At 30.4% G+C, this 72,089-nt stretch overlaps 6 protein-coding genes and 1 pseudogene across 6 annotated transcripts; 1 reads left to right on the forward strand and 6 right to left on the reverse strand.

The window, feature by feature from the left end:
• Positions 1-4,060: 4,060 nt before the first annotated feature.
• LOC123227877 lies at positions 4,061-7,008 on the reverse strand (annotated as a pseudogene).
• A 2,120-nt stretch (positions 7,009-9,128) lies between these two features.
• Positions 9,129-9,764, reverse strand: LOC123227878. Its single transcript, XM_044653000.1, has one exon. It carries the CDS (start codon positions 9,762-9,764, stop codon positions 9,129-9,131), a length of 636 nt encoding a protein of 211 aa, XP_044508935.1.
• A 7,806-nt stretch (positions 9,765-17,570) lies between these two features.
• Positions 17,571-17,891, reverse strand: LOC123227879 (VQ motif-containing protein 8, chloroplastic-like). Its single transcript, XM_044653001.1, has one exon. The coding sequence runs from the start codon at positions 17,889-17,891 to the stop codon at positions 17,571-17,573; it is 321 nt and encodes a 106-aa protein (XP_044508936.1).
• Positions 17,892-22,574: 4,683 nt separating this feature from the next.
• LOC123228053 (myosin-binding protein 7-like) lies at positions 22,575-26,768 on the reverse strand. Its single transcript, XM_044653250.1, has 4 exons — positions 26,399-26,768; positions 24,527-26,227; positions 23,691-23,737; positions 22,575-23,041 (listed from the first exon to the last, which is right to left on the reverse strand). The coding sequence occupies exons 2-4, from the start codon at positions 26,039-26,041 to the stop codon at positions 22,939-22,941; spliced, it is 1,665 nt and encodes a 554-aa protein (XP_044509185.1). The 5' UTR covers positions 26,042-26,227; positions 26,399-26,768; the 3' UTR covers positions 22,575-22,938.
• Positions 26,769-41,005: 14,237 nt separating this feature from the next.
• Positions 41,006-44,524, forward strand: LOC123227184 (4-hydroxy-tetrahydrodipicolinate synthase, chloroplastic-like). Its single transcript, XM_044651879.1, has 3 exons — positions 41,006-41,263; positions 41,407-41,490; positions 43,385-44,524. Exons 1-3 carry the CDS (start codon positions 41,202-41,204, stop codon positions 44,310-44,312), a joined length of 1,074 nt encoding a protein of 357 aa, XP_044507814.1. The 5' UTR covers positions 41,006-41,201; the 3' UTR covers positions 44,313-44,524.
• Positions 44,525-55,245: 10,721 nt separating this feature from the next.
• On the reverse strand, positions 55,246-56,579 carry LOC123227185 (flavonol sulfotransferase-like). The gene has a single exon (XM_044651880.1). The coding sequence runs from the start codon at positions 56,577-56,579 to the stop codon at positions 55,563-55,565; it is 1,017 nt and encodes a 338-aa protein (XP_044507815.1). The 3' UTR covers positions 55,246-55,562.
• Positions 56,580-64,465: 7,886 nt separating this feature from the next.
• LOC123228076 (flavonol 4'-sulfotransferase-like) lies at positions 64,466-67,879 on the reverse strand. Its single transcript, XM_044653278.1, has 3 exons — positions 67,647-67,879; positions 65,676-65,788; positions 64,466-65,538 (listed from the first exon to the last, which is right to left on the reverse strand). The coding sequence occupies exon 3, from the start codon at positions 65,534-65,536 to the stop codon at positions 64,532-64,534; it is 1,005 nt and encodes a 334-aa protein (XP_044509213.1). The 5' UTR covers positions 65,537-65,538; positions 65,676-65,788; positions 67,647-67,879; the 3' UTR covers positions 64,466-64,531.
• Between the last annotated feature and the right edge of the window lie 4,210 nt (positions 67,880-72,089).

Genomic DNA, 72,089 nt, shown 5'->3' on the forward strand with positions numbered 1-72,089 from the left:
TATACACACACACACGAGTTATTCATGAATATAATTTGTAATTATAATATGTAATTTATTTTATTAATAATTATTGAATATTTGATTTTACATAATTTAACCAAATAATTTTATAGTCTATAATTTAATTATTTTTGTTTGATTTGAATATTATTTATAAATAAAGTTTCTCTATAATTAAATTGATTTTATTTATGTTTTCAATTTGTGATTTTATTTCAGTTGTGTAGTAAGTTGTTAAGAAGAATAGTTGGTGATTTATGCGATTTGGTTGATTTTTTCGGCGAATTTTAGCAAATTATTAGTGATTTTATTTGATTGAATTGGGTTAATCATTAATAATTCTGCTACTGATAAGAAAAATTCTAGTCCTAAAAGTAGTAATAGTAGTGTAGATTCCACAAAAAAGAATAATGATGAAAATCAAAATCCATTATGGAAATATGTCATAAAATTGAGAAACTTCGGGAATCAGGGGTACATGGAAATGAGTTTCTAATTTTTATCATCAAGAAAGACAAGAGACTTATACTAGAGTTAAAGCTCACCTATTAAAAATTACGGGGAAAGAATTTGGTGTTTATTCTGAAGTGAAATTTCAAGATTTAGTAAAAATGAGAAAATTAGACGATAAAACTACCGATGAGATTTATAATTCTTAACCTAAACAAGTGTTGTTGCCTAGTAGTACTACTAATATAAATTAGTCATTGCCTTTATCCTTACCATCATCGAGTGGGTCAAATCCTTTTTCAAAGAAGAGAAAAGTTGATAATTCTCCTATTGCTAAATTTTTTGGCATACAAACTTGAGTTCAATTGATAAAAATATTGCTGGAATGTTTTACACTGGTGGTCTTCCTTTTAATTTTGCTAGGAATCCAAACTATATTAGTGGTTTTTCATTTGCACCTAATCATTCATTGGGTGGTTATGTGCCTCTTGGGTACAATAAATTAAGAACTACGCTGCTTCAACAAGAGAAAACAAATGTGGAGAGGTTATTAGAACCTATTAAAAACACTTGGATAGAAAAGAGGTGTTAGTATTGTTAGTGATGGATGGAGTGACCCACAAAGGAGACCTTCAATTAACTTTATGGTTGTTTGTGAATCTGGCGTGATGTTTATTAAAACCTTTGTTTGTGTAGGTGAAGTTAAAGATAAATATTTCATTATTAATTTATTGAAGGAGATAATTGATAAGGTTGGTCATCAAAAAGTAGTTCAAGTAATAATTAAAAATACTAAAAATTGTAAAAATGCTGGGAAAATCATTGAAAGTATATTTCCACATATTTTTAGGACTTCATGTGTTGTGCATATTAATTAAATCTAGCTTTGAAAAATATTTGTGCAGTAAAAAATATAGAATCCAATCAAGAGATATATGATGAATGTCATTGGATAACTGATGCTCATGGAAATGTTATGGTAATTAAAAAATTTTATAATGAACCATTCATTGCAATTGACTATATTTAACCAATTTAGTCATTTGAAATTACTTTCAGTCACGGACACTCGTTTTGTTTCTTTTGTTGTTATGCTAAAAAGATTTAAATTAATTAAGAGTGCTCTAGAATCAATGATTGTAAGTGAACAATGGGGACAATATAGAGAAGACGATCAAGGCAAAAACAACATTTGTTTGTGATAAGATGTTGGATGAGAATTGGTGGGGGTGAAGGCCAATTACATTCTTGCTTTTACTGCACCGATTTATAATTGATTCGAGTGTGTGATACAAATAAGTCATGTCTTCATTTGGTTTATGATTATTGAGATTATATGATTGAAAAGGTTAAATCGGTTATTTATAAACATAAAGGAAAGTTTCCAACCCAAGGTTCTCCCTTCTATTCGGTGGTCTACAATATTCTTTATAATTGTTGGGCAAAGAGTAATACTTCACTCTATTGTCTAGCTCATTCATTGAATCCAAGGTAAATATCTAATCGGATTATATATTTATTTTATATATTTATTTATTAAATTAGGTATTAATTTGTTAATTATTTGATATATCTATTATTTGTGAAGGTTTTATAGTGAACAATAGCTTGAAAGAGGTGAAAGTAGAGTGTCTCCTTATATGGATGGGTAAGTATCTATTGAGATGAATAAATGTTTTAGAAGAATCTTTTTTGAAGATGAGCGTATTAAAACATTGTATGAGTATACTAACTTCTCCTTCAAAAGTAGGTTGTTTGAGGATCTTGACTCAATTAATGCTAGATTTAATACAAAACGATGAAGTGGTGGGTATGTTTTGGTTCAAATGCTCTATTGCTTCAAAAGTTGGCATTCAGAGTACTCGGACAACCTAGTTCTCCTCTTGTTATGAAAGAAATTGGTGTATTCATTTCTTCATTCATTCAATTAGAAGGAATGAATTAATTCCAAAACATACGAAAGATTTAGTTTTTGTTCATAACAATTTTTGTTTGTTATCAAGGGTTAACTCTAAGTATTATGATGGTAAAGAGAACGTGTGGGAAGTTGGTGGAGATGACTTTGGGAGTATGGAAGATGTGAGAATTCTTCAATTAGCCAACCTCTCATTAGATGAACCAGAATTGGAGTCTGTCTTTTTTGATAAAGATGCTAATAACATAATAGATAAGCAAAATGATCAAATAGAGAAAATACAATAAATATTTTACTTTTTTAAATTTTTTCCATATATTTTATTTGATGACTTTGATATTGAACCTTGGAAATTATTATTTTGATGAAATAATATAGAGTTCATACATTGGTTTATTTACATTTTGATAAAATATATTAATTTATATACATGTTTATTTTCCATTTTAAAGATGAATATATAAATATTGATTTATTTAATTTATACATAAATGTTTTAAGAACTTGAGTTTGTAATTTATTTTTGGTATGAAATTATTTTTTTATATGTTTTTTAAATTGATTGGAAAAAATCAATTGTTGTATTTTTTTAATTAAAACACAGGTTACTATATTTTTTATAAAAAAATTATATTTATAAAAAAACCCTATATTTTTTATATTTACACATTTTCCCACTTTCTATTTCTTACTTTTTTGAGAAAATGTATTTTTACGTTTCTGTTTCAATATTTCAACGATTTGACATTTTTTTTCCGGTATTACTTAGAGACTTAAATCTAAACTTTTATTTTGAAAAATCTATTATTTTATCAATTTTGCTAACTCTTTTATTTATTAAAAAAGTTAACATTTTGTTAAATGAGTTTTATAAGGGTAATGTGTCATAGATATTAAATATCTCTCTCTCTCTTTTTTTTCTTTTTTTTTTAGGATTATAACTACAATTTTGCTTTGAAGAGAATTTTTCACTTTTCAAAGTTATTGTCATTTGATTGCTAATCGCTTATCAAGGAATCTAACTTTTGGTTAGGATTTTATTGAGCTGTAAACTTCATATGGGAGAACCATTTAGTTACTATCTTTTTGTTGTGACATCTGGATGCATTTTGAAGGTTGACAACGTTCAAAAGAAACATAAGGATATAATTATCAACAAATTTTGGATGCACTAGGCCATGGAGAATATCGATGGAATGAATAATTGCTTTTGTTGAGATAACAATAAGTGAAAATATAAACTTTACTCTTTCAAGAGATATAATAATAGAAAAGCAATTGCTTGTAAAATAGTTTAAGGAAGATTGATTTCCCTTTCTTTAATAATTCAATCAACATTCATAATTTAATATGACTATGAGCATAAGAATCCTAGTTGGAGTTATTTTAGCTCAAAATATCAATAGCTTATTAAAAGATGTCAGATGATTTTCTGATGGGAAGATTTGTGCTCTTTCACATTCAAAAAACCCCAACCGGCCTAAATTATGATCATTATAGTGTAACCCAATAATTATATGCCTAGATTTCAAATATATCATGCATAAAGAAATTGAACACTAAAATTTAATCTGCCTGGTGATCTTTACAACAATATGCACTTGAAAACCTGTTAAGTTTTCAAGATCAGATTTTGTTTCCGAAAAATTACATATTATCTACCAAACTTTTGGGATTTTTGGTATATTAGGATCAGGAATCTGCAACTTCTAAAGCCTTTTTCCTGAATGAAATATTTCTAGGGTTTTCTTCATCACCATCTTGCCTAAATTTTGCCTTGCATCATATCAGCAAATTCGCTGTAATCAATGCGCCCGTCCTGGAGAAAAACAAGAAAAGGGTTGTTAGAAAGATCGTTTGAAGATGGATTTTGTTAGGCTTCTGATAAGAAAAATCGATACGATTTGTGTACATTATCTTTGTCGACTTCTCGAATAATTTCTTTTAATTGTGTGCTATCCAAGCCAAATTGTTTACAGGCTGCCTGTAGTTCATCTAAAGTTATGTAACCACTTCCATCTTTGTCAAAATATTGAAACGCTGCGTATAAATGATCTTCTTTCTGAATTTTGTTTAGATGAAGCATGGCAGCTGTGAACTCTTTGTAGTCCATGGTGCCACTGTTGTCTATATCAGCCTGCATTGATGGGAAGAATGTTAAGACTGAAGTTAATCAAACTTTGGTCAAATTCATACTTTCTGGTCTGATAGATTACTGTAATTTATAACTTACCGATTCCATTAAATTAATGATTTCGGAATCCTTTAGATTTGCTCCTACTCTTTCCAAACCCTTTTTGAGTTCCTCAAGAGTGATTTGTCCACTGTTATCTGTGTCTATCATCTTGAACATTTCTTTCATTTCAGCCCTCCAATTTCCTCTTCTGACAGGCTCTCGGCTATTACCTGCGAAAATTTACAACCCTTTAGTTGAGAGCCTCAATAAAAAATTGGCAAGTAGAAGTCCTCATGACAATTAGAGCTGCTTACTCTGATGGCAATTTTCTTGAGCTTGTTCATGGCTGAAAATTGTTTTAAGCGTGATAAAACTGCAGAATCAAGAGGCTTATCCGGAGCAAGACCGTGCTCCTGAACCCAAGGATGACCTGCAGAAGAATGAAATGTCCACAAAATTAGTTATTTTTGTCATAAGAGCTTACTGATTTTCATGATTCTTTAACAACATAATGACTTACAGAGGACTTCGTGAGCAGTTAACCGTTTCTTGGGGTCTCTTGCAAGCATTCTCCGAACTAGATCTTTTGCACCAGCTGATATCGTAGGCCATGGCTCAGAAACAAAGTCGAGATCACCTTTCAGAACTTGTTCGAAAATTCCTTGCTCCGTTTCTGATTCAAGTGGACGCGCAGCAAACCAATAAAATAAACATCATAGAGAGGTGGCTATAAGCAAAAGCAGAACAACGGAAGCCTGATTTTTATCAGATCATCAGTTCTTACCATCCCAAAATGGAGGCACCCCACTTAGTAATATGTAAACAATCACCCCTGCGCTCCACACATCACATGCTGGACCATAATGCTTTCGCAACACTTCAGGAGCAACGTAGTAGGGGCTTCCAACAACATCACTGAATGTTTCTCCTGCAAGAATAGTTACAATTCAATGCAGGAAAAAGAGGGTAAAAAGTATGCAATGTTGAAACAAAGAATGTTGAGACTATTTGCTGCCAAGATACAAGTAAGTCCTCACTCCTTAAGAGGAAAAATATCAGCAATATGTGACATAGCAGCATCGAGAAACATAATCTAACTCAACAAGCATTGAGAAAATCTAACTTTGTTTTTGAAATGAAAGCAAATTAAGCTCAAGGCAAAGGGCCAAAAGCAAAACTAATTGGCAACTGGTTTCCTCAAGTAAAGTTCTTTGAAATTAGCACAAATTTTATAGAAAGTCAGTATGCTCATTGGTGTCTCTATTTGTTATCTATTGATCTCCTTCTCAAAAACTTTAATATGTTCTTTCAAACTAGAATTGCTTTCTACTTCTAATGTGGAAAAAAATTAAAAGCCTCACCAAGGCTAGAAATTCTTATAGAATCTTGTAAAATCTCACTTCATAAGCTTGCATAATGTCCAAGAAACATAATTAAAACTTTCAATGAACTTCTTTGGCTATTCGTACTCCTAAAACTAGTCAATCAACATTTACCTCAGCAAATTAGTGGAAGAATTCTATAAAGAAAATTTTACTAAATAATTTGTAAACTATCTTGCATATAGAATATTGCTTAATTAAAGCTCAAAATCCTGAAGAAAATCCACACCTGGCCTAAAGAACATTGAGAGTCCAAAATCTATCGTCTTCAAAGGCGAATCCTCTCGATGATCAATGAACAAAAAATTCTCCGGTTTCAGATCTCTGTGCATAACTCCTAAAGAATGACAAGCCTCCACCACTCCAACTATAATCCTGGTTAACTCAGCGGCTTTCTTCTCCGTATAATGGCCCCTCTGTATAATCCTATCAAAAAGCTCGCCGCCTGCACAAAGTTCCATCACAACGTGCACCGCCACCGCGTCTTCATAGGCTTCAACAATCTGTATGACATTAGGATGCCCCGCCATGTGATGCATTATTCTTATTTCCCTTCTAACATCTTCAACATCCTCTTCAGTAGTTAGCTTCCTCTTTGAGATTGATTTACAGGCGTATTCTTTGCCTGTTGCCTTCTCAATGCAGAGGAATGTTGTTCCGAATTGTCCTTGACCTAATTTGCGCCCCAAGCTATAAATCTCCTTTAAGTTCCCCGTCTTCCTGCCCAACACGGACTCCGCCCGCAATCCTGCACTTGAAACTCTCTTCATATGAGACGGTTTCTTCGCTTTGTCGGCCTCATTTGGGTTTTGCTGAGGAACTTGAGGTTGTGCTTTCGGTTCGTCGTTGCTGATTTTAACCGGCGGAGGCGCCGTGTTTTGAATTGCCGCTTTTTCGGTGGCGGTGGTTGTGGCGGATTTATCAGTATTTTGTTTCGATGATTGTACAGATTGATCGGTTGGTTGGTTTTTGGTATCGTTTTTTTGGCCGTCTTCCGGTAGACGGTTTCGCCAAACGGCCGCCGTAACAGATTGCAGGAATCCATTACCTCTAGTATTAGGCCCTACACATGTGTTTCCCATCAAAATATGAAAAATTTATTATTCCATCGGTGAAATATTTAAGAATTTTCAGAGAATATAATTACAGGGAACATTGAGATGCATTCAATACATTTTGTTAAAAACAAACCAAAGCACAAGAGGAAGAAGAAAACAATAACGGAGGATAATTTATGAAGAAGCAGACGATGGAGGACAACAAAGAGAGAGAGTGAAGGGAAAGGAAATGATGAGATTGTGAAGATGAAGAATAAAGAGAGGCTGAGTAGAGATCAAAGAGAAGAGAAGATTAAAGGGATTGAAATTGACATGATGATGAAGATTCAAGAATAATAGAGGAGACGCCATGTCCAGGTTTTTCAAAGAAAGAGAGAGATTATCGGCAAATATTCCATTATTATTATAGATTATTACCATAATCTAATTAATTATATTTCTTTTACCTATATTCTTAACAAAATTAATTAATTAATTTAAAAATTTTAATGGAAGCATGGTATGTGCTAATGGATTATAAAAATTTATACTATAATATAATAATAATATTATAGTATAAATTTTTTATGCATATTTATTTATAGAAGCTATTATATGATTTTAAATTAAATAATTAAAAGAAATTGCATATCAATCTGAAGCCTTTAATACATTAGATTGTAAAGATACTTAAAATATAGAGTTTGCATATAATCATTATGAAAAATAAGATAAAGGTTAATTTATTAACAATAAGACCCCTAATTTGGAAATGTTTTTCTACAAAAGAATATAGTTAGTTTTGGGTTGGCAAAAGAAGTGTTTTTGAAGCCGGACCGAATTGTTTGGTTTGATTGGTTGAACTGTAAATTATTCTATATTCCAGTTTGATTTCGTAATTTGATCAAGTCTACATATAAAAATTGATTTATTTAAAATTCGATCAAATTTTGAAAATTTATTGAATTGAAAAAACTATTTAAAACCAAAAATTTATAATTGGTTTTTTTCTTTATTTATGTAATAAAGTGTCAATTATTTAATTAATATTTGAAATTATGTTTTATATATTTCATGTGTTTTATGTTTCAAAAATATGATAAATATTTGATACTATTCAAAAATATATAGTAATTTGATAATAGGTCGAATCAGTTAGTTGTTCAGTTGAATCAGTCGAAAAACTGGTTTGATGACCAATGTGGTTTTAAAAACATTGGGTAAAAGTATTGATTAATGATTATTAAGAATATGATTAATATTGGATTAAAACTGAGATGGTAATTCCTTGGTTACATTTTAGCATTCTTATTATTTTTTTTAATGGATGAAAATGGCTTTAGGGTCTACCTATAAATGAGAGTGAGGCTATTGGCACTTACTGTTTATCTAATGAAACTTCATCCTAGAAATTTATTACAAGTGAACAATCTTTAAAGAGTCTTCAATATTGATAAGTAAAAATTTTGAACTTATTTTTTCTCTATAGTTTTCTAACATAAAGAAAATTGTATACATATATTACTCATGTATAATAAAGAATATAAAAATTCTAAAAGTTTAATCAGAAAAAAAAAAGAAAAAATAATGTGATTTATTTTATATAATAATCCATTAGAGAAAACTGAAAATACTTTAATTTTCTATATAGTTCATAAAAGTTAGGGGTTAATATTTAACCTTATTACAGTCAAAGATGGAGACTTTCAAATAACAATAATTATTCCTACAAAACATAAACCATATTATCCTTTTTTTTTTTTTAAAGAGAAACCCTATTCAAACTAAATTATTATTTTTAGGATTGAACCAATTACAGATACTATGTTTTATATTATTAGAGAAAACTCTTATATATAGAGCCTACTCAAATTACCCATTAAGGTCATATCGTTCAAATTTCTATCCATCAACACAAAACAATTCTATGTCATCAATACATTAAAATTAAATATCATTCAACCTCGGCTAAAAACTAATAAATTCTAAACCCTAATTATAGAGAAGACTTTCCATTCTTTATTCTAGCTAGTTTTATTGAAAGATTTGAAATTTTACGTATAATGTAGCAATAATACACCTATGATCTTTTATTCTTAATGCATGTAGCATTACTCATAAAATCAACTTATTCTTCTTGGACTCCCATGAATAATTTTTTGGTTTCAGCTACGGCTTCGCACTTTGCAAAACGAAGGGGTTTGCCTTTTCAGCATTGTTCCAACAGTATGACTGGTGTCAAATCCCACCTTCAAGTTCTCACATGAACCTGATATCTTATAATGCATGGCTCTAGATCTCGACCTTTCGTCTGCAAATGTTTTTATTTTTCCATGTATCGTCACATCAAACTCTACGGCTCCGCTTCCAACCAATTCCTCTTCAACTTCATGAGCAGACGGCCTGGAAATTGTTGCCGATGAGTGATTGAATCCTGCGGCCAACAAATTCTCCTCACCCGCCGCTTGCTCAAAACAACTGATGATCATCCCACCTGATATAAATTCTTTTCTGTAGGAGACATGAACTTCAAAACTCGAATACGAGATTATGTAATCTTTGTAAGGGTTTTTAATGGACAAAATGATATTCCAGTCACCAGATAACTTAGACTCTGAAACGGAAACTGAAAAGTTATTGACGGAGAGTGAGTTCACCTGGATTTGAGGACGACTGTTGGAAACTCCTAAGAAAGTTAGTAAAAAGAAACCACTGTAGACTGCAGCAACGAAGAAAACAGGGATGCAGTCCTCCCTGAAAGTTTCATCATTCCCTGGATCAACATTCTTCTCAGGGTCCATTGAACTGCTCTTCATATAAACATTCTTATTGTTGAAGAAGGACAAACAAATTGATTATATACGGAGGAGAAAATGAAGAAGAAGAAGGGAATAGGTTATGTTAAGTTTTTGAATATAAGAACAATTATGAAACATAAAATAAGCATAATGAATTCATCTCAGTCAAATTAGGGTTAAAGGGATCATAGTATCCCATTGAAGTAGTAACTAACTAATACAAAATCTTTCAAGAAAAAAGATAAAATGGATGAGATATAGTTTTGTATATGCATCAGGATCCTCTCGATTTTACCTAGATTTTTTACATTCTTTTGATATTTAAAATATAGCATTCACACAGATAATATTGCTTATTTTTATTTTTTATTTAAACCCATATATTATCAACAAAATTATAAAAAACAAATATTCACTATTCAGCCAATATATTTATTTATTTGCCCTTATATAATGAATAATGAATATTCTATTGAAAAGAGTATTATTTGTAGATTCAGTAATACAATTTTGTTTAACCATTTTGCACAGTACCCACCGTGTTTAATTCACTGAAAATAAAATTAGAGGTGTGCATAATTCAGTTCAAACTATAAAACTAGATTAAACTGTTTAAAAATTATAGTTTGATTTGAAAAAATTTCAAACTGTTTTTTTAGTTTGGGTTGTGGTTTGGATGATTTTAAAACCAAACCAAACTGTAAACTATAGTTTTTTATTTCATATAAATAATATGCACAAAAAATGATATGTTACCCTATGATTGAAATTTTTTAAATTAGAGATAAAACAATACCTAATCACTTGGTGATATGACATTATTTGTGTATAAAGTATTCACATAATTTTTCAATAAACACTTAAGTGTACAACTTATTTTTTTCATATTTATTTTGTCTTCGATCTTCTCTCTCTCTCTCTCTCTCTCTCTCTCTCTCTCTCTCTCTCTATATATATATATATATATATATATATATATACACACACACATGTTTATATTATATTTAAAAAATCACTATAATTTTATTAATTTTATTAAATAATATATATTTAGAAGTAAATAATGCGTAATCTAAACCGAACCAAATCATATTTTTTCAATTAACTTAGTTTGTAAATTTTTCAAATTATTTTTTTAACTTGATTTGAAAAAACTCTAAAACTATATTAAACTAAACTGTATCCGCCCTTATATAAAATAGCATGCACTAACTTTTTATTCGCCACAACGGCACAACAGTTATAATATCAAAATTAATTCAGACGGCATTCTTGCTATTATTAATGAAAATATCCAATAAAGAGAGAACATCGCCAAAAATCCGTTAATTTTATTTATTTTATTGCTCACTGTAATCGCAATTAATTCTTCTGTGTTAACAACATTATTAACAATGATAGAACACGCATTTTCCATTACAAAGATAATAGAAACAAAACTTCCCAACAAGTTGGAAGATAAATTTTTTAATGATAGTCAACAGTACATACCACAGAGGACATTGTTGTAAAGTTCATATGAAGTCCATCATTGATGATTTCAACTCTCTAAAGTCAAGCCGGATATGCACGTGAGAAGAATTGATTACTTTATGTCTAATTTAAAATTATTTAATTATATAATAATATATCATTATTTATATACAAAATTGTACATATAGTATAACTCCAAAGTGAAATATATTGCAGTTAACATGCTACTTCTATTTGTAAGATCTTATATCTAAGTAAATTTCTTATCCTTCATTTATTTTTGAAAAGATTTAGCAAGATATTGAATATAGTTGTCCACTTTTTATTCTTCAATATTGAATCTGAACATAAATACTATTACATACAGAGACTCTTCATACAAACTTATTTTTATATTATAAAACATAATTTTGTAAGGAATATATGCTTAATTAGTTCGTATATATAAAATTAATGTTAAAATTATTTGAGCTTAACTCTATTTTTTTTATCACTCTAATGCGAAACACACTAAATTGAGATTCTAAATTTGTGTCTATGTATAACAATTGATTTGACAAGAATTTGGAAGATTAGGGTTTTTCATATATAACTGGTTTGTTTTTGTAGTCCCCTCCATGTATATAACTAATTTGTTTGTCTTTCATTATGGGCTTCAATGGATCCTAAGAAAAATAGTTTGATAAATAAATTATCTAATTTTTTATTTATAATAATAATAATATCTCTTAGTGGACATTATTAATTAAAAAATTTTTGAGGACATTAAATATCAGTAAATATCGTTTCAGTTTTTCTGCAATATCTCTATTCAACGGGCGCTTCAACAGATCCAGAAGAAGAATATCAATATTTACTATACATGCTTTAACAGAACTTGAGAAAAATATTAATATGGTGGCTTCAACAGATCTTGAGAAGAATATTAAAAAAGTTCCTTCAAGAAATTTTGATGAAGCCGACTTGAGCTTGCCATTTGAACTGTGTATCCCTATTCTCTTCATATGTCTAGGGGTGCTTTTTCTTTTATCATTTTTCGCAGCCAGCTTCGATGAACATCCTGAGATTCAGGTGTACTCTCTATTCGTTGATAACTTTTCTGTTAACAGTTCAAAGTCTGAGTTAACTGGCAATTGGGATATCATTTTGTCCGTAGAAAACCCTTACAAGAACAAAATAATCAGGTATGAGAAGTTCGATGTTGTTGTAGGGTACAGGAGAGAGTTTATATCAGGTGCAGTGATCAAACCTTTTGCGCAAAGAAAAGGTGAATTAAATTTGGTGAAAGCACACATCGGCGTCTCATCGGCACCGGTTTCCGACTATATTGCCGGGGGAGTTGAAGGCGATTTGAATGGAAACGTCGTGAAATTTGATGTGACGATAGATACAAGAGTGAATATAGATGTGACAGCAATCGATAAGGGAACACCTTATGATATAACAGGTTTGTGCGAGGATTTGAAGGTGGCATTTGATTCCAATGCCACCTTTGGAACAATGCTGCTAAGCCCATTTCCTTGCAAAATGCAAACCCGAAAACGTTAACAGAAAATCTTGGGTCTAGCTAGTCATTTTTGTTTTTCTTTTTGTTTGTTTTACCCAGTTTGTGCCAAAATTTAACTTCTCAAAATGGAATCTTCAATTGCAGAAAATTGAATATTTGTCAGAAAAGTGCTTGAAATAAAAATGTAATTGCTTATATTCAAATTCATTGTATATATTTTCAGTGAATAGGAAATTTGTTTTTCTTTCCTTAAATTCTTATTATACAGATTATTTGTATACATGATTATGAGTGCCATTAACAAGTAATTAGGTAAACTATGATTTCATGCAAACATGTAACAGAAAATATAGTAGACAACAAAGTAAATGATGCAAATCATTTTTTACCTGGGTTAGATTCGAAACGAGTTTATTCAAGTTTGATATGAGCTTTGCTCAAACAAACCTAAACCCGAGCTTAATATATATGAACTCGATTTTGGATCTGAACTAAAATATTTTTGAAAATCGATCATGAGCCTGAGCTTGAGCTTTAATATATTTAAAAAAAATTTAAACAACGTCGCACAAGTTATAAGGAAACCAAATTTGAACGAATGAGATTAGTGAGCCTGAGTCAAGTTCGGCTTGTCTACACAAACTCAAGCCGAATACGAAATCCCGATCTATGAAACAAGTCGAACAAGAACTGTATTGAGCTCAAGCTCAACGAGCCTGAATCCAAGCATGAGCTAAACCCTCTTAAAAAGAACCTAAAAACAAGCTTCACTTTGTTCAGGCTATGTTCAACTTGAATCCAGCCTACCTATTTCAGCTATAGTTATGGCCTACATTTATGGGATACAAATTCAAATCCATTATAACAAAAAATAAAATGTCAAATATTTTAAAAGATCAACTCAAATACTCCGGTTATAAAACTCACATAATTGAAACTTAAACCTTAACAACATAAGTTAATACATATTTGAATTAGAAATGAGTATCCCACTCATTTTTCGAAGCTTCTTTAGAAAGAGAAGTTCATAATCTTGTTGAACGTGAGAGCTAAAATCTCTTCTGCTTTGAGAGATTAAAATCTCTTTATTCTCAGGTCACAGTCAGTTTTTAAGATCTGTGGAAAGATGATTACCTGCCAATTGAACTTAAAAGAGAAATTAATAAACAAAAATGAAAGCTGCAATAAAAATTAAGAACTCGAAGAACCAAAATATATTTGAGAGAGAAAGCAAATATTTAGGTTACAAAATGATGAAGAAAGAACTAGCCCAAATGCACTTGATTGTAGAGACTTGTAATGTTATCTGTAACAAAATTCACAAAAGTACAAAACTCATAAGGTGTTAATTGTAACTATTAATGTTATGTGTCATAAAAACTAATATATCAGAAAAGTAATAATAAAATGTCTTCTATGTGCACACAACATTATTATCATCTATTATAAAGTTTGTGATCACAATTGTCTATGGTTTGGTAAAAATATCTAAAATCCCCTCATTTGGCAAAACGATAAACAAAGCCAATATAAAGCAGCAACAATCAGATCATTGTTGACTAAATATTAAAACAATATCTTTTAATTCTGCACTTCGCTCAAGCATATTAATTACAACAAATATTATATCAAAATATTTAAGTTTCAAGGAAAAGCAAGTCTTTATTCTACAAGGCATAGGAGTACCAAATAAAAATACCACCATGCAAATCGAAGTTCCAGGTATCTAAATGATGTAAGTCTGTATTATCAAAATTAGAGCAAGTAATCAATTACAATAATGTAAAATAATATAATATAAGAACCATTCATATACAGAGTCATATGAAAATGCAAAACATTCTGTATTTTTTAATAAGCATCAAATCAAGGTAAATCTTTAAATTTATATAAACATATTTTTGAATTCTATTGACCTCAAACTTGCCCTAATTTCATTCTTAAGAAATTTGAACTCATCATTATCATAGGTTAATTGAATTAAAACATATATGACTCTATTGGTGATTTGATAAAAGATTTTAACTGGATTTTTGAATTGCAGAGGCTTGAATGTGGAAGAAGACTTGATTTTTCTTTCTTCTCCTGTATACGTTAATTGTGAACGTAACTAATTGTAAGCTATATTTTTTAAAATTGTATGATGGACAATGAGAAAACCAATCTTATATAGTATTTAGAAAAACATCAATTACACCCTTATAAAAGCGTACTATACTATATAAACTCTTTTATATTGAGTAATAATACTTTAAGGCATAATTTATTATTAAATTTATACTTTATATTAATTAAATATGAATCATACTAATAAAAATATTCTTACATATGATACATTCAAATAGTTAAGCAAAAAAAAAAAAAACCTTTAAACTTTGGAGTGTTCTGATTAATTCCTATAGAAAAAAAACTATAACTCCCGACTCACTTCCCCTGAAACTCTACTTTGCTTAATTTGGTTGATGTTGCCTTCTCCGCCTCTTTGGCAGACAGTTTGCCCAAGCTTACTTGTTTATGTTTGATCGACGAATGGGAGCAGAACTAAAAGTAGTGTTTTTAGAGTAAAGATGCCTAGTTGTTGTAGTCTTATACCTCTTTCCGAAGATCCTTGGAGTGGTGTTGGCAACAACTTCTCTGAGCACAACAGCCCCTTTAGAAGAAGACTGAGAATCACTATTTTTTTCTTCTTCAACCTTTCTTTTTGAAGTGTCTCATGGATTCTCTTGTTCTTTTTCTGTGTTATCTTTTTCTTTGTTAATTTCTTCTTATTTTTAAGCAAAGACCATTTCATCTACCAAAGGACTAAGATCTTTCTGTACAAGTACAACTATTTTTTGTATTATGGCACTTCTCAATTGTTGTCACAACAGACCAAATGTTATTCAACTTTTCACGCAGTTTGTTTTGCCATGAATTTGGTTTAAAAACAAATTCTTGATCAGTTGAGGACTAATTTGGTTTGGGAAGATGTGGTGCAAAAGAGAATTGGAGGATTTATTTGTCTATAACTTTTATTTTTAAATTAAATTCATTTGGGAAAGATTTCGTATGGTTAGAAGCAATTATACGGCGTATCAAACAAGAAAAAGGAAATATCTAGGACTTTGTCTTTTTTAAGCCTTCGGTCTCCATTTATTCATAAATCAAGGAGCTCCATTCTTTTTCCGCTACCCGTAGCATAAAAATTTGACCTCAAGTACGGCTAGATGTTCTCTTATAACAATAAGATAGAAAGGGAAACATATTCCCTAACAATAAACTGTCTAGACATGTGGTTACTGATTTCTCCTATATTATTGCTAAGATTAGCATAAAAACCTTTCACTAATGTTTGAGACTGAATCATGAAATTCTTGATGGAGTTGGTCCACTCTTGTGAACCCAACCATGGTCATAATGTGCACGCACGCACACACACGCTTCTTTGAGCATAATCTTGGATGCATATCCAATATTGTTCCACAATGAATCTCACATACACGCACACACATGTGCACACTTCTTTAAGTATAATCTTGGACAGAGATATAATATTATTCCACAATGAATCCATGATATGAATATTTCTTCATTAATGATATATAAAATTTGTTTTATATATTCTTAATTGGCATAATAATTATGTTAGTGTGACAACAAAAGCAAGATGTGTGTTGAGAAACCCCTATTTGAAGGTAATTTTTTTTTAATATATAAATCGGTTCTTTGTTTTATAGTTACAGAAAGCTTAGGTACTACAGATTGATGATCTCTGTGTTCCACCGTGAAATTAATTAACCTCCAAACCATAGTTGTTAAAAGCGCATTTAAGTGAGAGGCTTCTCAAGGTAATAGGTCTACTATTTCAAGACATGCAACGTGAGCGAAAGTCATAAGCACAGCTTAGGTGCACTTTTATTGCACTTTAGAAGAAGTTAAAAAACACGCTTTTAAAACAAAATCTCTTTTTTTTTAAGTCTAACTCTAAGTTAATGTATAAAGATAAAAAAGTTTTAGAATACAAGTCTTTTAATAAAGAGGAATGTTTTTATAAAGAAATAGATGAAATCAGAGATTAAAAATTTGATGATGAGGAAGAAGATATGACATTCGATAATGAAGACGAAGACTTGAATTTCGATTAAAATATATATTTAATAAAAGTTTATGTAAATTGAAGAGTTTATATTTTTTCACATTTTATTATAAACATCTATTTATTCTTTTAAGATTTCATTTATTAGTCATTATTAATTTTTTTTTTTACTTTTGGTCTATAAACAATCCTTCTCCTTCACTTTTTTCACTTAAATGATAGGATCTCTTGTCACTTTTAGGCACTTTTCATCTTTAACACCTATGTTCCGAACACCATGGTAATAAAGTTTTAAATAGCAAATGTAACTACTGGAAGAAATTTAAAATAAAAAAAATAAGATTGTTAATGCTTGTGAATCTATCATTTCAATAGTTGATGAATATGAGTTAAGTGCTTTAGATGCGTTGGTTACCTAAACCGCGCAATTTTTTGCAACCTTAGCTCACAAGCGAAAATCATATTCAAAGCAACGAAGACAAATAATCGACTCAAATTACTATATTATTGATGGAAAAGAAATTTAAAAAAATATCAATTTTCAGTTGATTCATCTGAGTGAATATATACTTTCATTTGCGCATAAATCATAAACAAGAGCTCATAAACAAAGCCAAATCAAATTCAAAGAGAGAACTAATTAATAATTAGATTATAATTAATCACAAAAAAATCAAAAGTTTAAGCCGGGAATCATACATAACAGATCAACTTACACATAAAATTAACTAAAAATGTCGATACATAATTTCGGTTATGCAGCAGCTAAATTGCCTGGAAGAGTATTTACATCTTCATAATTCACTCCACCACTGCCCTGCTTATTATCTTTTTCCTTTACAGTAGCTTCTGAAGATGCTTGTTTCCCGGTAAGCCGCTGCACGAGCCCCTTGAATTCTTCACCTCTTACATGAATAATCTTTGGAGACACCAAATATACCACCACAGGAGATTTTACTCTTTCAACATGACTACTATTATTCTTCTTCTTCATAATCTTTGAAGAGCTCTTGTTCACCTGAAGAGCCGCAGGCCGCAGACCCTGAAGCTTCGAACTTCTTGCAGAAATGTTCATCGATAAGATTGGTTGAGAGTTTTGGAATGAAAATGAAGAATTAATCCAAGAAGGGTTTATTTATATAAATAAATTGAAGAGAGGGAGAAATGAATAAAGTTGGTGTAGGGTTGAATCCGTCTTAATATTCAATGGTTTTGCATGGATTAGATTTGCCGGCCTGTACTCTATCAAGAAATTATAAAGTATTTTTTAAGATTTTGTTTTTGGTTGGGTGAGAAAAAGGCCAGTGAATTAGTCAATTCAAAAGGAATACTAGATGTGTCTTTTTCTTCTTCCGTCTCAAACGTTCACCAACTTCATTAAAGCTTTGTGATTGACTATACTCATAGAAATTAATTCATTATTAGAAATTAATATATAAACTCATACTTTAAATATAGTGTTAAATTTAATTTATTTGCAGAATGTATTGCAAACGTTTTCTGAAATTATTTATGATTCTCTTACGTGGTTTTCTTTTATATTTTAGAATTTGATCTTTTTTTTAAAGAGTTTTTAGTAATGTTAAGTCTGTATTTATAGTCTGGAAAATTTTTGAGACATTTCAGATGAAATTAAACTAATATTTGATAAGGAGTTGTTGGATTGTCCCGCCGATGTAGTAGGACTAGTGTAAAATTAATAAAATTTAAAGAACCTTCTATATAAAAGGTTTCCTTTGGAAGCTTTTAAGTGGCTCCACAAGATTTTAGCAAAGTGACACAAATAAAAAATTAAAAAGAGGAAGCGACGATTGCGGGCTTTCAGCGAATAGAAAAGAGAAAAAAGTTGTTGAAGAAAAATGGAAGATTTTGACCCAAAAAACGAAAGTCGTTTTCTTGTTTTTTGCATACACCTTTGCATCTACCTTTGTGTGTGTATTGAGCATACTTCTTGCGTCTCTCCCTGCGAACTCTGTGGTGGTTGTGGGTTGAACCTAAAGGAAGTTTTTGGTTATTTTCTCTTCATGGGTTTTGATAGGAAGTTATAGCAATCTTCGAGCAAGAGATTAACAAACAAGAGTCCAACTTTGTGTGAAAGGAAACGATAAAATTTCTCTCATTGTGTTCTTGTTGTATTTTTATGATCGTTCTGATGATATTGTTGTGGACTCTAGTTTATTATAGAGAACTTCTTTGATTATAAACTCATTATGATATGGTAAAAGATTGTTTTTCCATGGTTTTTTCATCCCCTTGCATTGAGAAGGTTTATCTAAGTAAATTTGGTGTTTGCTTTTTATTGTGTTTTGGTTTCCATTATTTTGTGGCTGCATGCTGTTTTTGGGTGGATCTCTTGAGAATTTATCACTTCATTGAGTTTGGAAATCATGTTGAAAGATCTAAAAGGGTGTCTTTTTTTTTTTTTTGGCTAAAAACTTGTATCATAACACAATTTAGGATTTTTCTCTACCTTATGTGTTAATAGGAACTCTATAAAAGTAGAATGATGAATCTAAATGGTTCAAATTATCATACATGGAAAGGGAAGATGGACTAGGGCTGGATTCGAGTCGAGCCGTTTTGTATATATATATAGATCAAAACGACGTCGTTTTGTATGAAAAATAAAAAAAAAAATTACCGAGCCAACCCGAGCCAGCTCGAGCTCGATCGAGCTGAGCAGAGTCTGGCTCGTTTCGGGCTTGAACCAAGCCGAGCCGAGCTCGAGCTCGAGCTCGAGCTGGCTTGGCTCAAATCCAGCCCTAAGATGGACTATCTACTTTATGTGAAGGATTATTATCTATTGATATTTGTATCAAGAAACTATATACGAGTGTAGGATGGACCTTGCTTCATAGACAGTTTTGCAAATACATTAGATAATAAGTAGACATAATGTTCTAAACCATATGAGTGGAGAGACTAATGTTCGCACACTCTTAAAAACTAGAAAGGTTTTATGCTAGGAAATGATCAAGTGTTTTTTTTCAAGCAAACGATGGTTTGAGGTATTAGGATTGAATCACCATGATAGATCATTTGAATACATTTCAAGGGTTATAAATCATTTACTTGGAATAGGAACCACTTTTGATGATGAGGTTTAATGATTATGACTAATTTATACATTACTGGATATATGAAAGACCTTGTGAACCCTCTTTTTGTCTAACTAAACTCTGTATGGAAAGATCACAATGGATTTGATTAAAGGTAATGTTTTGAATGAAAATATTAGAAGAAAGTCACGGGTATATTTTTCACGTTCAAAAACCCTTGGGACAGAATAGTGAGGAAGGAAAAAAAGTATAAATCTCCAATATTTAGAAGAGAACTAAATTACTCTCATTAGGGTGAGCCAGACTACTTTCATAGAAGTTGTTGTAAGTTGAAAAAGGTAAAGACCAAGGAGAAAGAAGAAAACAAAGATAAGAAAGAAATAAACCGATTGTCCTTGACATGGATAGTTGATTTTGTGCTTTGTAACATGTGACTTGTCATCGTGAGTATTTCTCATTATCCATTCATTCGTGGTCACTAGTCATATTGGATGAAAAATTATGTATTTACAAAAATTACAAAAATTTGTAAAGTAATTTTACATGCCATTGTTGGTTGCATATTATGGTTTAACAGTGTGTTAGATATGTCTCTAATATACGAATCAATTTTATTTCCATGGGTCAATTGATGAAGAGAGTTGTTATGGTTTATTTGGCAATGGAGTTTGGAATTTCACAAGGGGAAACCTGGTGTTGGCCAAAGGAATAAAGCAAAATACTCTCTATGTTACTCATGTCAAGTTATGTGTCATAGAGGTAAATTCAGTTGATGATTCATTGGTTGAGTTGTGGCATAGATGACCCAAACACTTGAGTGGGAAAGGTCTTGGAGTCCTTACCAAGAAGAAACTATTTTTCCTATTTTAATTAATATCTCAATTTTTAGTGAGATTAAGATCCATATTTTAGCATTACATCAAATTCATTAGTGTCAAAAAAAGGTTTAAGAATTAAGAAAAAACTAAAAAACTTATAAATATGCAAATGGTCAGGTTTGGAAATTGAAAATATAGAATGCATGGAGCTCACGTTTGGGGTACAAAGTAAACCTGTCTGCTAAGTTGTATATAATTATATTAAAATCAATCTGGCCTTTAGGCTTTTAATTAAAGTACTCTTATTTTTTTTATTTAAAATATTTTTAAATTTTTTATTTATTTAATCAAGATATAAAATAACATATTTGACCCATCGATTAATTTATTAAACTAAGTTATTCGTTTATGACAGGTTGGCCAATTTACTTGTCCAATCTATCTAATCATAGTCGGTTAACCAGTTTATCTGATTAATTCTAAATTTCAAATTTAAAAAAAAAAATTACATTAAAAAATAATTATATTTATATAATAAAAAAATTATATATATATATTATTTTAATTAATATCCCCATTATATGGTGCAAATGTTTTGCGATTGGTCTGAAATTGAGCCCAATAACAAATAAGCACTCTTCCGATAAGCTGTAACGAGGAAGCACTTCTGTGGTCATATGGAGCCCACCCCTTCGCTCAATCTAGCTTTGTCATACAAAGCCGGCTTTCGTTGAAATGTCAGACGGAGGACCAGTTGAAGAACGCCCCAATAAAGTGCCAATGGTAATGGTAAGGAATATTTATTGATATATAGTATCGACCATGAAGGATATCTATTTCTCAGTTAATTTGGATGAAAAAAGAAAATTTTATATAAAAAAAAAATTATAAGGGTAATTATTAAACCCAAAATTTATTATACTGAGTGAGATTAATTCTAATCTAATAGGACGCTCTAATTTAGGTAAATTTTTTTATTATAAAAAAATCATATTAATATACATAACTTTATATATTTAATTAAAATTATCTAATTAATTAATAATATATTATTATTTGCATAAATATTTATATTTATTATTTATATAAATAATATTATTTTTACCGAATATGCTATGGAGGCTTCGAATTTGATGAGTAGAAAGCTTTTGAAAACTCCAAAGGTTTGATTAAACCGACCCATTAGATAAGAATCTAATCAACTCTTCAATCACAAGCCAAAGGTCTATCTCCAAAGGGCTCAAATTTACCATCTAACTTGGGGCAATTATTTTATCATTTCTGCAACACTTGTTTGCTAGTACAACAACATTCAAATGAAAGTTCCTGAGTCTTTTTCATCAGGAAACTCCCCAAAACCAGACAAACGTACAACAAATATTGCTTTAAACAACCGCTTGATACCCAAAATCCAGATCCATTGGCAGGCCAGACTGAACATCGTATAGCTAGTTCACTAGTCACTTCAAAGTATCAATCTACCAAACTGGAGTAAGTCAAATTGGATGTTGAAAAATGAACAGTATTGCTTCTTGTTGCTTTCTCAATAATGTTATTTACCTTCACACATGGGTTAAGGGATTTTTTGCCTAAAAACAAACACAGTACAAATATTATAGCAAAGGGGCCTCAGATATCAAAGTGACATTGCATATTCGACAAAGGCGGAAAAAATATATTATTAAATGAACGAGGCGACAAAGGGTGACCTGAATGAAAAATTCTATGTAATTAAACCTCTCAATGAAGTATGAACATTAAAATTTCTTAAGATTGAATATGATCAGCTATAATCCTATGTCAAGAACTCTGGCAAAAAAATAAAGAAAAGAAATCAATATATAGAGAAATGATGAACTGCTTAAAATCAAAGCCGAAGTCTTGGATGAGAACAATAGCACTTCATATTGGTTGAAATCATACAAGAATCTGAAATGTACAGGGGCAGATTGGTACAAGACTTGTACCTTCCGCTGAATACCAACAACCTAAATGAATGAGCATGCCTACACTGTATCCATGTTTTACTGATCAACCACAAGAATCTATTCGATCCCAAGAAAAAGAAACGAATCAACACTGCACAATACACCCAATTCCGTGGCAACCAGGAATCCAGACAAAAGAATGCGAAAGTAATGGTATAAGTGTGATGAAAGTCCACAAGGCATTCACATTTATGAGCAAAAGCATTTGCAATTGTTGGCATAAACTTCCAAATGATACAGAAACTTGAAAACCAATTTCACACTTGTGTGCTGGAAACACATCTTGATTGCCTCATGTGCGGGCTCTTATCTAGAAGCATTAGCAAGCCCACATTGTTGGCTGATAACTCAGCTGTAAACCTGCAATAACATTGAAATTATGACAAAATATGAGATGAAACATGAGAGATACACATGTTGGATGCAGCTGTGCCTGCAGGCACACAAGAATGGTAACTGCAGCTCAATTTCTCACATTAAAAGCCTTGATCAACAAATAATTGGTATCACAAAATTCTCAATAGATATCCTGTATCCTTTGGTAGTTGGAACTTACATAAATTTCCACATTAAAGCATCATTTAAGTTGTTCAAGTAGAGAACTCCGATATTAATTTTTCTTCTATCGGTTTTACCATTGTGAAAACTGTCTCAAACTTTCAACTAAACACTTGCATTTGAATACATCAAATGAGAGTTGCCTACTCTAAGAGGCCATGTGAATCCTACTCAAAAAGTGATAAATGCATACAATATGTTGTGTATGGTTTGTAGGATAGTCATTAAATTTCCAAAAGATTCTAAATATCTAAAGGAACATTAATTGGTTATTCCTCTTAAAAGGACATTATTCTCCCCTTCAAATTGTTTCAAGGAACTAAACAATATGCAAAACATGCAGTGAGTTAGCCAACAAGATTGTGAACAGGTTATACCTTCTTACTCATTAGAGAAGAGACATAATGGATCAATAAGTAACTCAATTACTAACTATGTATTATTTACTTACTTGCTACGAGAAGCTTTTCTCCTCCAGAAGACAAAGGTCACAATCCACTGAACATAAAACATAAGAGAGGTAAAACTTCGATACAGAGTGCTCAGGTAATTGAAATACATCATATTAACAGACAAGAAAAAATAAAGTTTTGTTAGCTACAACATCAATATATATTTGGTTTATGATGCTTCCATCAATGTTGATATAAACCAGAGAAACATGTTCACACTTAATATCAAATAAGAAGCACTCTCATAAAGCATATTATATGAAAAAACTAATGATGTACCAACTAAGATACACCAAAACTGGTTTAAGAGACAGCTAAAAGATGAGAAAATGAACCAAAATCAAAGTATATGCATATTCAGAGAGGACAAAAAAGCTGCTGAAAATATTCCTAGTGAGCATAATAACAATTATAAAACTGTTTGAGGGAAAAAGAAAAGAAAATGAAAATTTTCAGTGAAATCCATTTTTTGGTAGGGATCAGCTATAGGAGTTTTAGATGCCCTAAAGTAAAATTATAAAATGATAAAAAAGCATGAGGCTGCCATTCACTGTTGCTTGCTGTTTTCTCCAAATTCAAAGTAATCAAAAGAGTTCCATTTAATTACAGCTTAAATCATGTTTTAACTACCCTTCCATATTATAATTCAGTTTGTGAGCACTTGGAAAATTGGAGATTTAGATGAAAAGAAAATTTAAAATTCTATACCATTGTAAAAGGTCAAGTTCATTACTCGATAATGCAACATGGTAGAAATCAATGTACTGGTTTGTGGCAATGTGCATATCATCCTAAATAAAAGATGACAAAGGATAAACGATGCATCCAAAAATACCTTGAAAATTGACATGAGGGAAAAGCTTCTGACAGCAGATGATTTCCTCACAGGCATTTGTCTTTCAGGGGTCATTTCCTTGCACAGATGTTGAGCAATTTCTTTTAATAATACCATTTGTGCTTTGTCAGTCCGCATTGACATAATTGCCTGTCTCATTGATTCCCTGTCAGCCTCAAGTGCCCGGAGCCTCATGTAGAGCTTCTTGATATATGGATCTTCAGTATCATATCTGTTCAGTGAATCTCTTGGTGAGTTAATATCATCCTCGCACATTCCTACACCATATTTAGGTTCCTTAAAACTATTATATTGTACTCCATTATGGACAGAATCAATGGTATAAACTCTGTCACTCATTTCATCGCCAATTTCTGATGTGTTATCTCTTTTTCTCAAAGTAGAAAAATCCTCTGTTTGTTCCATCTTCTTGAAACTTCTGTTAAACCTTGGAGATCCTGTGACAAAATCTGAACCTGTTTCTTTAAACATTCCCATGTACGAACTTGAACTATCATTGGAAAACCTCCTGCTGTGTTTATGGCGCCTAGGAGATTGACCAACAATCACACTCTCGAATATATTCTTCCCACTTGAAAAATCCCTGTCCAGCTGGCTTTTTCTAGGAGTCCTATCCATTTGATGAATCCTATATTCTAAATTCATCAATCGATTCTGACCACGAGGCGTCTCTCCATATGGATATTTTTCATTTTGGCCACGAGGGGTCTCTCCATATGGATATTTTTCATTCTGGCCACGAGGGGTCTCTCCATATGGATACTTTTCGTTCTGGCCACGAGGGGTCTCCCCAAATGGATATATTTCAACATCTACACTGTCATCACCCTCCAAAGGGGCAGAATTCTCATTCAAGTTGCACTTTAAAGGTGGGTATTCAAACACAGGAAGATCCAATTGAGCATCAAAGGTTTCAACTGTGCTTGTGTTTCGACTAAGGCAAAGTTTCTCACCATCAGCCTCAGCCTCAGCCTCTGTAATCCCATAACTCATCATTCTATGTTTATAAGCCTGCACTTCACAAGTAAGGGCTTGAATGGCCTGCTCTCTCTTATACAATAAATCCTCGAAGGCCAAAAGCTCTTGTTGGTCGTGTGAGATTTTCTCTTCAGCAAATCGCTTGAACTGCCTTGCCTCCATTTGGACTTCTGCCTTCTCTCTTTGCAACCTCAATATCATGGACATGGCCTCATTTGCAGCTGAAGACGAGGCATTTCTCTCCTCGTCCAACTCCATATATAAATCTTGCATGGTTTTCTGTTGGCTAGCAACTGTTTCACGCAAGGCAGTGCACTCATTCTCAATTTGTACACGGGGATTCAAATCTACTGCTAAATCAGGTATAAAGAACCGATTTTCATTCTCAAACTCGTCGTATTTCCGTTTAACAGACCGAAGCCAAGTTCCAGAGGAACTACTCATTGAAGCACAACTACACCCACAATTACAACATTTCACCATATCCCTAGAAGGTGAGATTACTTCTAAATCCATTACTCAATGCTTCACATCCAAACTAAAATGATTCAAGATAAAATCTTGCAATCCTCATTAAAAGTTCCTACAGAGCTCAAATCCTCCCTCTTGGATCTACGGATCGGTTAAAAACAAATCATCCCCTTCCCTAACACCACCCAACAGCTATTCTTCTCCTCAGATCAACGAATTCACACCAAATTCCTACAAAAACAATAGAACATCCAAAATTAAACACAAAAATTCAACCTTTAAGGGGAAAAGGTGAAAATCAACCACCTTTCCAACATTAAAAACCATTTCAATTCTCCACATTAAGTTCCAGCTATAAAAAATCCCCCTTCAACGTAAAACAAACAATAAACCAAAACTAACCTTCGAACACAAAATTTTCCCGGGAAAATAGTTTCCACTTCAAGATTTTCTCTGCCAAAGAAATTTTCCCGGGAAAAGTGAGAATTTTCTTTATCTCCGAGAAAATATTAAAAAAAGCAACGCAAAAGAAACGAAGTGGGAAAAAGGTTGTGGTGAGTGAAGGAGAAATAGAAAATAGCAGAGAATGGTGTTTGGAGGGAAGGAAAATAGGGAAGGAAACGGATTTTGAAACCCTAGATTTTTATTTATATTTATTTTGTTTCCCGATTCTGTTGGCTTGTTTTAATTTTGTCCAAAGTAATTTCTGTTGAATTGGGTGCAGCGAGAGAGAGAGAGAGAAAATGAAAGCGAAAATGAAGTATTTATTTTTGGAGAGAGAAAAAATCGGAAATTATTATTAATCATTAATCAACGGAGTTTTCAACCCAACTACTAATTAATTAATTAATTAATTAATTAAATTTTTTATTGAATTAAAAAAAGTCATCTCTGACTTGGCAAATATTCGTCACTCGGATAAAATCTTTGGACAGGATTGTGGGTAATTAATTAAAATAAACAAAATTTTAAGAGTTTATACGTTTTTAGGTCATCCTAGAAAAGTTTTATCAAAATAAGCAAACCGTATTTTTTTTACCCTTTTTACCCTTATATTGAAAAACCAAGTAAAAATATTTTTTCTGAGAATATACGTCGGTTTATGGCGGTAACGATAGTAGCTAGGGATTTTACAGTGAAACCCTAAATATGTCGAATGTATATGAATGTTTTTGAATGTTTTGAACGCTTAAAATGATATAGTTTCAATGTTAATGGATGCCTAGAAGTGTAGCCGTTGAAAGACAAAAACGCAAAAAGTGAACAGTGTCGCGCAAACTGTGAATAGTGCTACGCAAACCGCGCAAATACTACTCACATCGCGCAAACTGCTTGCAAAATCGCGTAAAAAATACTGATCACAGACTATGATATCTACTTTTGCGCGATGTAATCAATGTTTGCGTGATTTAAAGTGGTTTGCGCGGTGTAAACAGTGTTTGCGCATTTGCGCAGCACTGTAAATTTGCGCAGTTTGCGTGACACTGTAAATTTGCGCGTTTTTGTCTCTCAACGGCTACACTTCCAGACATCCTTAACATTGAAACTACATCATTTTAAGCGTTCGAAACATTCAAAAACATCCATATACATAATTCGACATATTTAGGGTTTCAGTGTAAAATCCCTAGCCACCATCGTAACCACCATAAACCGACGCACATTCTCAGAAAAAATATTTTTACTTAGTTTTTTAACATAAGGGTAAAAAGGGTAAAAAAAATACGGTTTGCTTATTTTGATAAAACTTTTCTAGGATGACCTAAAAACGTATAAACGCTTAAAATTTTGCTTATTTTAATTAATTACCCCAGGATTGTGGTAACCGAGAAATGTTTTATTATAAAATAGAGAAAAATAATTACATATAAATTATTAATATAAATAAATTATTAATATATTTAATAAAATTTAATAAAAATTAATATATAAAAATGATTATTAGATTATTATTTATATTATTTTTATATTATTATTGATAATAAAATATTATTGAATTTTTTTATTAATTATAAATTAAATAATATAATATAAATAATAAATTATTAAATTAATTTTCTTTGTACCCAACCAAACCCCTTTATGTAATTATCTAATGATACTATCATATAATATTATATAATTATAGAAAGTTTTAAATTAAAGATAAAATAATAATTAATTATATATTAATATATTATTGTTTGTACATAAAACTATGTATATTATTTATACATGTTTTATTGATAATTATTACAACATTATTGTGAAATAAAAATAAAAAATAATATTGTTTCCTATTTCATGGCTACTAGACAAAAAGACATCCTACTTAGGGCTTATGCTAGATGTAAAGGGCAAGGACCAAGTCATGACTACCCTTTTTCTCACTATTTTGTATTTATAGTCATGAGTTAATGTTACATAAGTTTAAGATAACTCACAAGATAACATAGTGGTCATAGCTCATGCCTTAAACTTTCTCATTCTTTATGGAAAGATGCTTGTTCACGGGTTGTTGTTGGGAGTCATATCTACGAGATGACTAAAGGAGGAATTTTGATTACATAACAATTACCCCATCGTTTTTGGAGTGTAAATAGTGTTGCAAAAACTTTTCACCTCTTAGCATAAATAAATGCCACATGATTGGTCAAGATTTTGTAATTTTCTAAATGGTTGTAGGTACCAAACATTTAATACATCGTATATGTGAATTGTATGCCCTTCAAATTGATTCAAAAGTTATGATGTCTTATGGGTTACGTCTTTTTTCTATATGCTTTTGAGTTGACGAACTTTGTATGTCCAAAAGCGCCTTAATCTTCTTTATAATACTTTTTCTCTAAATATATACTTCTATTTAAAATGACTTAAAAACACGTGTATAACTTAAACTTTTAACAATTACAATAGAAAAAACAGTATGTTCACATACACTTACTCAAATTACATGGAAAAAAGGTGAAAACTAAAATAACTAGAATCCATGTCTCAAACTGGAAATAAAGTAAAAACAATATAAACTTATAAAATCTGCAAATAATGAAAATGTTTTCCAGTCTCATGCAATGATCTTATATATATATATATATATATATATATATATATATATATATATATATATATATATATATATTTTCATGTGCATCCAATATTTGTATTAATATATTCCATTCCTGTTAATCTTGTGCAGTGTGTAAACCTGGAAGGTGTAATAAAATGTTGAGCCTAAATGCACTGTACACTGTACACTACTGTGAAGAGTGTAATTTTTTTATCTTGTTCAATGTAGAATTTTATTATTGTCCTGTGCAGAGTGTAATTTTTTTTAACTGTATATGTAAAAATCTTGTGCAGTGTAATTTGCATTGTGCAACATAAAAATATTAGAATCTGACATACGATTTAAGAACCTCACATTTAAAATGAATGCAAATATTAAGTTCTTTGACAATAGCTATTATACACATCAATTTGGTTTGGTTGAGTTTTTAATAAAAATTTTCAACTTGAATATGTTGTTTATACTTTATATGTCATAATTATGCTATAACTTGATTTGATTACCTTATAAATTATCTTATAATTGATACAATATTGTTATCTTATAAATTGTTTGTTATTATTAGGTATTTAGGATTCTGAAATGTCTTCTTCTCAATATCACAATAACATACTCTAACTTAGAAATATACCCGTTTAGTTGATCCTAACAATAAAAGCAATTTTATATGCAATTTTTGTGAGAAAATAACAAGAGGGAGAGTATTTAGAACAAAGAAACACTTTGTCAGAGGTCATAAAGATGTGAAGAAGTGTACAAAATGCCCCCTTCATATCCATGAGGAGATTATACAGTACTTGAATGCCCAGTAGTATTTGTACTTGAATGTCACTGAGTTCTGGGATTCAGACTATCATCATCAACATCCTCTGGGTTGATTCAGTGCTTTGACTCAAGTTGACTTCATGATCACTACCTTCAAGACCATGGCCAGTTTAATACATAAAAATGTATATGCAAAACTCAGAAACATTACATCTAAACCAGACATAGTAATAAACTCTACATAAGTAAAACATTATTTACACTAAATAGATTACATCACATATGAACAAGTACTTAAATGAAATATTAATCAAACTAAATCAATTGCATCTTATTTTAACAAATGCATAAATCATACATTAATCAAACTAAAAATAATAACAAAGAAAATAATTGGCCAGGTAAAAGATATGTTGCTTTGCATCCGTTGACTGATGTCACCTACGTGGCAAATCAAACGGTTCACTACGTTTTTTAAGTTAAAAATAACCAAAAAAGGACCGTTAGGAATCCCTAACCTCAGTTCGCCTATAAATTCAGTTCAGTGACATTCAATTCGTTCAATCTTTTTTCCTCTTCTTTTTTTCAATAATCTTGAGTTTGTATCAGTTCAGTGACATTCAATTCGTTCAATCTTTTTTCCTCTTCTTTTTTTAATTCTCTCTTTTATTTGCAAGTAAAGCAAACAAAAGAGAGAATTTTTTTAATGGTATAAGTGATGTCAATCATTTGGGAGATAACGATGATAAAGGTGATATCATCTCTTCTACGAAGCAAATTTCAAGTAGTATAAGTAAATATTATGATCAAAGTAGCAGCTTTGGTCAACAATCTAATGTTAAAGGCTTTATGGATGCATATATGGCTAAAAATTCTAGGAAAATAGAGCAAAATAAGAAGAAAGATGTGATGAGATAGTCCAATGTAAATGAAGCCTACTAGAAGGAATTAATGGAAAAAGCTTGTCAAGATATGACTAGATGGATGTATGATGCTGACATAACTTTTAATATCATGAATTATCCTAGTTTTAAGGTTATGATTAAGTTAATTGGGCGGTATGGAATTGGGAAGAAGCTCCCCAGTTATCATAATGCGAGGATTCCTTTACTAAAAAAAATATGTGAAATGGTGAATAATTCAATTAAAAAACATATGAAAGAGTGGGCAAAATATGATTGCAACATAATGACTTATAGATGGACATATAAAACACGTAGGAGTAATAAATTTTGTGATGAATTTCCCTAATAGATTAGTTTTCATTGAATCTATTGATGTTTTTACATATGCAAAATCAGGGGAAAATTGTTTGGCTAGATGGTGAAAAAGACTGGTGCACAATATGTAGTTCAATTTGTAGTTGACAATGCATAAAAAAAATATTAGCTGGTAAGAGTTAAAATTTTGAATTTTTATTTATTTTTTCTAATCAATAGTTCATGTATTAAAATTTATATGTTATTTGAATATCTGATTTGTTTTTTAAGAAAATTGTTACAAGCCAAAGGAATCATTTATATTTCACACCTTGTGCGGCATATTGTGTTGATTTAATATTAGAGGATATTGGAATTTCGTCTGTTATTGCTCTTAAAAGATATATCTATAATTAGTCTAGTATGGTGAATATGATAAGACGACTCATGGGTAAGAAAGAGTTATTTAGGCTAGTTGTTATAATATTTACAACAACATTTTTGACATTACAATGCATATATCAACAAAAAAATACTTTGAGGAAGATGTTTATATTAGAGGAATGGACACATAATAGATGGGTAAATGAACAACTGGAAAAAAAACTACATCATTTGTCACCTAGGCTACAATATAGAATAACATCCCTTATCTTTTAAAGTTATTTGGTCCTCTTGTTGGAGTGTTGTGTTTAGTTGATGGTGAAAGAAAACATGCAATGGGATATATATGAGGCTATGGAAAAGGCTTAAAAAACAATTGTGAAATGTTTCAAAAAAGATGAAAAGCACAAGTATGAACGAGTAAATGAGATGATTGATTGTAGATGGGATTGTCAACTTCATCACCCATTGCATGTAGTAGGATATTACTTAAATCCCAAATTCTATTACATGAACCTTGATAGCATGGAAGCAATACTAAGCTCATGAATGGTTTGTATGATTGCTTGCAAAAGTTGGTTCTAACCATAGATGAGCAAGACAGAATCAATGATGGGTTATCTTTGTATAGAATAGGTGGAGGTTTATTTGAGATAAACATCATTGTCAAACATACAAAAATAAAATCACTAGCTAAATGGTGGAGTGCTTATGGATTGAGTTGTCCACGTTTGTAAAAGTTCGTTATTAAAATTCTTAGTCTCACATATAATATTTCTGGCTATGAAAAGAATTTGAGTGTGTTCGACTATGCAAGTATTAATTAGTTATACTTATATCATCACTCAATATATATTATCCTACTCTCATTTACTTTTTAATACATGTTCTAATCAATATGTGTTTCATATATATACAAATTCATAGCAAGAAAAGAAATAAATTAGCACAAGAAAGACTAAATGATTTAGTCTTTGTGAAATAAAATCAACCATTGCAACATCGATATTCAGTTAATGATAGCATAGACCTAATTTTGTTTGATATAACTGATGAAAATAATGAATGGTTAATAGGGAAAATGGAGGGTGCAAATAACGTTGATTGTATTAATGGTGATGATGAATTGGTGTTTGAAGATGATTTCTTAAATATGGGGTAATGTTGATATGGCTAGTGGTGTTGATGAAACTGTTTATGCTACAAGTACTTACATTGGTATGGTTGAACTTGCAGCAAAAAAGGCCAAAATTTCTTTTTTTTTTTTTTTAAGTCTAACCCTAAGCCAATGTCTAAGGATAAAAAGATCTTTGAATATAAATTTTCTGATGAAGAAGAATATTTTAATGAATAAATAGATGAAATCGAAAATGAAAAATTTGATGATGAGGAAGAAGATATGACATTTGGTTATGAAGATGAACACTTAGATTTCGATTAAAATATATGTTTGATGGTATCACATTGTTGTACAAAATCACTTTTAATTTACATTCAATTACATACAAATAGCAATATTTTAATTATATTTATTCTATATAAGAAAAAGATGAATTCTTTTTTTTTTTACTTGTTGAAATATACAAATAATTTACAACAAGATATAGGCACATGCATTTATAATAAGTAAAATTTTAAATACCAAAATAATATATTATTTTATATATAATTTAAATTCATTCAATTATCTATAAATAGTATTATTATTTTAATGATTGAAAAGGGGAGAATAATTAATGGTTTGAGTACAATCTAAATTAATAAAAAGAAAAATAAAAGTTTGAAGGATGAGGGGCTTTCTAAGATTAGGCTTTGACATGATTAGTGGTCCACAATCCCATGATGGGTGTTCTGTATGGTTTGTGTATTTTGTGTACCTAGGGTTGGATTCAAACTAAGCCAGTTCGAATTTGAGCTCGAGTTTGGCTCGGTCGAACCCGAAATGAGTTGACTTTAGTCGAGCTCGATTGAACTTGAGTTACTCATCAGATTTTCTAATTAAAATTTTTGATACAAAACAACATCGTTTTGAACAATATGTATTAAAACGACGTCATTTTGATAATAAAAAATGAGCCAAATTGAATTCAAACTAGTCTTAGCCAAGTTCGATCAAACTCGGCTCAAACTCACACTAATTATATATGAACCAAGTCAAACTTGAGCTTGAGCTCGACTCAGTTTGAATCTAACCCTATGTGTATCACATAGATTGTTGAGGTTTTAGGGGTTTTATGTTTTAGATTTAAATATTTAATTAAATATTTAAATAATATATTATTATTTTTAATTAAAAATAAAATAATATTTAACATATAATATTAACATTTCAATACTTAACTAAATTCTAAAATCTTGTATAAATAATTTTGCTCATTTAGTATATATTTTAAATAATCATTTTATGAGGCATATCATTATTTTTTTAACTGTTGAATTTTGATTTTAAAAAATGATAAGTAAAAATTCTTACACATGGTGAATTTTCCACCACGTAGACACTTTGAAAATTTTTTGTGAATACATTAAATGCAAGAAGATAAACATGAAAGGTGAATAATGAGGGCCCAGGGGGAAGGGGGGTGCGGGCCTGTGAATTTTCCTATATAAGGACCCCCCTCAATTTGTATATACACTAATTTAACAATTCTATTTCACGCCTCTCAAATTCTCTGCTTTCATTTTTCTTCAGCTTACATCTACTTCATTTTTCTTCTTCTCCTGCATAAGTTTTTCTTTAATTATAAAATCATTTACTCATAATTTTTATTATATTTATAACACATTATTGATACCATCAGTTTAGATATATTTTAATATCATTTATTTTTTAATTACATTATTATTTTATTTATATATTGTAATATCTTAGTTATGATATTCTCTTATCTGTAAAATACAAACTATAAATATTTTAATTTTTGTGATTTTTCTACTTAATTTTTTATTTATAATTTTATTTAACTTACGATTCAAAGTTTGTAAAATCATGAATCTGGATTTGAAGTCCTGAATATTATTTATAATATGAAGTTTATAAAATCAAAACAATTTTAATTCACGCCTCCCAAATTCTCTGCTTTCATTTTTCTTTTGCTTACATCTATTTCATTCCTCTTCTTCTCTTGCATAAGTTTTTCTTTAATTATAAAATCCTTTACTCATAATTTTTATTATATTTATAACACGTTATGAGTACTATCAGCTCATATATATTTTAATATTAGTTATATTTTAATTATGTTATTATTTTATTTGTATATTATAAATACAGATATTGAAATTATAATATTGTCTTATTTATAAAATACAAATTAGAGATATTTTAGTTTCTATTATTCTTCTATTTAATTTTTCATTTATAGATGTATTTAACTTGCAACCCAAAATTTATAAAATCATGAATTTAGATATGAACTTTTAAATATCATTTATAACCTAAAATTTATAAAATTGGAAAAATTTTAATTCACACTTCCCAAATTCTCTGCTTTCATTTTTCTTCCGCTTACATCTACTTCATTCTTCTTCTTCTTCCGCATAAGTTTTTCTTTAATTAGAAAATCGTTTACTCATAATTTTTATCATATTTACAATACATTATTAGTACCATCAACTCAGATATGTTTTAATATTAGTTATCTTTTAATTATGTTATTGTTTTGTTTGTATATTGTAAATACGAATATCTCAATTATAATATTGTCCTATTTACAAAATATAAATTATAGATATTTTAATTTATGTTATTCTTGTGCTTAATTTTTCATTTACAATTGCATTTAACTTGCAATCTGAAGTTTGCAAAATCATAAATCTAGACCTGAAGTTCTGAATATCATTTATAACTTGAAGTTTAAAAAAGGCCAAACGACTATTTCCCACCCAAGGTTTAGCGTTTTCTCAAATGTCCCCCCTTTAACTATGGAAACACCAAACACCCACCCATGAGCGGTTAGATTTAACAAAACTCTAACGGTGGTAAAGGTAAAATCGTCATTTTCACTATAATATTAAAAATAAACTAAAATAGAATATAATTTTACCCCCCTAAACTTTAAAAACTAAAATTTTCCCCCAGCCTAAGTTTTAAAAAATCGCAGTTTCACCTTAGGTTTTGGTTTTGAAATCTCCGGCGACCTCTCCGGCTCCGTTGCCGATGACCTCTCCCTCCCGAAGCAAGCTCTCCTTCCGATGATCTCTTTCCTCCCATTTGGAGGTCCGATCGACGCCGAAGACGCCTTGGGAGACGAAGAACTTCGTCGGGGAAGACGAAGACGACGGCTTCGTCTTCGTCTTCCCCGACGAAGTTCTTCGTCTCTCAAGGAGTCTCCGGCGCCGATCGGACCTCCAAATGGGAGGAAAGAGATCGCCGAAAGGAGAGCTTGCTTCGGGAGGGAGAGGCCGTCGGCAACGGAGCCGGAGAGGTCGTCGGAGATTTCAAACCAAACCCTAGGGTGAAATTGCGATTTTTTAAAACTTAGGATGAGGAAAAATGTTAGTTTTTAAAGTTTAGGGGGGCAAAAAGAGATAAAATTTTTAGGCGTTAGGGTTCTGTTAAATCTAATCGGCCATGGGTGGGTGTTTAGTGTTTTCATAGTTAAAAGGGGGATATTTGAGAAAACGCTAAACCTTGGGTGGGAAATAGTCGTTTGGCCTTTAAAAAATCATTAATCTATATCAGAAGTCCTAACTATCATTTGATTATATATTTATATTAGAATAATTGAATCTGATTTACAACCTGAAGATTGCAAAATTGTGAGAATATATATTTACATATATGGGCTCGAAGTCCCAAATTTTATCAAAATATTTATTTGTTTTACATGAACTATATCACATTTACAAGCTAAAGTTTGTATAAATTGTGAAAAATATAGAGTTGAAGTTCGAAATATAATCGGAATGAAAGTTTTAAATACTATAATATTTTAAATACTAATTACAAAACTAGAAGTTTTGTAAATATGAGATAATATCTGAACCTAAAGTTTTGAAAATTAATCTCAATATTTCCTCAACAAAATGAGCTATTTCGTAAATATGAAATAATATCTAAACTTAAAGTTTCAAAGATTAATCGTATATATTCTTTACAAAATAAGAAGTTTTGTGAATATGAACAATATTTGAATTTAAAGTTTCTAAAATTAGATAAATATAATTAAACATGCTTTTTATACGATTACCCACCTAGAATTTATGAATCTTGAAAAATTGATTAAGTAAAATGTCTTAAAAGAACAAATACAAAACTACTGTTTTTTTGATGTCACATTCCCAAAGGATTGCAAGCCAAATGTGTGGATATAATGATAAATCTACTAGATTCATAGAGAAATTTGAATGATAAATTTGAACATTAAATTCAATAATACTTCTAATAACTTTGTAATTTAATACAACTCTGTAATGTTCAGAATCTATTCCTGATTGAGATAATGTGAAAGAAAAAAATTCTTCATTTTTATTTTTATAATATGCTCCTACAATAGTAATATTGAGAAAAGAAATTTTGCATTAATGTTATATTTTTTCGTTAATAAAAAACCATCAAACTTGCCCCATAAATACTACATCGTTCTTTGAAGTGAACATAACTACTAATAGTAGTTTTCATGGGTTTGAATAAGGTCATAGATGAAATAATTTTCGAATCGAAAATGGTAATACTAGAAAATCTCAGTCATATCATTAGAAGTGGACTAACACTAAAACAAAATAAAAAATAAAGAATAATGCAGAGTAAACTACAAAACAATAGGTGTAGTTGTAAATGTCATTGGTCGCATTCATGTAGTACACACAAACATTGAGTAGATCTATATTAAATATCCATAAAAATTAAATTTATTGATGATTTAGATCTTGTTGATCTAATGAATCTTGATGTTTCAAGACTTTTTTCAAGAATAAAAATATAAGTCACTTGACTAGTGACGTGAATATTTAGGATTTTTATAATTAAAATCCATCATATATAATTATTTTGTAGTCATGATTATTATTTTGTGCTTTATTATCATGTTCTCCTTTCTTTTACTGTTTTATGTGTGTTATAATTAACGTAATTTTTAAATGAAAGAATATGAACTCCAAAATTGAAGCATTTACTTCAAAAGCTGATGATGAAAAACATGTGTTTGATGAACAGTGTAACAATATACAAATTCCTACGGAAAAGAAAATTTTCTTAACTTTAGCACCAATTAAAAATAAAGTAAATATTATATCATGATCAATAAATCTGATTAAAAGCTCTGAAAGAACCATAATTTTGTTAAAAAAATATAACTAAATTAAGCATCAATGGTATATTACATTCAAGTTGATAAAAAAGAAATCTACTTACCTTTAAAGATATAATAAATAATGGTTTCCACATTGAAACCGTGAGTGAAAATGATATATAATTCATTTATATAACTGGTAATGCCTCTAGAAGAAGACTTATACTAGAAAAATTCTTATAGTAGATAATTATCTGCTTTGTCATCTGGATTATATTAAACAATCATAAAAGCAAATGAAACTTACACAGTACCGAACCAGAGATTCTCTAATCCAAAAGTATTTATGCTTTGACATAACCATTTAGGTCATCCAAGATCTACAATGATGCGTAAGATTGTTGAAAATTCATATATATATGCATTAAATAATTACAAGATTTTATTGTCCAGTGAAAAATTATGCACCGCTTATTTTCAAACAAATTAGTAATCAGACAATCTCCCTCCAAAATCAGAGTTGAATCCTCTTCATTCTTACAAAAGATTTAAGGAGATATTCGTTATTTTATGCTCTTAATTGATGCATCTACTCGATGATCTTATGTTTGTTTATTGTCAATTTGAAATGTTGCATTTGCTAAACTATTAACACAAATTATCAAATTAAAGACACATTTCACAAATTATTTGATCAAATCAATACGGCTAAATAATACTAGTGAATTTACATCCAAGATATTTGATGATTATTGCATGTCTATAGGGATTGATGTTGAACATCCAGTTTCATATGTCCACACACAAAATGGATTAGTTGAATCTCTTATTAAACGACTTTAGGTAACTGCATGCATTTTATTACTAAGAACTTAATTACCAACTTCTATGTGAAGACATGTTATATTACATGTTGCAACGTTAATTTACTTATGAGCTTCCTCTTATTATCAATATTCTCCCCTATAATTAATTCTTAGTTATCAACTTGATATATCTTATTTGAGGATATTTGGTTGCACTGTATATTTTTCTATTACACCTTCTTAATACACAAAAATAGGACCCTAATGTCATTTAAAAATTTTTGTTGGATATAATTCACTATCCATTATCAGATATATGAAATCATTAACAGATGATTTTTTTACTACATGATTTACAGATTGTCACTTTGATAAGACAACATTCTCACCTTTAAGGGAAAAGAAAATATCTCCTGAAGTTAAACATGAATTTACTTGGTACGTACCTATCATGTCTCATTTAGATCCTTATACATTCCAAAGTGAAACTAAAATGTAGAGGATAATGCATTTACAAATTATTGTCAATAAATGTTTGATGCATTTGTAGATATGACAAAAGTGACAATATCACACATACTAAAGCACCAACAAGAATTAATATGATTATTGAACAATCTATTAGAATCGTGACTGATCAATCTATGCTCATTAAAAGTGTGGTAGACCTGTTGGATCGAAGGACACTGTCCCTCGAAAAAAAAGATAAATAATCAAACAAATATCAATCATGATGATCATAAAATGAATGAAAAATTCACTCTTTAATATTCCTTTAGAAGAGGTTATAGTCTCTAAAAAGACTCGAGCTCCTGAGGTGATATAAAACCCTAAAAAACAGAAAAATGAAACTATCAAAATATCTTTAAATTATGCCTATACATGGAGATGTGAAACAATTAACATTGATGAGGTATTTTTATTTGCAGTAGTTACTAAAATTATGAATGATGATGATTTTAAACCATATACTGTGCATTGCACGTCTAACTCCACTTTTTAAGAAATTAAATAATTATGTTCCTTCACTTTACTGAAATTATGAAGAAGTTTATAACATATTGAATAAAATGTGTATTATATTTTTTTTTTCTTTTATTAAATTTTTCTAGCAAGGGTTTCAATAAGGCACATCCAACTCTATTTTTTAAGAAATTAAATAATTATGTTTTTTCACTTTGGTTTTTATCCTATTAAATATTTTTCTTAATAAGATTAATGTTTTTATTTATAAGTGATGAGAATTCAAAGAGAATGTTATATATATAGTAGATTTTCCACCACATAGACAATTTGGAAATTTTGTATAAATGCATTAAATGTAAAAAGATAAACATGAAAGGCAGCCAATGAGGGGGCAGTGAGTTTTCTTATGTAAAGACCCCTCCTCGCCATTTGTACGCACACCCATTTAACAACTTTAATTCATGCCTCTCAAATTATCTACTTTCATTTTTCTTCTGCTTACATCTATTTCATTCTTCTTCTTCTCTTGCATAAGTATTTATTCAATTATAAAATCTTTTACTCATATTTTTTTTATCATATTTACAACAAAAATTAAGTTATTATAGCTTGAGACATATATTTGTGTGTGTTGGGTCAAAATAATACAATTTTTTTGACAAATTTTGTAAAAATTCATTTATGTGGAAGAGTGATGACATAAAAGGTTAAGATAGTCACATTTAATACTAACTCAATTTTGTAACAATTCATCTCCGTCTTTAACAAATATGATTGCTTTGTTTGAAGACGATGTCAAAAAAGGGAGAAAAAAAAGAGGGAGAAAAAAGTCAACTAGAGATAACGTCAAAAAAAAAAAATAAAAGAAAGAAAACTTAAGGGAAAAATATAGCATTTCAAAATTTAATCATAAGAGAAAATTGTTAGTTTTCTAAACTAAAGAAAAAATAGATTTTATTTTATTATTTTTAATATATTACTAATTAAATGATCATTTTACTCTTGAAACTAATTAAGTTTTTAGTTTTAACAATTCATGGTGAGAGTTTAGGTTTTCAATACTTAATGGGTATCAATTTGGAGATAAAACAAGCCTTGGGTTGGAATAAATTTTTTGGTTTTTTTTTTTTTTGAGATAATCTTTTTTTTTTTATAATGATAAGGGTGGGCACAAACCGAATCAAATCTAAACACACTTTGACTCAAGTTTGGTTAGAATCAATTTGAGTTTGATTTGAATTCATTGCACTGATATTAATGGTGGTTTTGAGTTTGACTCGAATTTATGATTGAATATGTGACTCAAATTCTTGGTTTGAATTTATAGTTTATTGACAAAACAATATCGTTTAACAATTATTTAATATCATTTAAATCGAGTCATGAGCTAAGTTCAAATCGAATCGAGTAATTTATCTAGCTTACGAGCTAAATTGAGCTGAACTCTCTATAGCTCGAGTTCGGTTCAGTTTTAAAATGAACTAAAACTTTTAACTCGAACTCAATTCATATTTAAAGTAAATGAATTCAAATTGAATTAAGTTAGCTTGTTTTGGGTCGAACCCTAACAATGGTATTATCTCTAGCTGAAAATGCTGACCACTGGTGGAGGGTCAACAGTTATTTCCAAAACGGGGCGGGGTAACATGCATTAGAAAATACTCAAGGGGTTTAACAAGTATTCCCGATTATTTTCCAAATCAATTAAATTATTCTGTCACACTTCCTCTCATTATCATCTGCGGCGGCTTCGTCTTTCTCTTCACTCTATCCATCCGAAGTTCCGGTGGGATTTTCCAGGAAAATATGGGTCATTTGAATGTAAGCAACTTGAACACTAGCAGCTATGGGCCTGCCACTTGCCCCCGGTACGCACTGCTTTCATTCCCATCACTTTTTATTTTTCATGTTTAATCTTTTTTTTTTTTTAAATTTATTTTTAAAAAATATGCAATTTTTTTTTTTTGTTAAGTGTTACTGATATGTCATTTTTTCTAATGTTATGATCCAGTAAAAATTGGAAATTGAGGCCCCCACAAGCTGCCATTATCCCTAATTATCATCTTCCAATGCGAAGTTTTGAGGTTAAAAACAGGTGATCTGTTGATTTTTATGGATGAATGTGGAATTTTTATTAAATATTTTGTATGTGATGGTCAAAATGTGGCTTTTGGCTCTGCCCTTTTTATATTTATACTTGGGATTGTTGATAAGATGTAGAAATCAATAGCAAAGAGTGAACCGGTTGTCCGTAGGGACGTCTAAACACAATCTTGTTGTGGAGAACTTTAATGTGGTTTTTGGTTCTGTCCTGTTGATTTTCGAGTATGAAATTCGGAGTTGATGTGTGGAAGGCTTTGTATGTTGTTGAAGTGCTAAACTTGGTTCTTAACTGTAATTGAATTTTTTACTTTGTCTATGCATTGTGTGGAGGTGCCAATGCATTACAAGTAAAGAATGTATAGTTAATCATCTTGGTCTTTATACAAAACATGAGTGACTTATGTCTCCGCTGCCCCATATTTTCGTAAGTTTGGTAGAACATTTTGGTATGCTTCTAGTAGAGGCTATAATCTTGTGGAAGTATGTTGTTCTGGCAGCGTTCTTAATTGTTTGAAATGAGAAAATAACTGGATTTTTTTTTTCAGATAAAAGCAAATTAGAAATAGTTTTCTTTTGTGGGAGTTTGGTTTTTGACTTCTCTTTGGGTGTCACTGTCAGTAGAATTCCCAGGAAATTTTTTTTTCTTCACCTGCCTTAATTGTAGGGAGCTTTGGGTTAAATCTGTTTTCTATTAGGATATATTATGTTGTTTGAGGGTTGCTTTAATATAAGCGGCTTGTTTTGTCTCTAGATTTAAACAGTCTTGTTTGATTTTTTTATTGGTCTTTTCTTCTTTTCTCTTTTTGGTTAGGCCTTATGTACATAGGTACTTATTTATAATTTATGAGTTTTCTTATATGAATCTTGGAAAAACCACATCTTAAAAACTAGTTGTTGAAATTCCATATACAACCCACACTAGAAGTTCTTATTCATATACACTTCACAACCTTGATGCCCATGTGGGTTAATTGTGCGTTAGCTCTCCGCTAACTTTGGATGAACACTACAATGTTAGCGTCATCACTTGTGCAATGTGGGCTAATTGTGCGCTAGTTTCTTGCAAACCCTAGACGAATACTACAATGTCAACGTTACCACTCGTGCCACATGATTGCAACTGAGAGATGTGATATTGACTCTGATACCAAATAATATGAATCTTGGGAAAACCACACTTTAAAAATTAACTGTTAAGATTGAAGAGCCTAAAACCATATAAACCCTACACTAGCAGTGTATACTTTTCAATGTGAAATCCAATTCTCATACTTAACACTCGGGATCCAAATATTTTCTATATGTTAATATTAATCGTATATTATGTACCGTGTACAAATTTTTCTTTCAATTGTAATTACTTCTTCAACAAATATAAGTTCTCAGGAGTTTCTTGCCCTTAAAAATAAAATAAACAAATTCCTATACATAAGTGAAGAAAAGAAAAAGGTTGCAATCTATCTATATTTTCCATTTAGAATCACTGATGTTTTGATTGGAATAATTTTATTTTTGTGGGAAAAAGCTTGAATAGACTCATTTTACCTAGAGTATTAGATATTAAGTCATTTTACCCAAAAAAATGAACTAACAGATTCTTGTTTTGAGGCAAGTAATTGGGGTATGATTTATACTTCTGCATGATGTAAAAGTCAAATTGTTTGGACAAGGGGAAACGATTTGTTAGAAACTGTAGTTGATTGAGTTAAAAAAGAATACTGGATTAAGTTGATATCTTTTGGTCATATTTCACAAAGAATTGGTGAAACTGTAGTTGTGATTATTGAAACTAAGGCTTCCTGGAAATGTGCTTCCTTGTTTTGGAGGGATTTCTGCTAATGTTTTTTTTTTTTTTTTAATTTTCCATACTTTTACACTGATTGTAGGACATCAACAGAGGATATAAAGTCACTTCGATTGATAACAGCCATTAAAACACCATATCTACCTGATGGGAGATTTGATCTTGAAGCTTATGATGACCTGGTTAATAAACAGATATCAAATGGTGCTGAAGGTTTGATTGTTGGTGGCACAACTGGTGAAGGACAATTGATGAGCTGGGATGAACATATAATGCTTATTGGCCACACAGTTAATTGTTTTGGTGGAGCAATTAAAGTAATTGGAAACACTGGAAGCAACTCTACCAGGGAAGCAATTCATGCCACTGAACAGGGTTTTGCTGTTGGTATGCATGCTGCTCTTCACATCAATCCTTACTATGGTAAAACTTCTTTGGAGGGCTTGATTTCTCACTTTGATTGTGTGTTATCTATGGGGCCAACCATTATATACAATGTTCCATCACGGACTGGACAAGATATCCCCCCACGTGTGATTGAAACTCTGGCTCAGAGTCCTAACCTGGCCGGTGTTAAAGAGTGTGTTGGTAATGATCGGGTTGAGCATTATACAGACAAAGGGGTTACTGTGTGGACTGGAAATGACGACCAGTGTCATGATGCTAGATGGGACCATGGGGCTACTGGGGTGATATCTGTTACCAGCAACCTTGTTCCTGGGCTGATGCAAGAACTTATGTTTGGAGGAAAGAACCCTTCACTCAATTCTAAGCTGATGCCCCTGGTTGAGTGGCTCTTTCAGGAACCAAACCCCATTGCCTTAAACACAGCTCTGGCTCAACTCGGAGTTGTGAGGCCAGTATTCAGATTGCCATATGTACCTCTTCCTCTACAGAAAAGGGTAGAGTTTGTGAATTTGGTGAAGAAAATTGGAAGGGAGAATTTTGTTGGAGAGAAGGATGTTCAGGTTCTGGATGATGAGGACTTTATTTTGGTTGGTCGATATTAGTTACATTAGTTTTCCCGTTCAGTGTTTTAGTTTGCTGTTTCTGTTGAAGATAAATTTTCTAGCTTTTTAATTAGTGCTTTAAATTAATAGTCGCTACTGAGAAGTTACTTGAGCATGTGTGATGGCAATGTTTGGACCCTTTTTTTTCTAAGCATGCTACTGCTGCTTAGATATTAGTACATAATGTGATATTATAAGTGTGTTTTTTTTAAGGTAGATGTTGCAATTCCTTATGTGTCTTTTATGCTCATTGTTTATTAGGGTTCAGGTTTATCAAGCAGTATGAATATTTTGATCAGGGATTAGCCGATACGGAACTTGGGTTTGATCTAATTCAGTTTGACATAAGGGAGTCAAGCTTGAGTTTGAGATCGAAATGATGAGTCAAACTCAAGTTTGATATTGTAGCAATTATTAAAATTAATTATTAAGGATTAATTTTAAATAATTATGTTTTTTAACTAAAAAGAAATGTGGAAGAAAATTGATATTATTGAAGAAAGAAGTGAGTAAACTTATTGTAAATTGAGTTAAGTTTCTTTCACTTAATGGGGGAGTTTTGGTATTGGGTTGAGCGTTTTACTTACAGAATGGAAAGTAAATTGTTAAAGTGTCTTGTTTTAATATAGGATTTAGTTGAGCTGAGCTCAGTCAAATCTTAAATTCCAGACTTGTGCTTGTGTCATGACTTCTTATTGACTTGACTGAACTGAGTTGATAATTAAGTTTGAGTCAATTTAATTTGAATTGAACCTTGATGTTGGGTGGCTTTTGTGTCTCGTTTTTAAACATGTTAAAGCTAAAATTAGTAAGGCAAATTTTAGTGGCTTTTGTGATCAAATCCTGATAAACGCACAAACCAGGCTCAAAAGTAAAGGCTGAATGATTGAACACAAGGCACAATAGATTTTGGGCCGAAGCCCCCTAAGCCCTTAATTCCCTGTAGTTCTCTTGATGATTACTGCCAACTTCTTCCTCTTATTTGTAAGTGTAATAATAGGTTTGCCGGATTACATGTTGGGTTTCGCTTGACAATGGCCTTCTTTCTGGCAACAGCCCCTGCACTCTTATCACTTCTAAAATCAGCTAATCAATCCAGACACATAAATTATAGAATTCTCTCAAAATTGTAGAAGACACAAGATATGAAATTAATCCTAATGTAAATATTCCTTATTAAGAAATATTCCAACAAACATGAAATATTCCAACAATAAACAATAATTATTCCAGACAACCAATGTATCAAGGAACAAATAAACTATTCTGACAATAGATGTGCTAGATCGTCCTAGGCTGAATCCCCCAAATTCCAGAATTAACTTCTAAACTCTGATCCTTCTCTCTCCCATTTACCATTTAAATAATTGATTTGCTTCTTATCCTTTTCAGCTGTCAGTTGCGCCAATGTTTTCCTTCCTTTATTAACTGATTCTGATCCATCTTTGAGAGTTTTTTGCTCGCTTTCCTTCCCTTTTTCCTTTGGTATACTAGTTCTAATACATGGCCTAACAAAAACCCGCTCCCCAAAAACAAATTTCACCTTGTCCCCAAGGTGAAGAGTAGGTAATTGCTCCTTGAGAATGTCGAAACAGTCCCAAGTACCCTCCCATACCAACATATTCACTCATTTAACTAAGATCACTTCAAGCGAATCATGGTGGTCATGTCGAAGTTCAAGAAAAATAATACCATTTATATCTATTTTGAATACATAATTATGTATACATTTATATATATCATCATATGATTAGATATTATTTTATTTTTAATTAAAAATTACTTAATTATATGATAATATATATAAATATATAATATTTATATACTTAAAATAAATATACATAGTTTTATTGATTCAAAAACATCCTTGGGTGGACTTGTAATTCCACATCCTCAATAAGAAAAGGGGGCAATAGCTTGCTGGAAAAGGTTGGTCCAATAACCCTTTTAAGTTGTAAACGTGATTTGAGTTGCACAATTCCACGTAAAAATTACCGGCCTATTAAGTGCACACGGTACAAACTCTATTCACTTGTCATTAGGGTTAAATTCGAACCGAATCTATTTGAGCTTAAGCTCAAGTTTGGTTCGAATGAGCTTAAAACGAGTTAGCCTTATACGAACTCGATTGAGCTCGAGCTACTTGCCAAAATTTTTAGTTAAAATTTTGATACAAAACGACGTCGTTTTAACCAATATGTATTAAAACGACGTCGTTTTAATAACAAAAAATGAGTCGAGTCAAATTCAAACGGAGTTCGAGCTTGACTTTCACAAGCTTGACAAACTCGAGCTCGAACTTAAGCTTAGCTATATATAAACCGAGCTAAGTTTGAGTTTGACTCAATTCGGTTCGAATCCAGCCCTACTTGTCATTGTATATGAAATTATTATTGGGAAGAAAAGAATCAAATTAATAAAACTAAAATTAAACTGTCTCCTTCTTGGTTGAATTATATGACAAAAAATAAGTAATCAAACAATCAAAAACAAATTATTATTGGAAAGAAAACAATTAAACTAATAAGACTAAAATTAAACTCTTTTTCTTGATTGAACTATATGACAGAAAACAAACAATCAAACAATCAAAAACAACTATAGTAAAAAAAACATTGCAATTTAACGAAAAAATCTCTTCAATGTGGAGAGCAAAACCACGGACATTACCCAAATATACCGATCTGCTATATCCAAATTAATAGTACATAGTTTTCAGCGTAAGAATGGCTACACAACCCTCCAAAGCAACTAGTAGAAAAATAAAGAATATCACAATAAACTTGTAAGACTATATCTCATGTTACGAGTATCAAAAGCAAATCTCCATCATCCAAAATATAACACCAAATGTGCCTAAAATACTGTAAAAAATTGAGAGTAATTCAACGGTAGAAGAAAGAGAAAAAGACATTTCTCTAAGAGCTATCTAGATTGAACTACACAATATAACCAGTCACATTCCAACATAGATAACAACTTATCTGAAAACAAAACGTGATCTCCATTGTTTAAAATATCATTTTTATCTGCTTTTCTCTCTTTTTCTAACTTTTATGTGTTATATATATATATATATATATATATATATATATATATATATATATATATATATATATATATATATATATATATATATATATATATATATATGTTGAAACCTTATTTTGCCCTAATTTATGAATATAATAGGTCAAACTTTTTTCATTATATAAATTTGAGTTTTTCTACATAGAAAGGGATCCAAAAACCCAACTGTAATACCCTTAGGTATGTTCTAGGGGTGATGATGTCTTTTGACCCTGTTTTAAGATATTTTCCATTTTAAATATATATATGTATGGGTGTGTTTATATATATATATATATATATATATATATACAAAAAGAAAAAAAAAAGAAAAAGAAAAAGAGATAAAGAGAAAAGATAAAGATGTATATAAAGAGAGAAAAGACAAAAAAAAATAAAGGAAGCTTCAAGGCTTTTCCATCATCTTCCTATCCATTTCAGCAGCCACCATTTCTCATGCTATTTTCCTTTGTTTTGTGAAGATAAAGGAAGGAATTGAAGGGGTTTTGGAAGACAAAATAAGAAAAGGAAACAAAGAAGTACTTTGGAAGCCTTGGTAACCAAAATATCTCCTTCCTTTTCCTTTACCTATGATTATATATATATTTGATACATGTTATATGAATATGTTAATGTGTTTTGGTATTGATTTAAGGTGATTTTGGTGATAAAGGAAACAAGACAAGAAAGAGGAAGCCAACTTACCAAGATTGACTTGAAACAAGGTAAAAAGTGTCATCCTTGATATGTTACATGTTTTAGGCTTTTAGTTCCTTGGATCTATGTTATAAATGATGATTTTGAAGTTGAGGAATGTTGTTTTGCCATTTGGAATATCTATGTGTGTGATTTTATTGTTGGCAGAGAGTTGGTTAATATTTACAGTTTTACCACTGATTTCATCCCACATTTTGTTGTCTTATCTAATGAATCATAAGTGATATTATAGCTTGTTTGAAAGCCCTTTGAATCCTCTTTCCAATGATATATAACTTGTATGAATTAGAGATCATTTGGACTGTTAAATATTGTATGAATCAAAAGGATTGTTTTACTAAATAAACAGTGAAGACAATTTTTGCCATTGATTTTATCTCACGTTTTGGCTTCCTTATCTAATGAATTAGGAGTGCTATTATAGCTTGTTGGAAAGCTCTTTGAATCATCTTTTCAATGATATATAGTTTGTATGAATTAGAGACTGTTTGGGCTATTAAATTGTATGAAAAAGAAGGCTGCCCTACCAAATGAACAGTTCTATAAACAGTATTTCACAATTTTTGGGAAAGAAAGAAAAGGAGAAAAAGGAAAGGAAGAAAGAAAGAAAGAAAGGAAAGGAAAGAAATGAGAGATAAAGAAAAACAAGAAAAAGAATTTGAGGTTTAAGATTTAGGGGTCGTCCCAAGAGTATGGTTTGGTGAGTTATGAATATATTTAGATGGAAGCAAGATTAGTAAGATATAAGACACACATGCATGCTATAAACTATGAGAGGCACTTTACACTACACTGCCCATAGTAGGGCACGTTCGCAGTAGGACACGTCCGTAGTAGGACATAAACCCCTAGTAGAGTCCGCTCGTAGTAGAACATGCTCGTAATAGAGCTCAATTCAGATTCAAAATAGTGTAGTGAGAGAAAGGAAGAGATGTCGAGCTTAGAAATGTGTCAAATCCCTATAGTCAGCTTTTAGAAAATATCAAATAGATACCAGATAGGATAAAGTATGACCCAAATAGTAAAGAATGAATCAGATTATCCTCTCGATTTCTTATAAAGGTTATGATGGGGGTTGAGTCCCGAGAGAGAGTTAGAACAGAAAATGAGATAGTTTATTTAATTCTTTCCCCTTAATGAGTGTTCTTATCTCTCACTTCTTTTTCTTTCATGATTGCAGGTACAGATGAACGTGGTAACTACGAGGCAGGGTTAGGTCAACAAAGATAGATCCGATTGGAGTAGGTTATCTCTGATTTATATTACATGCATACAGTCGCATGTTCTAATTGACTTTTGACCTTTTTGAGATGATTGTACAGTTGTATAGGATTACTCCATGTTTTCATATGCTTCCAGATGAGTTTTTATATGAGTATATACATTTTTTGTTCGCTTTTAAATTTTTAATTTTCTTAGAATAATTTCTAAACACTTTTAGTGATGCGTTCATTTTAAAGTATTTCAAAGAAAAAAAATAGATGCTTCATATATCAATTCGTAATATTTTTCCTTCGGTGGGTAGTACTTTTTTTGGGAGGGATGTTACACCAACAATTATTGTTCACTTGTCCAACTCCTTTTTGTAGCATTCAATTAGATGAATCATGCTCCAATTCTAGTAGGAGTTGATAAAATGTTTGTTGGTCACTTGCATATACTTTGGAAATTATGTTTACTACTATATGGAATACCTTAGAGCTTGAATTTGTTAGTGAATCAAAAACACTTTTACTATATGTGCATCGTCTGCTTTAAAATACAAGGAAAGACAATTTGAAAATTGGGAAGTATGTTTTTAAAAATGAAGAGCAAATTTAATAATATAGAAGATAAAGAAATAATCAATTATATCTTAGAAAGTCTTGGAACTGATTATGATGTTATAGTACCAAATTTAATGTCTAAGATAAAATCCCAGCTTGACCTTATAAGAAGCATAATACTTACTTCAAAAGCTTGCACTAGGACTAGAAAAGGTTGCTCAGAATTTTGCCTCAACAAACTCTCTTGATTATTATGGCTTATATGCTCACCCAACAACTATTTTAAAGAAACAAGGACAATTCTTTTTCTAAGATAGCCAATCTGTGATCACTCATACCTATCTTGAAACTCAAAGAAATCTGTCTTATGCGTTTATAGCTATAACACTCCATCTTCTCATATAGCAATATGCAAGACCCTAGAAATTTGAGTGATCAACAGTCTCTAGTAAAAAGTAATGGGTGTTGACAATGGTTTATGTCAGAATAACATACTTTTTAGTCCTTTACAAAATATCAGGGTTATCCACCACAATTTTCCAAAAAAAAAATGGTAGAGATTTTGGTAGAAGCAAAGTCATTTGCCAAGTCTCTGGAAAACTAGGACATATGACCTTGCAATGTTGTCATCAGTTAAATAATCACTATAATGCACAAACTGTAGTGCCTGGTTTTATCGTGGTGTTTTAGGGAAATATTAGCTCGGTGGAGATTCTAATTTGAGGTATCATAGCCAGTTCAATCCTCAACACACATTTCAATCTCCTTCTCCAACTTACACAACATTTTGATCATATTACTTCAGACTATGTTACTAACAGATCTACTAATCAAAATGATTCTAATTAGCGTGCTTAAGTTTTTGTAGCACAAAACTAGAACAATTTATAGTCCAATGTTACTCATCTTGTCCTTGATGACCAAGTAGCCAATCCATCTACTCTCCAAGATAATTCATGGTGTATAGACTCTGGTGCTAGTGATCACATAACTTTAAATCTCTCTCAACTTGCCATTACCTCAACCTCTTATGGATCAGATCCATTGTAAGGTGGAAATGGTGAGTGCTTGTCTATTTCACATACTGGATTTGCTTCATTGCCTAGTATATTTCATTCTAGAGCAATTCATCTGCAACAAATTCTCTGTATTCCTAAAACAACTAAAAATTTATATAGCATATAAAAATTACTAGGGAAAATAATATGTTGTTCATGCTCTAGTTGTTTTTCCAAATAAGTCTTTTATGACACAAGAGACGTGATCATCATGTTATAGCTACTATTAAAATTTCTAAAACTATTTGTTCCATTGTAAAAAATTATGGCAACTTAGTTTTTCACATTCGACCAAAGGAAAATTCTATTGTTTTTTAGCCAAAATCATTGTTCCACTCTACCAATTGATCAATAAATTAATGAAAAATCATTTTTCATTATCTAACGACTAATTTTAACTTAAAATTTTTTTTCAATATACTAATCAAAATTAAAAAATTTAACCCTAAATCTCAAACTTTCTACTAACAGAAAATCTATTATTTTCTAGCAAAACAAATAGTTTATACACACAAATTAGGTCTTAGTATAATGAATAAACGACTTTCATCAACTAACAACAACCTTTTTTGTTACTCTATTTTCCAATTTTACTGAATTTTAGATGAAATTTCAAATGGAAAAGTGTTTGAGAAGCTAAAAGTTAGAAATGAGGGTAAGGAAAAATCTTTGTTTTTGTCTCGTTCATCATTATTTTACTACAAAGATACAAAATTAAGTTGAAAAAAAAAAGGGTGATATTTGAGAAACTTTCAGGGTGAAGTGGTGGCCCCTTGGGTGTAAGGTTGCAAAACAAAATTACAGAATCTTTGCATCTCTTTGAATAGCTAGCGCAATCAGTATGTTTAATATGAATTAAATATATTTGCCAACTTTTTAATTTGTAAATTTTTTTAAATGAATGATATACTTATCATTTTTATCATGGTTATTTAAATTATCTATAATTTAGTAGTGAGACTTCAGTATAATCTTTTAGGATATAAATTGTGTATTTTACCCTATTTAAAATAATATTTTTTTTACTTGACTATTTATGTTTTTATTTCTTCTTTTGGTTTGTTATGGCTTGTTTGGATTAATTAAATTAAGATTGAGATTTGAATAATTATATTAGAATATGAGAAATAATAAGGGAAAAATAAATCACTTTATATGGGAGCACGGAAAAAAAAAAAAAAGAATAGGAGAATAGATTGCACTTTTATGTAACTATTATGGTATATGATATTATGGTGATACAATAAGAATGAAAAATAATATTTTCGAAACTCATTATCAAATTAAGCCATGTAGTCAAGTTCCCAAAGATGTTAGGATGAAATTTCAAGAGATGCTAGAAGCAATAAAAAAAGTTACTAATGATGATGATAATGGTGATGATATATTTAAAGAGTAAGATATTAATCCAAGTAATGGTAAATTTGATAATTCTTTAAAATAAGGAAATTGTAATTCAAGAAATATGTAAATATCTTTATGGCAATGCATTACCATTTAATTTAATGAGAAGTCTTCTCTTTATTGACATGTTAAAGTTAGTGGATGAGTATAAAAAGGGATTGAAACCTCCTATTTATCATGAAACACAAGTTTCTTGTTTGAAAAGAAAGTTTGATCTCGTGGGAAAATAACTAGAAAATATAAAAATGAAAGGAAAATGAATGGTTGCACATTAATCTCAGATAAGTGGATGGATGGAAATGGTAGATCACTAATTAACTTTCTTGTTAATAGTTTTGCTAGCTCTTTATCCTTTGCAAATTTTCTACATAAATTAAGCATATATGAATGTCTATAAATGAAATTTGTGACTTATTTAACTTTTTTGCATTAGTATCATAGAATACTAGAATCTTTCCGACATCTTCAAGAATTAAATCAAGACAATGAGTTGCATAAGGATACCAAAACTATTTTTTCCTTTTCTTTTCTAACATTCTATTGGTGGCTACATATATAATTAAATGTCGTGTTAGTTATCACTTAGTACAACATGCTCTTCCCCTATCTCATCTACTATATTATGAAGTAATTCAAACATTTTTTTGTGTATTTTTTCACAAATTTTGAAGTGTAAATGAATTTTAAAAAAATTGTCCCACTTGGACTATTAACAAGAAAGTTAATAAGTGATTTACCTTTTCCATCTACCCATCCAAGATTAATGTGCAACCATTCCTTTTTCACTCATTCTTACATTTTTCTAGTTTTTTCCCCACAAGATCAACCTATTTTTTCAAACAAGAAACTTTAAATGAATTTATAAAAGATAAGGAAAGTATAATTCAAGTTGTATGTGGATGTCTTTATCTATATCAATTTTCAATATACCTTATAATATATATTATTTTTTATCTATATTGTATTATATTGTACAATTCTGATAACCATGATTTATTTATGTATATTGAGAGATTGATGATTTCTTTATATGACCAAGGAACTTGAATGCTAGCAACAAAAAATGTATAGAAAAAGTGGTTGAAGATAATAAAATGGAAGTTATGCATGAAAATAAAGAAATAGAAGAGGAAGATGTGTTACCCATTTTGCGTGAAAATAGAGATATAGATATTAACATTGATCTTGGGAATGATATGAAGATTGAGAGGAAGATATTATGTTTTTGGCTTGATTGGGGGTTGAGTATGGAATATTTTGGTTGTTTTGATTTGGTTAATGAATGTAATATCCAAAGATATGTTAAAACTACCAACAAAATAATTTTCTTATGGCTAGAAGATGTATTCTCACCCAAGGTTTAGTGTATATCCAAACTCTTATCCATAAACTTTTAAAAACCTAAACACCTATTCAGGAGTTATTAAAATTTACAAAATCCGTTAGTTATAGGAGTAAAATTGTCATTTAACCATTGATACTAAAAAACAAAGCTTTATACTTTTTTTCCCATTTAAACCCTAAAAACCACACTTTCCCTCATGATTAAACTCTGAAAAGTTGCATTTTCCCCCTAAGGTTTTCATTTTTCAGCAAATCCTCTCCTTTTCAGCAACCGACATCGTTCGATCCTCTCTCTCCCTTTTTCCAAACTCATCTTCGTCAAAGACTACAAGTCTTTGTCTAGATGAAGACGAATTGTCTTCATCTAGACGAATCGATGAAGACCGATTTCAATCTTTGTTGATTCGTCTCGTTCTCTAGCAAATATGAGTCTGAAAGAAGGGAGAGAGTGGGTCATATAGTGCTAATTGCTGATGAGGGAGATGATTTGTCAATAAATGGAAATCCTTGGTTTTGGGGGGGGGGGGGGGGGGGGGGGGGGGGTAGGAATGGAACTTTTTTAAAATTTAGTCCTATAAGAAAATTATTAGTTTTTAAGGTTTAAGAAAAAAATGAGATAAAGTTTTATTTTTTTTAGTATCATTGGTTAAATGATGATTTTACCCCTAAAAATAATGTATTTTATTAACTTTAATAACCTATATGTGAGTGTTTAGGATTTTAAACAATTCACGGATAGGAGTTTAGATATACACTAAACCTTATGTGGGAATAAGTCTTTGGGCTTTTCTTATTATAAAGTTGGGTATTTAAGATATAACTACATATTTTATTTATTTTTTTGATCGCATTACTTACATTTTATGATGAAATTTAATTTTAATTTATTTTCCTATATTCTTTTATTGACCAAGCTAGTCCCAATTAGATAAGATAATTTTAGTCTTTTATTTGTATTTTATAAATGTTGGTGACATTAAATTAAAGTGGAAGACAAAATGAAAGTATAAATCAAAATTTAATTTAATTTTTTATTGTTTTATTTAAAAAGGCATATCATATAATATGATATGATACGATATAAGATACAAAATTTATAATATAAAAAATTAGGTTTTTAATACATGATATAATACGTAATTTAATTACTATAACATGAAAATCTTCACTTATCTCCTCCTTATGGTAAAGTTTATTTTAAGAAAAAAAAAACCCCCCAAGATTTAGGTTATTAACATCCTACATATTTCATTTAGCCCTTCTAGCTTACAAACTTTGCACATACACCCCCAAATTAGGCGTAATTAATAGTAAGGAAAATTTGAATAACCCCCTTTAGCTTTTAAATCTGTCTCCTACACCCTTGTTTGAACATCAATATGGTATGCTAATTGTTCTTTGAAATCTAATTTAGAACGCTATGCTTGACATTCTAGACTAAAATTGGTTAATATTGCCCAACACGCATAAAAATCCAATATAATGTAAATACACACTAAACTCAATGAATCCCAAACAAATTATGACTTATTCATTAAAAAAAAAAAAACCCATAAAATCCATTGCATTCATACCTTAACCATGAAACAAAACTTTCAACCATAAACCCAAAATTAAGTGCATTAACACAAGATTTTATCATAACTATATACAATGAATCAAATAAACAGTCACAACTAAATTTTTTTTTCCTTAAACTGAAATGTATTCAAATCTTCAAAACCAGCCTCAAAACCCATGGTAAAAGAAATAGATGGCAATGAAGAGAGATGGCAGAGGAAAACAACGCTGAAGAAGGCAGACGACACGCGATACACACTTTATTTGGTTTGAAAGATGAAAGATGAATTTTTTTCTTTTATTAATCATCTTCTCCATTCATAATTATAATTCTATGACGCATCAAACGACAAACCAAATTCACCCAATTGCTGCTTCGTTATTCCATCCAAACGTTCGGCCATCTCAGGCGTAAGATAATTTTTCCAATCTCCAACTTTACCTTTCCGAAATAATGTTTTGTTCTCAACAGGAATATCCTCAGAATATTTTCCGGTCTTATTGATCTCCAAATTGCTCAACTTCTCAAAACTACAGAACTCAACTATACTCTGAATTTTCCCTTCTTTCTCTTCCTCCAAGGAGAAAGGATATCCCATGAACTCCGCCGTTCTCTTCACATAAAACACCGTCTTCTTCATCAGCTCTTCATATTTCAAGAACAATATTTTCTCAGGCCGTTCCAGGCTTGCTTTCCAAAACCCTAATACATGATCCCAATATGGCCCAAAATCAGAAACTCCATTGCAAAACAACTCAAAAGCCTCCTCCAGGGACATCGGTTCTTCAACTCCATGCGGCAACTTTCGCGTAAAATGCCAAGCAGAAACAAACGCATCCTTCGGTTCTCTGCAGACGTAAACGATCTTACACCCTGAATCAATCACCGATTTCGGCAACGAAGAATACGGCAAATGGGAGGCCACAAGCGGTAGAGTTCCTGGCTCAGGCTTCATTCCTTTCCTGTAAAAATCTATTTCTAGTAAGGGAAGGCAATTATGGGGACCCTGGAAGAGCAATGGGGTGGTGGAATTGTCGAATTGAGTTCGAGTTACGATAGAAAAAGTGAGGGCCTTGAGCCAAGTGGTGCCACTTTTCGGAACGCTGCACAGAAAAATATCGGTAGGCTGAGCATTGTAGTGATCTTGAGCAAACATGGAGCCTTCTATTAGGTAGGAAAAACACCAAAAGTTTTGGTACAAGCAAAGATCGCCGTGAGCCTTCCAGCCATATTCTCTGGGAAGAGTTGAAATTATTTTTCTGTATGTTTCTGGGGTTTTAGGAGAATTTTCTTCTTCATTTGAAGCTTTGGACGAAACAGTTTTTTCGGAGGGCAATTGGGATTCCATTACTGCAAATAAGTAATTAAAACATTCATTTCTCAAATTACATAGCTTGCTGATTAGCAGACTATTATATGTAAATTTATATGGAAATTTTAAATGTTAAGAAGAAAAAAGTATGAAACAAATAAAAAAATCAACATACCTTGTTAAAGAAAGAGAAAGAATTAATCGAATATGGAGTTGATATCACTTGATTCCTGCTCTTTCTTTTATGAGCCCCTTGGAAATACACATGCCCGCATGAGAATTCGAACCCTGTAGTGTTGAAAAACAAAGAAAAAATGGAAGTGTGTGAACAATGTAGGGCTTCTTTTACCAAAGAAAAACAAAAACAAAGGTTATAAATTTAGTAATAATAATATTGCGGTGGCATTATAGCGATGGAATCTATTGATTCGTGTCAAATAACAAGGTAATATTGAAGAACTTCGAGGCGTTAGAATGATGACCAGGATGGAGAGCGGTCCACTTATCACTCCCCTTTTCTTCTACTTCACTTAAAAACCGTAGAAGCGAAATCCAAATTGAAAATATATTTCACAGATTAAAAAAAAAAAAAAATCATACAGAGGTGTCAGATACAATAAGTTCCGTAAAATGTTTTGCTTTATATGCAGAAATCCTCCAACTAAGGGAAATGAATTAAAGTAATTAAAGAAGAAAGGATTAAAGAAATCCATGCAGAACATGAAGAAAAGGAGAAAGAAGCACTGAGCAACTTCGTCAAAGAAACAAGATATAAGTTGTATATTGAATTGTACCTGATTGTACAGTAGATGCCTGTTAATATAGAATATACAAAAGCATCTAATTTTATAACATACATTTCTATACATGGTAACATTACATACAAATTAATATGATTTTTTTTAAAAAAACCAAGGTCTTATTTTGTAAAGCTGAATGACTATTTTCCACCCAAACTTGGTTTAAATTTGAGAAGTTTATTTACCCACTCGGTCATCAATGTTCATTAATGAAAATTATTATATTAAAGAAGATAAAAACTATTTTGCTTGAACATTTCTCTTTTATCTCTTTTATCAATTGATCTTTCTATTTTCTTTTTTCTCCACTCTTCTTCATCCCTTCAAACCATCAATAATGACCTCAACAACATGCTTTGAGATCAGATTTGGCCTCGATTGGTTTCTCAAAGTTTAGATATGATCTCTAACAACAATGATAGGCCTGTACAAGATCCAAGATGTTGAATTTAGCCTTTAGAATCTAGGTCTTGCCTTTTTTCACCGACAAAGGCCGGATTAACATCAATTGTGGGCTAAATTTGACCTCGATGGTTGCTGAGAGGCCAAATCTATTCTCAACAACTGCCAATATTTTTTATATGACCTAGACGAACACCGCCATGATGAAGACTCCATGGGTTTTAAACAACTACAACAAAGCCGTGGCACTCCAATGGAGGCTCCATACAATTATTCATTGTTGGGCTTGTCTTGGTGTGCAAACAACTGACAGAAGGTGCTTGCTACGCAACGAAGACATGTCGACAAAGATCTGTGAGAGACAGGTGCACGACTGACGAGAATGAGTGTAGCGGATGACATAGTAGGAAAGGAGACAGGGAAGTCAATGATGCCCGAACAAACTTACTTTTCAAACTTAAAGGTAGATTGAATAATTATCTTTTTGGGCGGACGATAGCAATTCCGCCTATTTTGTAGTATGTATATCAAATATATATACATGTTAACATAATATACTAATTAATATGATAAAAATTTTAAAAGAAAAAAATGCTAGACACATTTCTATAAAGATCATCCAACAACGGATACGAATCAAGCCAATGAAAAAAGAAAAGCTTAAAGCGGATCCATGCAAACCAAGAAGAGAAAAGAGAAAAGAGAAAAGGAGAAGAGTGTTGTATAAGTGCCTGTTAATGTTTTATTTTACCGAGTTTGAATATTAATTAGAGTTTCTGATCGATTTTCAGTCAAGAATTACACGAGAATCATATAATAAACTATACACAAATCAACACACCAATATTTACTTGGTTCGTGTTCAAAAGATTAGAACCCTACATCCAAGGCAGAGGAATCCTCTAGCAAATCCACTAATTAGTAAGAAAAATAGTACAACTTACAGATTCAGAAGTCAATCTAGCATTACAAACACAAACGGAAACGAATCCAGCCTTGCCGACTCGAATCCTTCCTAAACCCAAGCACCACAGCGACCTTGTACACTGACTCAAGTGTTTAGACAGCTAGATCTAAGCAAAATTAATGGACTGATGCATTTCTTATAAACCCTAGCAGAGAGAACAAAGGGAAAGAGAAGAGCAGAGCTCCCAGATTCGTCTAAAGCTAAAAATACAGGTTTTATAATCTGTTTTAATTAAAACAGATTTCCAGAAAGTGACTCTACCGCCCTTCTCATGCATAATGTCTAAAATCCCCCCAAAACTCTGTTAAATTACTAAAAACCCAATAAGTTTAAGTGAACAGCTACATTACCTTTACAATTTGGGGTGCAATATGCAAAAATATGGACCCTGCTAGCTGATATGAGTTTAGAGATGAAGATCTAACTTTGAGTTGAATTTTTGTTTGCGAAACCGTGTTTAAAATTTGCAGAGACAAACTCAGGTGTCATTGACGAAAAGGCCTCAAAAACGCATCAAGATTGAACAAGTGCACCGCGTTTCGGATAAGAAGGATCACTTTTTTTAATACTATAAAAATAAAAAATAAGTAACCAGACAATATTTTACAGATTTCAAAGACTGGAAGTAGGATTTTAATATAATGACTCTTTTGAATCGATTAAGAAACACTTAAAATAACTAAAAATAATGTATGTCTTTGAAAAAATTATATATTTCAGTCGAAATTACCATATGATATCCTTAAGAACCCATAAATAAATTAATTATTTCTCCGTTCCATATTTTTAAGAATATTTTTAAAGAATTTAATTGTACATATATAACTTCAAAATAAATTAGAAGACATTAGCTTAAACTCTGTCTTATTAATGTCTCCAAAATTATTGTATACAATATAAGTTAGATTTTAATGATATTAGACCCAACCATGAGAATCTTATAATAAAAGAATTAAATTGGACCAGACCTTGGGGTTCAAAAATATAATTTATGTGTAATCAAACACCTTATTCATAAAGTGTTAATTTCGATTCTTAACTTGGCCTGAAATACACATGCATATAATAATTTCATTGTGGATCTCAATGCAGGTGAATAAACAATTTAATTTAATAGGTTGATCCAGTCACCCTAATCTTATATAATTTTACCGTGCATTTAATTTTTAATTTAAAATTATTTAAATTATATAATATATTTAATTAGATATTTAAAAGGTATATATATATATATATATATATATATATATATATTGTATCAAAATTGATAATTTTCAATATAATATGACATAAAATGAAAAATATCATATTAGATTGGAGATTTTTAACACAAAATTTATTTTGATTTAACTCAACACAACTCAAAATTAAAGCAAGAAGTATTAAGGTTCACACGAAACTAACTCAGTATGACCCAAATCAATTCGAATGTTTTGGAGAATATTATTTTAATATAATTTGTTAAAGATAAATTATAAAAATATTGAAAAGAAATATTTTGGTTGTTTTGGTTTGGTTAATGAATATAATATCCAAAGATATGTTAAAACTACCGACAAAATAATTTTCTTATGGCCAAAAGATTTATTCTCACCCAAGGTTTAGTGTATATCCAAACTCTTATCCGTGAACTTTTAAAAACCTAAACATATATCTAGGAGTTGTTAAAATTTACAAAATCCGTTAGTTATAGAAATAAAATTGTCATTTAACTATTGATACTAAAAAGCAAAGCTTTATCTTATTTTCCCCATCTAATCCCTAAAAACCAACACTTTCCCTCATGATTAAACTCTGAAAAGTTGCATTTCCTCCATAAGGTTTTCATTTTTCGGCAAATCCTCTCCTTTTCAGCAATCGACATCATCCCATCCTCTCTCTCCCTTTTTCCAAACTCATCTTCGTTAGAGAAGACGAGTCTTTGTTTAGATGAAGATGAATTGTCTTCATCTAAACGAATCGATGAAGACCGATCTCGATCTTTGTTGATTCATCTTGTTCTCCAACAAAGACGAGTCTGAAAGAAGGGAAAGAGTGGGTCATATAGTCCTAGTTGCTAAAGAGGTAGATGATTTGTCAATAAATGGAAATCCTTGGTTGGAGGGGGGGGGGGGGGGGGGGGGTAATACAACTTTTCAAAGTTTAGTCCTATAGGAAAATTGTTAGTTTTTAGGGTTTAAAGAAAAAATGAGATAAAGTTTTTTTTTTAGTATCATTGGTTAAATGATGATTTTAACCCCTAAAAATAACATATTTTGTTAACTTTAATAACCTATGTATAAGTATTTGAGATTTTAAAAGTTCACAGATAAGAGTTTAGATATACACTAAACCTTAGGTGGGAATAAGTCTTTGGGCTTTTTTAATTATAAAGTTGGTTATTTAAGATATAACTACATATTTTATTTATTTTTTTGATCGCATTACTTACATTTTATGATGAAATTTAATTTTAATTTCTTTTCTTATATTCTTTTATTGACTAAGCTAGTCCCAATTAGATAAGATAATTTTAGTCTTTTATTTGTATTTTATAAATGTTGGTGACATTAAATTAAAGTGGAAGAAAAAATGAAAGTATAAATCAAAATTTAATTTAATTTTTTATTGTTTTATTTCAAAAGACATATCATATAATATGATATAAGATACAAGATTTATAATATAAAAAATTAGGTTTTTGATACATGATACAATACGTAATTTAATTACTATAACATGAAAATCTTTACTTATCTCCTAGTTATGCTAAAGTTTATTTTAAGAAAAAAAAAAAAACCCCAAGATTTAGGTTATTAACATCTTACATATTTCATTTAGCCCTTCTAGCTTACAAACTTTGCACACACACCCCCAAATTAGGCATAATTGATAGTAAGACAAATTTGAATAACCCCATTTAGTTTTTAAATCTATCTCTTATACCTTTATTTGAACATTAATATGGTATACTAATTGTTATGTGAAGTTTAATTTAGTACATTATGCTAGACATTCTAGGCTAAAATTGGTTAATATTACCCAACACGCATAAAAATCCACTCAATATAATGTAAATACATACTAAACTCAATAAATCCCAAACAAATTATGACTTATTCATAAAATTTAAAAAAAAAAAAAACCCATAAAATCCATTGCATTCATACCTTAACCATGAAACAAAACTTTCAACCATAAACCCAAAATTAAGTGCATTAACACAAGATTTTATCATAACTATATACAATGAATCAAATAAACAGTTACAACTAAATTTTTTTTTCCTTCTTAAACTAAAATGTATTCAAATCTTCAAAACCAAACTCAAAAACCATGGTAAAAAAAAATAGATGCAATGAAGAGAAATGGTGGAGGAAAACAACACTGAAGAAGGCAAATGATATGCGATAAACACTTTGTATGGTTTGAAAGATGAATGTGATCGATTTTTGGATTTGTTAGTCAAAAAATAAATAAAAACTAGGATAAAATTTTAAAGTAGTCGACAAGGAATGAAAATTCAATTTATACATGGAGGTATATTTGTCAATTTGCAATATGTTAGCTATATTGGTTTAGTTATTAACATTTTTGGCTAATTTTGTATAAACCTCTCAAAGCTTGTTTCAATTAATTAGGGTTCTTATCTTACAAATGAGCAATATTATATATGTATCTATTTCGAGTATATAAATAAATACATATTTATATATATTATAGGTTATTAGATATTATTTTATCCTTAATTTAAAATCACTCAATCATATGATAACACATATAAGTGTATTTATTTGTGTGTTTAAAATAAATACATATAATTTTATTATATACAAATTAAGTTTGGAAACAATTGGGGTGGATTTGTGGGCTACTAGTTTACCCGTTCTTATTCCTTAATATAAATGTTCTTATTTAATTAACATATACAAAATGATTTACATTTTATTTATAAAAATATTTTATAGAATATACATAAAATTAATGATTTAAAATAGGCCATCCTACTCATTCCCATCCAAAGTTCATTGTATTCTCAAATTGGTACATTTTAACTATTAAAAACTAAAATACTCATTTATAGACAATTTTAGAAATTTAAAAAATGCATATATATTTATTTTAAATATATATTATTATATAATTAATTATTATTTTATTTTTAATTTAAATTTCTATTGCCCTTTAGCAATCCTTGGAAGATGCATAAAGCACTAACATATATGCATTTTTTTCCATCAATATATAATACATATTTTATAATATAAATAAAAAATAATATATATTATAAAATATATTAAATTAATTAATATAATATAATAAATATATGATACAATATATATTATATTATATAATATATATTATTAATATGAATTAATATATATTTAAAAAATAATAATAATATAATATTTATGATATTTTTTAAAATAATAATATATTAATTATTTTATTGTTTTATTAAGAACTTATTATTTTATTTTTTAAAAATTATATTATATAATATAATATTTAATATATAATATAAAAATTAAAATTTTAATATATAATATAACACACTATTCGACTATCATGTTTTCAACCTCTTTGATTCGTTTCCTAGAGGATCCTATGTGATCCTTCTTCAATTATTGAAACATGGAATTTTCTTAACCGTATATATGGGCTCCACTTAAAGCACATGGCTTTGCTTTAAAAAGGAGTGGGGCTCAAGGTCTCGTACCACCACACGCTATTCACGCACTATGCACATACCGCTTTTAGTACAATAATATAGCTTCTTTTGAGCTGGATGCTGAACTGAGGACTGACTGAAACCTTTGTTCGGTACAAGATAAGATTCCCTGCATTATGGTGGGTCATGTTCCAATATCTTGATCCAAAATTTATTCTTCTGTATCAAAACTAGGACTTTACTAAATATTTAATTAAAAAAAATTTAAAGGAATATAAATATGCAAATTCACAAGTTGATTTCGAGAGAATTTTAATCTAAAGTTTTTACGAAGTAGAAGGCGTAATTAATGCATATTTCTTATCATACAAATGAATAATACTATATGTATTCAGTTTGAGTACTTAAATAAATACATATTTATATATTATCACGTCATTAAATATTATTTTATTATTAATTTAAAATCATTCAATCGTATGACGATATATATAAATGTGTATTTATTTGTGTATTTAAAATGAATACATATAATTTTATTATATACAAATTAAGTTTGAAAACAATTGGGATGGATTTGTAGGCTACTAGTTTACCCGCTCTTATTCCTTAATATAAATGTTCTTATTTAATTAACATATACAAAATGATTTACATTTTATTTATAAAAATATTTTATAGAATATACATAAAATTAATGATTTAAAATAACCCAACCTACTCATTCCCACCAAAGTTCATTGCATTCCCAAATAGATACATTTTAACTATTCAAAACTTCGATACCCATTTATAGATCATTAAAATTAGTTATACTAATTAAAATTATTTATTTTTTCTTATATTTTAAAAATTAATAATTAATTTTAGAATAAAACTTTAAAATATATTTTTTTCTTCTTGTTTTTATTATCTCCCCCTCATTTTTGTTCTTCGTTTTCAGCTATTCTCCTCATCTTTATCACCAGATAAAGACGTATGATGACAAAGACAAACTTCTTCTAATGACGAAAACGAGGTCCGCGGCAGAAGACGTGTTTGAATATTAATTTTTATTATAAACGTTCTTTACTACAAAACAATCAAAATCAATCCTTAAAGAAACATGGCAATTATTTTTTTCTTTTATTATCATCTGCTCCGATCATAATTATAATTCTATGACGAATCAAAACAAACCAAATTCACCCAATTTCTGCTTCGTTATTCCATCCAAACGTTCGGCCATCTCAGGCGTAAGATAATTTTTCCAATCTCCGACTTTGCCTTTCCGAAAAAGTGCTTTGTTCTCAACAGGAATATCCTCAGAATATTTTCCGGTCTTATTGATCTCCAAATTGCTCAACTTCTCAAAACTACAAAACTCAACTATACTCTGAATTTTCCCTTCTTTCTCTTCCTCCAAGGAGAAAGGATATCCCATGAACTGCGCCGTTCTCTTCACATAAAACACCGTCTTCTTCATCAGCTCTTCATATTTTAAGAACAATATTTTCTCAGGCCGTTCCAGGCTTGCTTTCCAAAACCCTAATACATGATCCCAATAAGGCCCAAAATCAGAAACTCCTTTGCAAAACAACTCAAAAGCCTCCTCCAGGGACATCGGTTCTTCAACTCCATGCGGCAACTTTCGCGTAAAATGCCAAGCAGAAACAAACGCATCCTTCGGTTCTCTGCAGACGTAAACGATCTTACACCCTGAATCAATCACCGATTTCGGCAACGAAGAATACGGCAAATGGGAGGCCACAAGCGGTAGAGTTCCTGGCTCAGGCTTCATTCCTTTCCTGTAAAAATCTATTTCTAGTAAGGGAAGGCAATTATGGGGACCCTGGAAGAGCAATGGGGTGGTGGAATTGTCGAATTGAGTTCGAGTTACGATAGAAAAAGTGAGGGCCTTGAGCCAAGTGGTGCCACTTTTCGGAACGCTGCACAGAAAAATATCGGTAGGCTGAGCATTGTAGTGATCTTGAGCAAACATGGCGCCTTCTATTAGGTAGGAAAAACACCAAAAGTTTTGGTACAAGCAAAGATCGCCGTGAGCCTTCCAGCCATATTCTCTGGGAAGAGTTGAAATTATTTTTCTGTATGTTTCTGGGGTTTTAGGAGAATTTTCTTCTTCATTTGAAGCTTTGGACGAAACAGTTTTTTCGGAGGGCAATTGGGATTCCATTACTGCAAAAAAGTAATTAAAACATTCATTTCTCAAATTACATAGCTTGTTGATTAGCAGACTATTATATCTAAATTTATATGGAAATTTTAAATGTTAAGAAGAAAAAAGTATGAAACAAATAAAAAAATTAACATACCTTGTTAAAGAAAGAGAAAGAATTAATCGAATATGGAGTTGATATCACTTGATTCCTGCTCTTTCTTTTATGAGCCCCTGGGAAATACACATGCCCGCATGAGAATTCGAACCCTGTAGTGTTGAAAAACAAAGAAAAAATGGAAGTGTGTGAACAATGTGGGGCTTCTTTTACCAAAGAAAAACAAAAACAAAGGTTATAAATTTAGTAATAATAATAATGCGGTGGCATTATAGCGATGGAATCTATTGATTCGTGTCAAATAACATGGTAAGATTGAAGAACTTCGAGGCGTTAGAATGATGACCAGAATGGAAAGCGGTCCACTTATCACTCCCCTTTTCTTCTACTTCACTTACAAACCGTAGAAGCGAAATCCAAATTGAAAATATATTTCACAGATTAAAAAAAAAAAAAAATCATACAGAGGTGTCAGATACAATAAGTTCCGTAAAATGTTTTGCTTTATATGCAGAAATCCTCCAACTAAGGGAAATGAATTAAAGTAATTAAAGAAGAAAGGATTAAAGAAATCCATGCAGAACATGAAGAAAAGGAGAAAGAAGCACTGAGCAACTTCGTCAAAGAAACAAGATATAAGTTGTATATTGAATTGTACCTGATTGTACAGTAGATGCCTGTTAATATAGAATATACAAAAGCATCTAATTTTATAACATACATTTCTATACATGGTAACATTACATACAAATTAATATGATTTTTTTTAAAAAAACCAAGGTCTTATTTTGTAAAGCTGAATGACTATTTTCCACCCAAACTTGGTTTAAATTTGAGAAGTTTATTTACCCACTCGGTCATCAATGTTCATTAATGAAAATTATTATATTAAAGAAGATAAAAACTATTTTGCTTGAACATTTCTCTTTTATCTCTTTTATCAATTGATCTTTCTATTTTCTTTTTTCTCCACTCTTCTTCATCCCTTCAAACCATCAATAATGACCTCAACAACATGCTTTGAGATCAGATTTGGCCTCGATTGGTTTCTCAAAGTTTAGATATGATCTCTAACAACAATGATAGGCCTGTACAAGAGCCAAGATGTTGAATTTAGCCTTTAGAATCTAGGTCTTGCCTTTTTTCACCGACAAAGGCCGGATTAACATCAATTGTGGGCTAAATTTGACCTCGAAGGTTGCTGAGAGGCCAAATCTATTCTCAACAACTGCCAATTTTTTTTATATGACCTCAATGAACACCGCCATGATGAAGACTCCATGGGTTTTAAACAACTACAACAAAGCCATGCCACTCCAATGGAGGCTCCATACAATTGTTCATTGTTAGGCTTGTCTTAGTGTGCAAACAACTGACAGAAGGTGCTTGCTACGCAACGAAGACATGTCGACAAAGATCTGTGAGAGAAAGGTGCACGACTGACGAGAATGAGTGTAGCGGATGACATAGTAGGAAAGGAGACAGTGAAGTCAATGATGCCCGAACAAACTTACTTTTCAAACTTAAAGGTAGATTGAATAATTATCTTTTTGGGCGGACGATAGCAATTCCGCCTATTTTGTAGTATGTATATCAAATATATATACATGTTAACATAATATACTAATTAATATGATAAAAATTTTAAAAGAAAAAAATGCTAGACACATTTCTATAAAGATCATCCAACAACGGATACGAATCAAGCCAATGAAAAAAGAAAAGCTTAAAGCGGATCCATGCAAACCAAGAAGAGAAAAGAGAAAAGAGAAAAGGAGAAGAGTGTTGTATAAGTGTCTGTTAATGTTTTATTTTACCGAGTTTGAATATTAATTAGAGTTTCGGATCGATTTTCAGTTAAGAATTACACGAGAATCATATAATAAACTATACACAAATCAACACACCAATATTTACTTGGTTCGGGTTCAAAAGATTAGAACCCTACATCCAAGGCAGAGGAATCCTCTAGCAAATCCACTAATTAGTAAGAAAAATAGTACAACTTACAGATTCAGAAGTCAATCTAGCATTACAAACACAAACGGAAACGAATCCAGCCTTGCCGACTCGAATCCTTCCTAAACCCAAGCACCACAGCGACCTTGTACACTGACTCAAGTATTTAGACAGCTAGATCTAAGCAAAATTAATGGACTGATGCATTTCTTATAAACCCTAGCAGAGAGAACAAAGGGAAAGAGAAGAGGAGAGCTCCCAGATTCGTCTAAAGCTAAAAACACAGGTTTTATAATCTGTTTTAATTAAAACAGATTTCCAGAAAGTGACTCTACCGCCCTTTTCATGCATAATGTCTAAAATCCCCCCAAAACTCTGTTAAATTACTAAAAACCCAATAAGTTTAAGTGAACAGCTACAGTACCTTTACAATTTGGGGTGCAATATGCAAAAATATGGACCCTGCTAGCTGATATGAGTTTAGAGATGAAGATCTAACTTTGAGTTGAATTTTTGTTTGCGAAACCGTATTTAAAATTTGCAGAGACAAACTCAGGTGTCATTGACGAAAAGGCCTCAAAAACGCATTAAGATTGAACAAGTGCACCGCATTTCGGATAAGAAGGATCACTTTTTTTAATACTATAAAAATAAAAAAATAAGTAACCAGAGAATGTTTTACAGATTTCAAAGACTGGAAGTAGGATTTTAATATAATGACTCCTTTGAATCGATTAAGAAACACTTAAAATAACTAAAAATAATGTATGTCTTTGAAAAAATGATATATTTCAGTCGAAATTACCATATGATATCCTTAAGAACCCATAAATAAATTAATTATTTCTCCGTTCCATATTTTTAAGAATATTTTTAAAGAATTTAATTGTACATATATAACTTCAAAATAAATTAGAAGACATTAGCTTAAACTCTGTCTTATTAATGTCTCCAAAATTATTGTGTACAATACAAGTTAGATTTTAATGATATTAGACCCAACTATGAGAATCTTATAATAAAAGAATAAAATTAGACCAGATCTTGGGGTTCAAAAATATAATTTTTGTGCAATCAAACAACTTATTCATAAAGTGTTAATTTCGATTCATAACTTGGCCTCAAATACACATGCATATAATAATTTCATTGTAGATCTCAATGCAGGTGAATAAACAATTTAATTTAATAGGTGGATCCAGTCCCCCTAATCTTATATAATTTTATCGTGTATTTAATTTTTAATTTAAAATTATTTAAATTATATAATATATTTAATTAGATATTTAAAAGGGTATATATATATATATATATATATATATATAAATTGATAATTTCAATACAATATGACATAATATGAAAAATATCATATTGGACTTGAGATTTTTGATATAAAATTTATTTTGGTTTAACTCAACACAACTTAAAATTAAAGCAGGAAGTATTAAGGTTCATATAAAACTAACTCAATATAACCCAAATCAATTCGAATGTTTTAGAGAATATTACTTTAATATAATTTGTTAAAGATAAATTATAGAAATATTAAAAAACAATATCAATGACAATTAAAATCTTTATAAATTGTATATAGTTGTATTTTCAAATAATTACAATTACAATATTATTATTTATTTTTATTTAAATATTTTATTTTATTATTAAGTAGTAAGAATTTGATTTGATTAATTAAATTATAAACATGTTTTAAAGGCCTTACTCATATTAGAATTATATGTTATATCTTTATAGTTAGAATATTAACTCTTTAACTATTGTATATAATTATATTTTTATATAATTATGATTACATTTATTTTTTTTTTTAATATTTTATTTTATTATTAAATAGTAAAAATTTAACTTTGTTATTCAAATTAGTGATGTGTTTTAAAAGTTTTAATATGTAAATTTTTAGACCATTTGTCAATAAGATAAAATGTTAAATTGTGTTTTTTCTTAATAGTAGGTTAAGGTAATTTGATAAAAAAATTAAAACGATAAAAACATTTTAGAGAGTGAAAACAATAGATAATTTTGAGTCAATTTAAGTCAGGTCAGTTCAACTCAAATATTAAAGGGTTTGATTAAAATTTAAAAAATTTAATACAATTTTAATTTGAATCAGGTTAGAGTTGAAGATTATTGACATAAAACATAAATTGACACGATATAAATACAATCTAATGACACGAACTATTAAGTCTATATACATAATGTTATTGCTTTTATAAATATTAATTGAATGAATATTTTAATGTTCCATATTTTGATTAGTGGCTCCACGTCACAACTTTTTTTAAGTTTGTTGATTAATTTAACTAATTTTTGAGGGGTAATAACTAATACTCTAAGGACGAGACTTTTATAACCAAACAATTCTATATATAAACCATATTCTCAACCATTTTCAGTTTTTCTTTCCTTTTTCTCCCAAAATCTCCTATCAAAATAAAGCAAAAACTTCGTAATCTCAACCTCTGTCATCCCTTATCAACCTAAAAATCAGTAGTTGTCATCGTTTTGTTGAATAAAGTTGTTTTTAAAGTTATAAACAATATAAATCATGTTCGTCGTAAAACCACAAGAATGTTGAGAATGCTCATGCATGGGGGATGCACAACCATTCATGGTGTAAAAGGAGATGTTGAGGGTGTTTAGCTTGAAAATCATGTTCCAAGATCAGTTTATGGTGATTTTGGAACATGATTTTCATCGTGAAACCACAAGAATGCTCATGCAAGGGAGATGCACAACCATTCACGGTGTAAGTAACACAAAATAAAAAGAGATGTTGAAGGTGTTTAGCTTATTAGTGTATATTTTGCCATTATAGAGCAAAAGTAAGCAAGAGAAGAGAGTATTAAGAAGCCTAAAAGCACTAGAGAAGGATTTCGATCATTGGAAGTCTTGCCATGTGAAGAATTTGTTTGTCTTCAAAAGCCAAGCAAGTATGGTGGCCTTTGTAGAATTGTTTCTGTTTAGCATGAGAGTAAGATTGCCATGCCTTTTTAGTGTATTATAGAAATTAAGCATGAATAGGAACTTGTAAGTTTAACAACTTATTGATGTATGTGTTAAGGATAATATTTTATTGATTGTAGTTAGATTAAATTCATGATGAACTTGGAGATATATGTAAATACATGCTTAGATACATCTTGTAATCCTAGTAACTGATGATGAAACGATGATAAAATGCATGTTAGAAACAAGTTTAGGAATGATCAGAATTGTTTAGCTTGATTAGGAACCTTTGGATTATTATCGTTTGGTTGGAATATGTGAAAACAAGTAGAGTAAAATTTCCTAGATGTTGTTGCACAGTTATGCATGCCAACATGGACGCTCGTGCATCCATTAGGTTAAAGGTGACTCCTTGTGAGTTGACACACATTTTTTCTATCTTATAGGGTCATGTAGTATGGGATGCATGCTTATGTTTAGGAAGAACACATAACCAAGATTTATAAGTTCAGAATATAACGAATGTTAGAATATATCAGAGGAGCCGTTAGATAAGTGAATGCCTGTGACATTTCATGAATAATGCTCATGCACTAACCAAGATAGAAGCATGGAAGCAAGGGCTTAGTCATGCTAGTTTGTATAATGTTAAATGACAATCCTACCCTTATGTTATGTGTTGGAGTCAAGATAAGGTTTGAGAAGCCTTTTAAGGCAAAAGATGATAGCTAGTTAATCAAATGTGTTCAATTGTGTGAAAGATGACATAGACTCTAACCGAAATGGATTTTAGATTGAATTTAGGAAAGTTGAGAATAATGATGTATATTGAGATAACCATAAATTATTTGTAAAAAGGGCGTTACATATGAAAGCAATAGGGTTAAGTAAGTTAGGTATCCATGATATGTATCACACACTTAACATCAAAGTGCATTAGCAACTTATTTATATTTAGGTGTGCATGGTAAAAGAAAGTTGTATTAGTTAATTTCTCACGTGATCAATGAGATGCATCACATATTTGCCTATAATATGAGCCATCTCGAGATGTAATTAGTTAGCAATCTAGTAGTTATATGTATATGTTAAAAAAGAGACTTCAGTCAAATTCCTTGTATGACCGGAGTACCTGTACTAGTAAGCCCAAAGTTTGTATGACAATTTGCAAGGTGCACTAAGATAGTAGACATCTGGAATGTTATATACTTTCACAAAGCATCAGGATTTCGAGATCAATTTAGGTACTAGTCATCCGGGATGACATCGCATATGGTTTAGGATAAGGGGTATCGTATTTAGATGGATGGGCATATGGAGATGTTGAAAAAAATATGATAATAACAATCTTGTCTGTCCTAGATAGAGCACTAGATTTATGATGTTGTGTGTAAGATATCGAGAGATCATTAATTTACTAAGTATTTTCACATATGTGTTCCTTATTGTAGTTTTATAGATAGACAAGGTGAGTAACAAGACATGTAGAGGAGCCAATGGTCAAGCTCGAGATGTTGCATGAGACAA

This window comes from Mangifera indica, chromosome 10 (genome assembly GCF_011075055.1).
Source record: "Mangifera indica cultivar Alphonso chromosome 10, CATAS_Mindica_2.1, whole genome shotgun sequence".
In the NCBI taxonomy this organism is placed as follows: Eukaryota; Viridiplantae; Streptophyta; class Magnoliopsida; order Sapindales; family Anacardiaceae; genus Mangifera; species Mangifera indica.

Excerpts from the sequence above, each read along its gene's own strand:
- LOC123227184 (XM_044651879.1), top strand. The coding sequence starts at position 41,202 with ATGGGTCATTTGAATGTAAGCAACTTGAACACTAGCAGCTATGGGCCT. Across the intron at positions 41,264-41,406 it reads GGGCCTGCCACTTGCCCCCG|TAAAAATTGGAAATTGAGGC; the intron begins GTACGCACTGCT and ends GTTATGATCCAG. Across the intron at positions 41,491-43,384 it reads AGTTTTGAGGTTAAAAACAG|GACATCAACAGAGGATATAA; the intron begins GTGATCTGTTGA and ends CACTGATTGTAG.
- LOC123227185 (XM_044651880.1), bottom strand. The coding sequence starts at position 56,579 with ATGGAATCCCAATTGCCCTCCGAAAAAACTGTTTCGTCCAAAGCTTCA.
- LOC123228053 (XM_044653250.1), bottom strand. The coding sequence starts at position 26,041 with ATGGATTTAGAAGTAATCTCACCTTCTAGGGATATGGTGAAATGTTGT. Across the intron at positions 23,738-24,526 it reads CCCTCATGTCAATTTTCAAG|TGGATTGTGACCTTTGTCTT; the intron begins GTATTTTTGGAT and ends TTTTATGTTCAG. Across the intron at positions 23,042-23,690 it reads AGAAAAGCTTCTCGTAGCAA|GTTTACAGCTGAGTTATCAG; the intron begins GTAAGTAAATAA and ends ATGTTATTGCAG.
- LOC123227878 (XM_044653000.1), bottom strand. The coding sequence starts at position 9,764 with ATGGACCCTGAGAAGAATGTTGATCCAGGGAATGATGAAACTTTCAGG.
- LOC123228076 (XM_044653278.1), bottom strand. The coding sequence starts at position 65,536 with ATGGAATCCCAATTGCCCTCCGAAAAAACTGTTTCGTCCAAAGCTTCA.
- LOC123227879 (XM_044653001.1), bottom strand. The coding sequence starts at position 17,891 with ATGAACATTTCTGCAAGAAGTTCGAAGCTTCAGGGTCTGCGGCCTGCG.